The 72,089-nt window shown below is 31.9% G+C and overlaps 3 protein-coding genes, 2 long non-coding RNA genes, 1 other non-coding gene and 1 pseudogene across 12 annotated transcripts; 5 read left to right on the forward strand and 2 right to left on the reverse strand.

Annotated features, from left to right (window-relative positions):
• Positions 1-2,624: 2,624 nt before the first annotated feature.
• LOC115718178 (uncharacterized protein At4g22758) lies at positions 2,625-4,754 on the reverse strand. The gene is made up of 3 exons (XM_030647139.2): positions 4,176-4,754; positions 3,273-3,486; positions 2,625-3,126 (listed from the first exon to the last, which is right to left on the reverse strand). Exons 1-3 carry the CDS (start codon positions 4,512-4,514, stop codon positions 2,888-2,890), a joined length of 792 nt encoding a protein of 263 aa, XP_030502999.2. The 5' UTR covers positions 4,515-4,754; the 3' UTR covers positions 2,625-2,887.
• A 4,452-nt stretch (positions 4,755-9,206) lies between these two features.
• LOC115713686 (uncharacterized) lies at positions 9,207-12,887 on the reverse strand (annotated as a pseudogene).
• LOC133037975 (uncharacterized) lies at positions 9,942-11,021 on the forward strand. Its single transcript, XR_009687938.1, has 2 exons — positions 9,942-10,543; positions 10,599-11,021. It is a non-coding gene; the product is annotated as an uncharacterized LOC133037975 (long non-coding RNA).
• Positions 12,888-19,806: 6,919 nt separating the features above from the next.
• Positions 19,807-20,040, forward strand: LOC133037668 (uncharacterized). The gene is made up of 2 exons (XR_009687722.1): positions 19,807-19,869; positions 19,948-20,040. It is a non-coding gene; the product is annotated as an uncharacterized LOC133037668 (long non-coding RNA).
• Positions 20,041-28,149: 8,109 nt separating this feature from the next.
• On the forward strand, positions 28,150-28,744 carry LOC115717796 (uncharacterized). Its single transcript, XM_061116587.1, has 2 exons — positions 28,150-28,374; positions 28,634-28,744. Exons 1-2 carry the CDS (start codon positions 28,150-28,152, stop codon positions 28,742-28,744), a joined length of 336 nt encoding a protein of 111 aa, XP_060972570.1.
• A 12,455-nt stretch (positions 28,745-41,199) lies between these two features.
• On the forward strand, positions 41,200-41,306 carry LOC133038600 (small nucleolar RNA R71). Its single transcript, XR_009688098.1, has one exon. It is a non-coding gene; the product is annotated as a small nucleolar RNA R71 (small nucleolar RNA).
• A 14,556-nt stretch (positions 41,307-55,862) lies between these two features.
• Positions 55,863-57,942, forward strand: LOC115724748 (uncharacterized). Of its 7 annotated transcripts, none has more exons than XR_009687939.1 (5): positions 55,863-56,337; positions 56,639-56,752; positions 56,883-56,919; positions 57,086-57,163; positions 57,276-57,942. XR_009687939.1 is itself a non-coding variant. In XM_061115832.1 (5 exons), exons 1-5 carry the CDS (start codon positions 56,279-56,281, stop codon positions 57,351-57,353), a joined length of 327 nt encoding a protein of 108 aa, XP_060971815.1. In that variant the 5' UTR covers positions 55,863-56,278; the 3' UTR covers positions 57,354-57,942. The 7 variants fall into 7 exon arrangements, 2 of the variants coding, with proteins under 2 accessions (XP_060971815.1, XP_060971816.1); XM_061115832.1 differs by having other exon boundaries at positions 55,863-56,350; positions 56,691-56,752; XM_061115833.1 differs by having other exon boundaries at positions 55,863-56,350; positions 56,691-56,752; positions 57,439-57,942.
• Positions 57,943-72,089: the final 14,147 nt, after the last annotated feature.

Here is a 72,089-nt window from a genome sequence, read left to right on the forward strand (position 1 = left end):
TGATAACCACCCTCTTCGGATCCTCACCTCTTTTTAGTCACTGAAAAAGAAAATTGAATACGATTAAAAGTCTAGGAACTTCCTTCCATAACCCGCTCTACATCAATCTCATAAAAAAATTGAAAGAGATAACGACTTGTCTCAAGTTCCTTGACATAGACCCCCTTGCCTGGTTGCCAAAGAGACGCCATCACATATCTCATAACCTCAAAATCAATGGCTCTTGCAGTAAGAAAACGACCCACAATGCATAAATGATCATTATGCACCTGATCATCTGGAACAATAAGATCAACACCCAAATCCCTATTGTCCTTCCCTTCAATGGTAATGTCCGCATAACGATCTTCCACCTCCTAAACTAAAGAACTACTCAAAGTCATAGAGACAACGCTGAAACAAGATTAACTCAGAAGAAGACAAAACACAAGCGACAAAACAATAGAGACTTTCTCACCATGTCAAAAGAGAAGACATGTGTCCTTATAACTCTTATAATTGATTAGTAACTTTTTAAAATTATTATTAAAATAAAATAAGTGGGGACCAATATTTAATTGGACTAACAACTATATAAAGATCAAATAAAATAATAAAATAAAAATAGATTATTTTTCATTAGTTCATTCTTTGTCAAAACCGAACATTGCTTACAGTAATAATGTCTTTTGAAGCAAAGCTAAAGACAAATTACTTAAAAACTGCTCAAACATAAGCCACAAATTAGTGCCCTTTCCGATTATTTTTATTATAAATTTTAAAAATAAAATAAAGGAAAAAGTATGGGCCCTTTTCTATTGCTGTCCATTAACCATCCATATCAATTTTTTAATAAATAAACAAAGCTAAGGTCAGTGTCACTGGTTACATATACTACTATTATTTACTTTGTTCTATATGAATGAACTATATTTATTTCATTTTTACATGGCACTAGTTTAGGAGTCATAACACCAAAAATATGGCTCTTGGTCAAAACACGAAAAAATATGACCTTAACCATGATATAACATAAAAAGCTAAAATAAATAGGATATGTAAATACGAATAGATTAAAACAAAACGATGATATTTTAAGACATCCTATATTCTAATAGTAATAATAATAATAATAAAATTTATCAAATATATATCTATTCTATATGTATAACATAAAATGTAGCTATATAACATAATTTTTGATTTATGAAAAATTATTGTTTTTTTTAAAAAAATAAAAAAAAATAACAAATTATTAGATGTTAAACCTAAATATAATTAATCCATTAAAGTGTTGCAATTAATAATAAATTTGTTCTTTATTTTTTTTTTATTAAAAATTATTTTCAAATTTTGATATTTAATTAGAATTAGTTAAATTTTAAATATTATTTGAAATTAAATTTGTATGTTTTGATAGTTTAACCAGATGAGCATTTTTATTAATTTCGAAGATAAATTTAGACGAATAATAATTTTTTTAATTACTATTACAAAGTATAATACTAATTTTTGTTTTTATTTAAATCCCTATTATGCTTTCAAATTTCAATGATTATCACTACATTGAATATTATTAATTTTAAAATTATGATATTAAAAAAAACTAAAAATTAAAATAAAATTAACATACGTGACTTGACACAAAATATCTATCTAGTAAACTAAAATATAACAAAACTCAAATATAATCCAAATAATCAAATACTATAATTTTATAATTAAAATTATTAAAAATGTAAAATAATACTTTATATTAATTTATTTTAACATTGTGAGTTAAAAAATTTAGTAGTTTTTTTTTTAGTAAATATTCCAATTCTAATAATTATAATTTATATTGCCAAATTTATACTTCCCTTTTAACCAAAAAAACAAAAAAATTACAATTAAGAAAACAAGTTGATATTTAATAAAAAAAAAAGGAGCAATATGAGTAAAGTACGGTACAACATGTAAATATTAGTTCTACAAGTCGTGTTAAAACTATTCTAAAATTATGTTTGGTAAGAAGGATGAAGAGTAGGATGAATGGAGAGTTTAAAAAATATGAGAAGTAAGAGGAAGAAGAAGATAATTATTCTCCTTCCTATTATTTGATATTAGGGGTAAAGTTAAAAAGATAAAAGTAAAATAAATGTTAGAAATTACTATTATTTTAATAGAATTATACATTATATTTTTTAAAAGGGTGGAAAATACATTTTATATAATATTTCTTATCTTTTCATAGTTCTACATCTAACCCATTTAACCCAAAGAATATCATGCTTTTCTATCAAAGACCAAAGAATTTTTCCATTTTGGGCCTTCTTAAAAACCAATACCACCATAAGACTTAGGTAAATAAACATTTTCACATGAAGCAATTTGAATTTCGCAACGATCGATTGCCATTTTGGCTCCAAAAAAAGCTCCGACAAGGCTTTTCCACTTCCTTAATAACACTTAGCACAAAAATACTCGTCCGGAATTGGTAATTATACTATTGAAAGGCAGGGAAACAGATTTCGCCCTTAAACATGTTTTTATTATTATTATTTAGATAAAGCTACAAGTGCATATATGAGTTATGACGTTACCAAAACTTGAGAATAGTTGGATTCAAAATATCCATATAACTAAACCACCATGGAGAAAAGAAAAAAAGAAAAATTCAATTTTCCTTTCAATTTATATGGTAAATTTAAACATACATAGCAGATCATGATCATCTCCAAAGAAAGAAATGGAGAATGATAAATATAATATATAAATATATATGCACAACTTAATACTGTAGAATGAAATGTGTTCTTGTGTGACTTATAACTAACATAATAGTATAAAGAGTAACACTAAATAATATGGTGTGTTACTCTAAAAATTGCAATAAGAAGCTCAAATTTAATGGTCTGCAAGGTCCTTATTATTGAGAGCAAACCAAGATCTTCCAAAGCTTTCGAGTTCTTCTTACCATTTTTTGTACACCAATGGCAACAAAATTTGGTAGTAAGAAGACAGGAGGAGGTTGAACAACAATTCCAGAGGAAGAAGCTCTTAAAGAAGATGTTTCAGAGGTAAATGAAGCTCCATTTCTGCTGCTTCTTTTTCTAAGATAAAAGCTTCTACTACCCACATCTCCGATTGCATCTGATTTATCCAAACCTGAAATAAATTTACATACATGCCCTGTTATCATTATTCAGTACCATTTGCCCAATTCAAATCAAGTTCATAACTTATAAGAACAATAAAGAAAACTATTAAAACATTTGATTTGGTTGTGTTGTACTAGTAGTAGTAGTGTTTACTTTGAAGGCTGAAATAGGAATGGTGCAATTCAAGGGAAGATGGTGAATCCTTCTCAAGCTTAGGGGTTCGACCTTCTTCATTGTATTTCTCAACAACATTTTTAATAGTCTCTTCCACACTTGATCCTAACTTAACCATGGTCCGAACTGGTCCTGGACTCCCTTCAACTGTCACATTAAGAACAACCTTTGCATCTTTCTTGTAATCTCGCTTCTGCATTACAAAATTTTCAAATCCATTATCCTAAACTTTCCGTTTAAAACAAATAATGGGTTTACTTTACTTTACTTCAAAAATTGACACAAGTAAATGAAAGAAAAAAAAAAAAGAGTTCAATTTTTTCTTTGTTTTTATACATGTGCTCAACACCTAAGGCAATTTCAAAATTGTTACTAGATCACCTTCCATCCAATTTTCGTCCAAAAATGCATATGGCTATGTTTAATGAATAAAATACCAGAAGATTATTAAATACCATAAAAACATAATATGGGCAATGTAGAAGTAGGTGAAAATTTATATCTAGTCTAAATGGCCAACGGTACATTATTACCCAATAATCGAAGTTTAATATATTTTTTTTAATTGATGATCATGTGCACACAAAATCTATACAAAGACAAGATAAAGGGCACTAGGGTCAGATCACACTCTTGTGAAATAACATAACCTTATTGCTATAATTGAATGTCAAATTATACTAAGAAAAAACCCCTAATCATTTATATATACACATGTGACACATGGCAGCGCCTCCTTTTAACGTATGAATTTCATTGATATGATTGATTAATGTTATGATTATTTGGCTTCAACTACTAAATGATATATAATTACAAAATTACCCTATACAAAAAGTGAAACTTTTACAAAAAAAAGGAAACTTAAAAAACTTGACTAACCTCGTGATTCCCTGGGGAGGAGGAGAAACCCAAAAGCGAAGGAGAAGAAGCAAAGATCTCCGTACAAGTATAGGGTCGGAGAAGAACATGTTCCGATCCAAAAATCCTGCGACGATCGTCCTCGTTACCATCGCTGCTGTTGCTACTACTACTGCTCCCGATCCATAGAAGGGGCTCAGACGAGCAACGCTTGAGAATCTTAATAGGTTTGGAGTGCGGCTTAATCAACGATCGACGAGGCGGCGGGGTCCTCCGGGAAGGCGATGGCGACGGGTTCGGTGGTCTGCTTCTCCGGCTACCGGTGGGCTGAGCTCGACGCCGTAGACCCCTCTCTGACATGTAAATATTATGTGAATATAGAAACGGAAATATATATATATATTGATAAATTTGTGAAATGGTTTTTATTTTTTTATTCTTTTTTGAAGAGAGAAGATGACAGGAAGAGAGGTAGTTTGGTTAGTTTGCGTGCAGAGTTGGTTTGGGTTCGGCAGTTTTCGAAGTTGATTGTCTTCACTTCCATTCACTCTCCTCTCCTATTTATAATATATGTATTTTTTTTTCTATTTAAAATATAGGTGCTTGTAGACAATGCACCCTACTTAAATTAAATGTATATGGATGATGTAACTTTTAACTCTTTTGGTATATAGGAATAAAAATATTAGACCATTTTTTTTTAATAATATTGTACTTTATCATTATTTAAGAGATTTTGTAAAATTTTGATGAATTCAAAATAATTTACTAGAAGTCAATTTTCAAATCGACTATTTGACACGGGTATAAAATAAAAAGGTCACTCGTGTAATAGATTCTTTAAACCATATTTTTAACATGTTAATTTTTTAAAAAAATTTCTTAAAATTTTATAAGATATCTTCAATAACAACAACACATACACTCATAAAAAAAAAAAAAAAAAAAAAAAAATCTGACTTTTTTTAGATCTTGAAATAAATAAAAGTGTATCGATACCTCTTTCAAGAAGTGCATTGTAAAATTTTCTTAAAATATATAATCAATTTATGTGAATATATAATATGTTAGGGGTAGTTTTGTAATAATAGCTCAAAATTAAGGGGTATATTTGCATCTAGTATTAATCACTCTTATTATTTTTTTTATAAAAAAAATTATCTTATTATTTTGTATTAATTTCAATACTTATTTTAATTTTATTTTTATATATTTTTTAAAAAATCATATATAATTTTTTATTTTTTTAATAAAATTGTATAATTTCTTTGTCATTATAATTAAAATATATAATTTTGGAAAATTCTATAATGCACCTTTAAAAAGGATGTGCTAATACATCTCTATCCATTTTAGTATCCGAAATAATTTTTTAGTCAATTTTTTTCTCATGCTCATGTAAATTATAGTTATTTAAGACATTCTGCAAAATTTTAAGAAATTCAAAAAAGTTTAACACGCCGAAAATTGCATTCAAATAGTGTATTGCACGCATGACTATTTTATTTTATACGCGTGTAAAATAGACTGTTTGAACATTATTCTCTATATTGTAAATTATTCTAAATTTCTCAAAATTTTGTAGGATATCTTAAATAACTATAACGTACATGAATATAAAAAAAAAATCAAATTAAAAAATTCTCTTGGATGCTGAAACAAGTAGAAAGTGCATCAGTACATCCCTTTTTAAGAGGGTGTATTGTAGAATCACCCTATAATTTTTATAGTTTTTTTTAAGAATACGAATCAAAAGAAACAAATTAAAATAAACTAGTATAATTAATGATAGGGTGCTTCTATAATTCACCCCCTTAAAAAGGTTGTACTGATACATCCTCTACCTGTTTTGTCATACAGAAGAATTTTTCAGTCCAATTTTTTTAATATTCGTGTACGTAATTATTTAATACATCCTACCAAATTTTGAGAAATTCAGAATAATTTACAATATAGAAAGCAGTGTTCAAACAGTTTATTTCAAATGGGTATAAAATAAAATAGTCACGAGTGCAGCATAATGTTTGAACCCTGTTTTTGGCGTGTTAAATTTTTTTGAATTTCTTAATTTTTTGCGAGATGTCTTAAATAACTATAACATATATGACAATAAGAAAAAAATTATTTCGGATAACAAAATAGAGAGGGATGCATCGGTATATCTCTTTTAAGGGGGTGCATGTGTTGACCTCGCTTTTAGCCAACGACAATGAGTTAATTAATAAGCGATAAAAAGTGTCATTAAAATAAGGTAAGACCCAATAAACATTAAAGAACACAAGCTTTTAAAGAGGTTCTGCCCCTTTAGTTTGGTAATAGCCTACTCCCCTTGAATTATATTAACTCGAGAGCAAAGAATACATTGTTTCCTCTCTTGAAGCTCTCACAATGAAATCTCTGAGTATTTTCTCTTAGATCTCTCTGAAGTAATTCTTTCGACCCCTTTTACAGTGAGGATGGATCACTATTTATAGGGCTAAATACAGGAAGGAAGGTTTCTCTTTTGCTTACAATATCTATAATTGGTAAGAATACACATTACATATTTAGAATACATAAATTGAGGGATTAGGACAGTTTGCCATATCCCTTTTATACGATCCCTGAATTGTAGGAATTTATTTTATGCTTCACGATGTAAGTCTTGAAACTGCTAAGTCTTGATGCATTGCTTGAATCGTCTACCCTTGCCCTGCTCGGTCGGGCAGACTCTATCCGTGCAGATGTATACTGAGCTTTGCTCGGAATATCTCCTCAACAGATGTAGGAAATAGGATCCATGTGTCACCAGTATATGTTGCCACATCATAGTGCAAAAAATGGGATAACATTTGCCCCCCAAGTCTGCACGAGACTTCCAAAGTTGCGCATAGACTTCACTCATCTTAACTTTGTATCTGAACGGGTGGCACGTGTTCGATGTGCCTGTTGGTGATCAAATGTGATTCTGATATAGAGTCCCTTCATTTTTCGACTAATTAATGTTCTAATTAAATCGTACCTCGAGACACACTACTTATTTGCATGCTTTTGACGGTTACTCTTCTCCAGGTACTTGATTGCTTTTGATTTCCCAATATTTACTTTTAGGAGGAAATCGAGGCGTTTGAAATTCAAAATGATTACACATTTTCACTAATCTGCTTATAAATAGGGAAAAAAGTCATATTAAACCATTTTTAGCATTTTTCTTGTTTAGTGAGTTTAGAGCAAATTCACATTTCTCTCTCGATTTCTTTGTGGAATTAATAGAAAGAGCCGATCAGTGTCATCCGAGCAACCTCAAAGCTTCAAACAGTGATTAAGTTTCGGATCTTTTCCTCCTTTAATGCTTGTATCTTTAATTTTCTGGGCTTCCATTGTAGAAAATTCAATAGTCTTGACTTGTTTTAGGAAAATTGTAGAGAATCTAGGTTTAGAACTCTGAAACTTCGACTGTAGTAGGTCATATAACTTGATTGTTATGGCATTCTGAATTTAACTTCACAATATTTGGTTCTCACTTTGCCCATTGGGGGTTTAGTGAAAATTAACCCTTAATTCAAGGTTTTGAAATTCGGGGTTATGAACCTAAACCACACGAAATTTTCATCTTTTTAATCTTTTGATTAGACCTGCTCGGTATATTTTGCTTATTTTTGTTCGATATCCCGGTCAAATACTCTTCTTGTGTCTTAAGTTTTATAGATGAACACTGGTGAGTTTTGGGGAGGAGAACACCATATCGACCAGGATCTTCTCCAACTTTTGTATGAGGATCAATCTCATATTTATGCTAGTACATCCTCCTTGAGTGACGGACTTTCCAATTCGAGTTTTGAGAGACGGGAAGTGAGCAGTGAGGGTGGACCTACTCCGGAACCCGAAGTGCAACACCATTTTTATTCCGAGCAAATCGCAGGCGAAGGTTACGAGCGTTTCATTTAGGAACTTAAGAAGGGGTGGAGATGTTATCTTCTGTCCAACTTGACATACATTGTCTAGCCAAACGTAGCTGATACCATTCCTGTGGGTCGTCCAAGCCCTGGTGCCTTTGGCATTCCCATTGCTACTCTTGCTGTGACCGTTGCACGGCATACTCACCAACCACCATCCAGGGGTAGGATGATGGCCCGCACGAAATAAACTATGCAGAAAATTGTTGTAGCTGATCCTCACATGGCCTGGCATGCAACAATCATCAGGCAACTAATCCAAGGGAAGGATATTATGCCTGGTCGGGTGCTCACACCAAGCAAGGTGCGATGTTGCCTCTACATCCGTACTTCAAGAAGATTGCGAACTATTACCACCTCTGCCCGACTCAGTTCACACCCAAGGGCATCAAATACTTATCCGCCATGTTCATCCTCTACGCAACTCAAGGATGGGGTGAGCCGTCTCCACACGATACCAACTAAATCTTTGATTTGAAGTCGACCCCCAAGCAGAGCAGGTCGGGGTACTTATACTTCTCCTAGCTGGACGATAAGTGACTTAAGGAAACCGTAGACCCTGCGGTCAGCAAAATAGGGCATTTTGTGGACGAGTATTATTTCGTGACGGGCATGGAGACCGTCCACACTTGGTTCCAACAGATCTCCTCATACTGCCACCCTCCTTTCATGCTGAAACTTGGGGAGAGGGCACAAAAAATTCTCCAACTGCTGGAAGATGCTCGAAATATCACTTTGTTGACGACTGAGGCCAACTTTGTGAAGTACAAGCTCTATCCGGAGGATTTTGTGCCAAAGCCCGTGAAGGAGAAGAAGATGAAGTCCAAACCGAGCTGAGCTAAGGATGTCGAGCAGGAGAAAGAGCTCATTCAACTGAAGCGTGAGGCCCAATGGAGGCTTAAAGTGGCGTACCCGCAGGGCCGTCTCAAATATTTTAGAGGCCTGTTCTAATTTTAAAAAATAGGCCCTTCACCAAAAAATAATATAAATTGTAAATAATATTTAAGTATTATCATATTACGAAAGTATATTTTACATAATTAAGCACCCAAAAACTCAAACAATTTTATTAAAATTGGTATTAATTCCAATACAACTTCAAACCAATATCAACATTCTATTTAAAAAGGGCCATCCTTCGAACGCTTTTTGAAGCAAATTCATCAACCAACTCTTCATATTTTATCATCTCCAAAACCTCATTTTCAATCGCTATCGATGCTAATCCATTAAGCCTTTCTTGTAACATGGTAGACCGCAAGTAGGACTTCAATAACTTTAACTTTGAAAAACTCATTTCTGCAGAAGCAACTGTCACAAGAATAGTCAACAAAATTCTATATGCAATAATTGTATTAGGAAAACAATCTACGCCTTTCAAAAACTTTAATATATCGATAACTCTCATTTTCTCTCTAGGTAAGATTTGCCTTAATAGCTTCAACTCCACACATAATTCATTCCCATCAATATCAGATTGTTCATTATGTTTCAATGCGTTTTCAAAATGACAACAACAAGACTTCAAATTTGCATTGTCTAACGATTGTAACCTGTCAGAAGTAAACAAGAAACCAAAAATATTTTCATATTCTTGATATTGTTCAAATCTCTTAGTAAGAGAAGCAATGGCTTGATCAACAAGGTAAAGAAAATAATTAATTCTAACAGATTCCTCTCCAGATAACTCAACAGATGGGGTATTCAAATTTTCATCAAATTGTCTTTTTCTTCGAATTGTGCGCCTTTGAGGAAATACTGGATCGATATTCATTTCAATAGCAATTTCCTTAGCATTATCTAAGGCGTTATAAAAACCTGTTTCTCTGTATCCTACTAAAAAAGAAAGAGTAATTTGCGGCGTAAATACCTAAGTTTAACTCCCAGTTGCAGATAAATACCTAACTTATTTTTTTGGCGGTAAAAATACCTTCTGTCAATATTTTGTTGCAAATGGAGTACCTCACGTTAAATTCTCTGTTAAATGACAACTAGACACACACATGACATTATTTAATTGGTCCAAGTCATTTATTTTTAATTTATTATATAAAAATTCATTCAAAAATTATAAAATCATTTAAATTAAAAAAAATTATTTAAAATTCATTTAAAATATATAAAAATTAAATTAATATAAAAAAAAAATCAGAGAAATTGTTCATAAACAAATTGCAACATCATCTTCCCCAACTTTCAAACTATCCATATAGACACAAACTCAAATCTCTCCCCGTTTATCCTCCTACTATTCTAAAAGTAATTAAATAATCAAATAACATAAAAAACAAATCAAAAGCTCCTCTGGCGAGATCTAATAGATTGGTGGTCGGGAACGAAGACCTCCCATGGTGGTGAGCCATCGACGTCGACAGAGCTACTTGTAGGAGGAGAAGTTGCATCATGCCGTCGCCATGGTGTTTGGTTCATTGCTAGTCGAAATCTGCCATTAACGTCGACAAAGGAGACTGGACATAGAAGCTGAGAAAGAAAGAGAAAAGCTATTGAGAGTGTGAGATGGGGTTTTGGGTTTCAGGATCTCTGAAAGACGACGGTAGTCGCTCCGAGGGTTATCTGAAGGCAAGGACGCTCTCTTCGGTTTGGATCGAGTGGGTTATTTGGGCAAATAAGTAATAAATTTCTCAGATCTGAGTGAGTCTTTTTCTACTTTGAATAAAAAGTTTAGGGATTATTTTAGATGTGTTTGATGGGTTTGTGAAGAGCATGATTCCTTAAAAATGTCTGTAATTTTTCTTATTCATGAATCAGATTTCTTTATTCTTTTTTATTTGCTAAGATGATGAATGAGACGATCAGATTGAGAAGACAGAGGTGGTGTTGTGTTTTTTTTTTTTTTTTGTTAATGCTTTTGTGAAGAATTAATTGTAATATTAAAGAGAGATTTTTGCAATAATTAGTTAGATTTAGATTGTTTTTCTAAGTTATTTTTTTTAAAATATATATATAATTAATTTTTCCATTTTTTTTAAATAATTTTTTTAAAGAGCAATTAAATAATGCCACGTGTGTGTCCAGTTGTCATTTAACAGAGAATTTAACGTGAGGTACCTCATTTGCAACAAAATATTGACAGAAGGTATTTTTACCGCCAAAAAAATAAGTTAGGTATTTATCTGCAACTGAGAGTTAAACTTAGGTATTTATGCCGCAAATTACTCAAAAAGAAATTAACTCCTTTATTTTGTCCATAGCAATATCAATAAGCATATCCTTTGATTGTAAAAGCTTACTAACCAAATTAATTGCAGATAAGATTTCAAACCAAATAATAATTGCTATTAAAAACTCAAAATCACCAAGTTCATTTATTGCTAAGGATTTTGCTTCACTTTTTATTTTAGAATCAAGTTCATCCTTTTCCGACACTTCAAGTAAAGCTTCTCTAAAATCTGACATTTGAGATCTTATAGTTTTAACACTTTCTACACGACTCTCCCAACGAGTGGATGACAATGATTTCGGAGTCAATCCTTTCACATTATCTTTCAAAATTTGCCATCTCTTAGTAGAATTGGCGAAAAATTGTATAAATGCGTTGAGTAACTCCAAAAAAATCTCTAGCTTCACTACAGATTCAGCCATGTCACACAAAATCACATTAAGGCTATGACAACCACAAGGAGTATAAAAGGCTCTTGGATTTATGTCTAAAAATTTCTTTTGTACACCTTGATGTTTTCCTTTTATATTTGACCCATTATCATAACCTTGCCCTCGTACATCAAATATGTCAAGACCAAGTTTTTCAGCTCATTTTGTAGAACATCAAAAAGTCCTTGACCAGTTGTATTATTCACATTTAAAAATCCTAAAAAAGATTCTTCAATGCTAACAGAATATGGAGAAACATCCACATATCTCAATATCAAGGACATTTGCTCTTGATGGCTAACATCAGGAGTACAATCAAGTATCACAGAAAAATATTTTGCTTGTTTAACTTTCTTAATGATTTCAGTTTTAATTGCAGAAGCAAGCAAAAGTATTAACTCATTTTGGATATTATGTCCAAGATAATGAATGTGAATATCATTTGTAATGCGTTTAACATGTTCTTGGATAACAGGACCAAATTCTGCAACATTTCAATTAAGCCAAGAAAATTGTCATTACTATTTTCATATAATTTCTCATTAGATCCACGAAAGGCCAAATTATGTTTAGCAAGAAATTTAACTATTAAAATAATTCTTTGTAAAACTTTTTTTCAGTGATCTTTTTCTTTTTCAATTAGTCTTTGAGTCGATTTATCAATGGTTTGATTCTTTTGGAGTCTTAGACGCAATTCGTACCAAGTTGTCATATTTTTAACATGTTCCATGCTTATCTCATGCTCTCTAAGTCTTTCACCAATATGCACCTAGTCACTAAAGCCTTCATTTATTAATTGTCCTCTAGCAATCCCTGTTTTAAAAACTTTGCAACAAAAATAAAATACTCTATCTAACTCTTTTGAATAAACAAGCCAATCTCTATCACACTTCTCTCCATTTGATAAAACTCTAGTATACAAATTAGCAGTGAATCGCCTAGAAAATTTACCTTTAGGACCAGCCATAATAGAACAATCTCTTTTTGGACCCTTCATCACTAATAAATCAATCATTTTTGAATAAACAGCATCCCAATTTCTTGGATCAAATATATCAAGTAAATTTTTAAATGAGTTTGTTTGCTCTGCATTGTCATTATTATTATCCTCTAAAATTTTATTTTTGAGTGAATTATTCAAATGATCATCATCACAATTTTCAGAATCAAAATTTTGATTTTCCATATTATCATTTTCAATAGTCACATCACTTTTATTTTCCACTATATTATTTTCAATAGGCATGTCACCTCTATTTTTCACATCATCATTTTCACTATGATTTTCAATAATAGGCAACATATTTTTAGAAATTTCAATATCAACAACATTATGATTATAATTTTCAAAAGAAACTTGTGGTTCTTTTATAATAAATTTATCAAGAGCTCCTCTTTGAGATTGAGTTAACTCCTCAATTTTTTTCTTTTTCTTACGCTTTTCATACCCAGACTCATATTTTTTAATTTTAGGAGACATAGTAAAAAAAACAATAACAACAACTAATATAATATTTCAAAGAACAATCTAGATAATAATAATTATTAATTTGGAAGTTCAAAAAGGGACGAAAAAACCTGATATTCGCTGGTAATTTCGTCTTCAAAGTTTAAAACTTCAAATTGAGAAAATTCACAGTCACCAATTGCCCAATGCTCATTTAAAATTAATTTTTTGATTTATGCAATGGTATTTATTACAATAAGTAAATGTACTAATAAACAGTAATTAACTATATAACAATTAATAATTAATCTCAATTAATTACAAAGATATAATTGATTGACAGTATTAAACAAGGGTGAATTTATAACATATACATATTACATTTTTTGTTTCCATTAGTTTCAGTATTAATTATATAAATAGATATATTTAGTTTTTTTTAAGAAATAAAAGATAAAAAAAATAAAGAAGAAGAAACTAGCTACCTACTACTACTAACTACACTGTCAATTATAAAAATTAAGATATGAATATATATGATTGATGGTGGCTAGTAGTCTAGTAGATCAAATATAACAAAAATACAAATATGAAATTAAAAATAATAAACAATATAGATACATGAACAAAGAGTAAATATCAAATACATACCTTTCATTAACTGTTGATAAATTTCTCTCCGAAAATTCCAATAAATTGTATTATTCTCCAAGTCTTTTATTTTTTTATAAGGAAAAAAAAAAAGAAAACTAAAAATATAGATGATAGCAAAATATATCTGATGTCTTTCCTCTCAATTTTAATAAACAATTTTTATTTTTGATGTTGATTAAAAACTTAAAATTGAATAAATATATATATATAAATATATTTTAATCATGTAGGTGAATATAAAAGGTTTTTTTTAAAAAAGAATTAAATGGTATTAATAAATTTAGTACCGTTAGTTTTTTAAGAATTAGGAAATTTAATTGACCAGGATAAGTTTGTTTATAAACAAAAATATATATATATTTGAAAATATTCAAAAAAAAAAATTAAAAAAAAAAAAAACTTTTTTTTTTATTGGAAATAGGTGCTGACCGAAGTCAGTTAAAAAAAAACCAAAAAATATTGGCCTTAAAACTAATATACGTTTTTTTTTTCGGAAGAGTCTTGCTGACCGAAATCAGCTTAAAAAAAAAAAAAAAAAAAAAAAAAGAGAGAGAGAGAGAGAGAGAGAGAGAGAGAGAGAGAGATTAGAGAAAATTGGGTCCTTTGTTGTGTGGGTCCTATGCAATAGATCTGGTTGCACACCTAAAGGGCCGGGCTTGCATACCCGTGTATAAGATACATGAGTCCATGGTAGGAGGCCCAATGGAGGCTTAAAGTGGGGGGTTACAGTACCAATATTTAATTATTTAACTAACTAATTAATAATTGGTAATTGTAAAATATTGAATTTTAAAAACTAATGTTAAATTCATCTGTTTCGGGTCTTGTATAAAAGTTAGGGAGCCATTGTAGTGGGTACAATATAGGGAAATTTACATGATATACTAACTTTGGCTATTTTTTTACAAAAATACTGTCAGGCGGTATTTTTTACTTTTTTACTGTATTTTTTTTATAAGTTTCATACTGCAGTATACTGTGTTAAGTTTTCACTGGTGTTCTACTAGTGTTTTACTGGTGTTCTACTGTTGTTTTGAGTTGTCCTGCTTTGTGTTTTACTAGTGTTTTATAAAAATACAGTTTTTTTTGAAAATATTTCCGTGTGACAGTATTTTTGTAAAAGTTAACTCAAATTCCAGTATTTTTGTAAGTTTCCCTACAATATATCTATACTAGCAATCTCATATGTGAAGGCCCAGCTACATAAGTTTAAATTAATTATAATTAGACTTAATTACACTAGTTTGCATCTAATAAAATTCATTTAACAACAAGATTAATTCTTAAATAATTTATTACATTTGTTGGCATGGTATTTTAGAATTGACGAATAATTTTATTAAGTTAAGAATACTAATTTTTGTAATTAATCTCAGATAAACTAGGTTAGCAATTATTCAAATATTTATTTTAATAGAAAATTGTTCACTTATTATCAAAATTAATTTTTGTAATTAACTTTAGAAAATAATATAGTTAATATTTTATGAAAAATTATATTTAAGTAGAAAATTAATTTTAATTAATTTGGGATCTATTTAAATTAATAATTTTTATAGGAAATTTATTTTATCTTGAAAATTTATACTTAAGTAGAACATTAATTTTTGTAATTTATTTTGAACTAAATAAGTTATTAATTTTCATAAATTATTTATAAAATTAATATTTGGGATATAAAATTATTTTTGTATTAATTTTTAGTACCTAAATTAGTACTTTTATTAGATAAGTAAAACAAATTATTAAAATAAATGAATAAAATACTATCTTTCAAAATAATGAACTCATTTTTAAAGGATATCTGATCTCTACTACTAATTTCATAAGGCTGATATTCTAATTGCCCCTCGAGATGTGCTGACTTTGTACCCAGATTTACCAGAATAACTTTAACACTATAGATTTAATTCTAGTAGATTCACTCACAAGAAAACTGCTAGAACTAGATTTATATATATCGAAACAGTGGTTGAAGTTCATAAAAATAAGAAAAATTATTTTTCAATTATTTTTTATCGAATAATAGGTTCCCATGTTCATTAGAAGAGTTGGCTACTTAGGTGATATCTTTGACTTAACCCTATCAGGTTACAGTACATCATTTAATTGAAAATTTTGGAAATTTTGAAATGTGCATAATTTTAGTATTTTTTTCCATGTCTTCTATATTTTTTTTTTATATGTTTACGAATTTCTTAAGTATTTGAATAAATTTATTTTGAACTAAGCGTTAATTTATTGTCTTGATAATATAATTATAGAAATGAAAAAACTTGATCCTATCCTCTTTAGGTTTTACGAAATTGGTAAAGAAATGTCATCAAGACAGAAAGTTCATGAACATCTACTTATGATACTACTCTAGTTTCTTACAGCAAAGCAATTGTACTAGGACTACTATTCCTAAAATTTGTCTATTTATCCCACAATTGGCCTTTTCATCACCTTATAGTTTGAATCAAATTTCATTCACGAAATTCAGATCTATAGAAACTATAAATAAAAGTAGATGAAAAAGTTATCCCATCTTCTAAGAAAATGAATAGAGCCCAAATGGTCTTATTTTGTGTAGTAATGATGAAAACCCTCAATTTTCAAACAATGCTCCTGAATGGATTGAATTAGTGGCTATCTTAGCTAATGTCATAAAATCGATATAATGAGATATAAGAAGGCAAACCTAAAGGAAAAGATGATATAATACCAATTTGTGAGATGTTTGTTTTAATCTATAAGTAGACACTTTAAGCTTGCATATGTTCACCACTTATTAGAGGAAAATCTTTATGGCAGTCTGTATACCTTCTCCTCTAGTTCACTGTTTGGAATTGATTAATGAATTAAAACAAGCAACAAATGCCAAGGTCTATAATAGAATCTTTTATAAAAACAAGTGAGAATGTAAAATCTCATTTATTACTGATTCTTATTTCAAAATGAACTTCTTAGCAATGAATATTCTTTTATATCTTTATGTTTCTCAATGTTGCCTAATGAATATTATTGGTGAAAAAATTTATGCTTAATTAATGTTTTTGTAAAAAACGACGTGTTGTTTTTCAAAAATGACGTGTCGTTTGAAAGGCTTTTATTGCAGTTGTCGTTGTTAAAACGACATGTCGTTTTTCGTCTTGAGAGCAGCCTTCAGAGATAAAAACGACGTGTCGTTTTTCCCCTAGTGGAAAAACGACGTGTCAGTTTTCCCCTAGTGGAAAAACGACGTGTCGGTTTGCATGCATTTTCAGCCACTGCAAAAGAAACCGATTGATGTGGGTAATCGGGCTTCCTCGCTCTCTCAACTCTCTTTAGATGGAATTTGCTGAATAATCAGAATGAGTGAGGAGCTTGGAGACCGAGACCCTATATTTATAGGTGAGATACTCCATCAGTATCTGCGCCACATTAATTGTCAAATTATTTTGACAATTAATTCAGGAAATCAAATCAGGTAATGAATATAGAAATCTGACCATACATAGAATATTACATAATTGATTCTGTCCAGATTCAATGAATATAAGATATTCATTTATCAGAAAATCAATTATTTATTTATTTCCTTAAATAGAAATATATTTCCTTTAATATAAAAATATTCTTATATGTTAATATGCATAAGTGGTGGTCCAAGCTAGAAGCACAGGTCATCTAAAATATGGATTTAAAATTTTAGCTATGGACAAAAGTGTTTTATGATATTCTAAATTTTAGTAGAAGCCTAATTTCAGTTTCCAGTTTACATTAAGAACACTAAAATAAGAATTTCATAAGTCATAAAGTATATATTCAATAGATCTAAACTATATACGTGTTGTATGTATAGAAATGAGTTATGTATTCTGAGAACACGTAAACACTCATCCTTAACAAAGAAATCTTTGAAGTGATTAGACGTAGAAATCATCACTACTACAATATGGGCCTTTAGCTTCCTTTTTTTGTTAACCCATTTTATAAAAAAGGAAGCTAAAGGATGTAAAAACACCCACCTGATTCGAAATTGACATTTAGAGGCAGTTTTTTTAGTAAAAACCGTAGGTATATATATTAATAAACCCTATTCCTTCGGTTAAAAATTGGGAAATTTTGAGAGTTTTGGAGAAACACTATGTCGTCGGTTCCTAGCAAAGAACCGACGGCATAGGTGCACACTTTATTGACACGTGTGCACCTATGCCGTCGGTTCTTTGCTAGGAACCGACGGCATAGGGTCTCCCTAAATAACCTTATGCATCATTTTCTTCTTCTCCACTTCTTCTCCAGCATACCAGCCACTCTATAGCAGAGAGAAACCCACGAAAACCCTCGCCAACCACCTCTAAAAACCCCCATATCTCTCTCATTTATTCACCATTTCACCCCATTTTTGTCTTAAAATTTTCTATTTTCAATATCTAATCCCATACACTAAAAAAGTTTTGTTTTTTCACCCATTTACACTGTACCCGAACCTATTTTAAAAAAAGGTGGTGGTTTAACTCCGACCACCGATTTTAGCGGAGAAATCGTTTAATCTCAACGTTCATTAAGGTATAAATATGATTTCTATTCATTTTATTAATGTACATTGGTATTATTTCGTTTTTGTGAATTTTTTTTAGGATTTTTTCATTTTATTAATATTATATTGTGTGTGCGGGTGGCCGAATTTTTGGTCGTAATTTGTCAACGGATTGCGTTTATAAGGTAAATATTTATTTACTTGATATATAATATATACGTATATATTTTGTATTTTATTATTGAATATGTATTTATATATATGTTGTGTGTATATATATATTGTGTATATACTATTTGTGTATTTTGTGTATTTGTATTGTATATATATTTGTTGTGAATGAGAATGAGAGGTAGTAGGAATTTAATTAGTTTAGAGTTAAAGTTTTTAAAATAATGGTAGTGTGATATATAATTGATTATATATGTATATGTTATTTTTAAAAAAATTAACTATGGAAATTAGCAACTAGTAACTTGCTACTTTGTTTAATAACTAGTAAGTAATTTAATAATTAAAATTTTAATTTGGTTGTATATTGCATTATGTTATAGGTTGTGTGCTAATATTTAAGAGTCGACATATTCGGTGTTGATCGGATTTGCAATAGGTATATCCATCTGCTAACCTTTTATTATTATAATTAATTATCAATGCATGTTTAGTTGAGTTTGAATATCTTAAATATTCATCCGTAGTGAAGTAGGTTCTGCGAATACATGTACTGCGGTCGGATAGGTGGATAAATTTTGTATTGTTTATGTTAGTTTTTTTGTTCTGTATTGTTATATTTGTTTTGTTTGTTACTTTAGGCACTTTTAAAAATTTTGGGAACGTCCAATTACAGCCGTTATGCTGCCAAATTTCGGTAGAATTTGGATCAAATTTCGGTAGAATTTAGTGTTAGTAGCATGATTATCAATGTCAAAGTTCATATTTGAAAGGTTCTCAAATTTTGTTTGTTAATGGTTTAGATATGGCCAACTCGGGTTCAGGATCTGATTCAGACCTAGAGGCAGAGTGTCCAACAGTAATACCTACAAGAGGGCCTACTCAAATGAATGAAATATCCAAGCTAATGGATCAAGGCAAAAGAGTGGCCCTCGAGGTTAATGACAAAGGACAATACTGCGGGAAAATCTATGCTAAGCTCGTATCCACTCTAGGAGTCAGATGCCGGCAGACGATAGGGTTGCCCTATAAAAACTGGAAAGAAGTCAACCCGACTCTGAAAAATAAAGTTTGGAAAGACATACAAGTAAGTTGTTATTTGTTAGAATTTTGATTTGTTTTTCTATTAATTCAAATGTTCACTCTAACCATGTTTGTTTAACTTCAAACTAGACATGGTTCATTGTGCCGGACTCCTTCAAACATGATTGTCTCATCCTAGCTGGGAAGTTAATAAAAGACTATAAGAATAGGATGACAAAAGACATCATAATGCCCGCTTTGCAAGAGAAGAATCTGGGACGACTAACACAAATCCCTTAAAAGCACCCCGAGATCGACGCTGCTGATTGGTGCACTTTTGTTGAAAGTCGACTAACTCCTGAATTTCAGGTACGCTAATTATATTAACACTAAGATAAACTCTTAAATACAAGTACATGTATCTAATGTATTTTTTTGGTATTGTAGGAATTGAGTAAGGTGCAACGTGAACGTTCCTCGAAAATCCAATCCAGACATCGAAGTGGTCAGAGTGGAATGGTGAACGTACGGGAAGCTGTGGTAAGTAATGCTTAAAATTTAATGAGCTATAATGTGCTATAAAATTTAATTGGTACTCATTTAATTATTATAACGTGATGTAGAAAAAGGATCTCGAAGTTGCAGATCCCCCCGCCACCGTGTTTAGATTAAATCTCGCACCAAGAGTCGAAAACTTGTCACTCATTACGACAAGGAAATTGCAGAGAAGATAGTAAGTATATATTAATCCTTAATTGAGTTCAACTCATGAGTTAGTGTGTATAATTCACATACTAATTGCTTGAATATATGCGTGCATTAGGCTCAATTAGAGGAGAAGCTTAGTCAGGGACAAATTCAGGTCCAGGGCCAAAACAATATCCTAACGCAGGCGCTCAGGACACCAGAGCATCCTGGACGTGTCAGGGCTGCTGGGTATGCTATTACTTGAAATGTTATTTATTTAGTTACACAAATAAAATCGTAGTTAATTTGTATTTTATGATTTGCAGGTTCCTGACCAAGGCATCTAAACTGTTCGGCAGGAAGAAAAGGGAAGTGTCTGATGTTCTGGCTCGGCAAGCGAAGGAGATTGAAAAATTAAAAGCCGAAGTCCAATCCCTTAAGCAGAAGAGAAACGCTGCCGAACAAGAGGAAGAAGGAGAGGTGGCTGGTGAGGCGTATGTTCAACAACCATACGCTCCTGAGGATGAGGGACAACCACAAACTTATGCTGAGGAGTTTATTTCCCTCAACGACCAAGGTCTCCTGTACAATTTCGATGACCATGCGGCCCTTAATCAGCAAGTACATCTCTGCTCTGACAACATCGACAATATTGTGGCCCAAGGGTATTTGTACGTGTTGGGTTTTATGCCCTAAATAAAACTCATTTCAATATAATCGGATTTACTTATTAATATAGATCAGAAATAACATTTAATGTTGCATGGTTCACATGATTTATTTCATGATTATATATACATAATGTATGAATTCATCTGAAACCCTTTTCACATACTTGATCCTGTTTATTGTGCCGTCAACACATTGGAAAGTAAACATGACTATGTGAATAAAGTTTCCTATATTTATCAGACATAGGGTTTTACTGATATGATAATCTACAACAAGAGTTTACTTGCATTTGGAGAAATGCTATGTTCTTTCCAGAGCATTGGTTAAAGTAAAGCTCAGGTTGGATGCATGGAGTATGCATCGGAAGGGACAGATATTGAACTTTGACTTAGAATTATTAAACTTACCGTAATATCTATTCAAGTCAATATCGCCTAGTTGATCCTAGATCAAATGATCTTAATCCTGATATGATTAGGCTCAATCTCGAGAGGCTATTCGTGTTCTTTGATTTGTTAGTTAAGCCTACTTTTACGTCAGGGTGATACGTACATTTTAGGAACACGATAGTGCAATTGAGTGGGAGCGCTATCATAAACATGGAATCTATAGCTTCTATCTGGCGAATAGTAAGTAAAGGATGATCTCCTTCGAACTTGACCAAACGAAAATAAATGGTGGAGATCTCATTTCACATAAGCTGAAATATCATTTATACGGGGTCAAGTGTTTTAAGGAATAAATACATTGTAGGGTGTAACGGTAATTTAATCCCTTTACAGTGTAGATCATTCATATAGAGGATCAGTGATCACATTAGGATTATAACAATGGATAACTGATGATGCGTCTATATGGTGGAACATATAGAGCATTCTATTATACTGAGAGTGCAATTCTAAGTTCTATGCGTGGATTCAACGAAGAATTAATAAGTTAGTGAATTTTAGTAATAAATTCTTGATCTACTTATTGGAAGCTCAATTATATAGACCCATGATCCCCGCACTAGTTGAGATAATATTGCTTGTAAGACTCATATAATTGGTTTTGATTAATCAATTATAATTCTCAAATTAGACTATGTCTATTTGTGAATTTTCACTAAGTAAGGTCGAAATTGTAAAGAAAGAGTTTGAAGGGGCATATTTGTTAATTATGATACTTTGTATGGTTCAATTAATAAATATGATAAATGACAATATTATTTAATAATTATAGTTATCAAATAGTTAGAATTAGCATTTAAATGGTTGAATTTGAAAATTGGCGTTTTTGAGAAAATCAGATGCAGAATTGAGAAAACTGCAAAATCCAAGTAAGGCCCATTACTGTACATGGCCGGCCACTTGGTTTAAATTTTTAAACTGATATTTTCATTATTTTAATGCCAAATAATTCAAACCTAACCCTAGTGCAATGCTATAAATAGATAGTGAAGGCTTCAGAAAAATTACACTTAAATTTTCTACTTGTTCATTCAGAAAAAAAAAAAACTGAGTCTTCTCTCTCCCTATCTTTGGCCGAGCCCACTCTCTCTCTCTTCCTCATTGAGATTTCGAAATTCTTAGTGTATGAGTAGTGCCCACACACATCAAGTGATGCCTCAATCATAGTGAGGAAGATTGTGAAGAAAGACTTTCAGCAAGAAGGAGGTTTCAACATCAAAGATTCAGAGAAAGAGATCCAGGTTCAGATATTGATAATGCTCTGCTACAGAAAGGAATCAAGGGCTAGATATCTGAACGGAAGGAGTCATTATATTCCGCTGCACCCAATGTAAGGTTTCCTAAATTTTATATGTGTTTATTTCATCGTTTTAGAAAGTTCATATTTAGGGTGTTAATCAACATACTTGTGAGTAGATCTAAGATCCTGGTAAAATAATTTCCAATAGTACGAGCATGTTGGTAAAATCACTATTCACTGCACGGACTATGATGATTCACATGCCCAGATTCTGGTTTCGGAAATCCAAGAGGACGCTGAAATCCCAATCCCAATTGAAGGGCTAAGATATGTTAGGGACGTATCACAGATGTTCCTTTCTTGGCCTAAACACTTAATTCTAACAACCGAGGTAACTTCTCTTATAAATTAATTATTAATGATTAGTGGAGTTTGAATATCTTCAATATTCAACCATAGTGAAGTAGGTTCTGCGAATATATGTGTTGCGGTGGGATGGATGAACAAACTACTGTTATATATGTGTTATTTGTCGTTATACAGGCATGTTTAAAAATTTTGGGGGCATTCAATTACAACCGTTATGCTGCCAAAATTTTGGTAGAATTCGGATAAAATTTGATATATTATGTTCCGTTTTGTTTAGGGTCCACTCGCTCAACCGCCCTCAAGACGTGATGCGTCAAAGGGGAAAGCTCCGATGCTTTCTCCACAAGGCGGTGGTGCACGGGAAGATGAATTGTTCTCAGAAGAGAAGATGGCCTTGATCCCTAATTCGCTAAAATGGATGATTCGTGAATTCCTGAGCCTCAAAGATAAACGTGATATAATCACAATTGCTGTCCCCCGAGGATTCATAGCACCGCGTACCCAGATCACGTTATCTGGAGAGGATTTGTAGCAGGTTGCTACGTGTGACTTCATCGGCAACCAGGGAATGTTGTTTGGAATGATGTATACTCTTCTTTAATCTAATTAACCTTATATATCAAATTCTAGTCAAATTATTATAAGACACTAACACTTTTTTTGGCAGGCACATCTGGGAGAGCATCAACGGTATGAGAAAAATTTTCAAGTTTTACGACCCAGAGCTTCTCGTAGTGCATGGGAACTGTAACGCCCTAAATAATAAGGCATGCTACCCAATAAACTTATGAAACCCTAATACCCTAATCAAGATTACTAGTAAAATAAGCGCAGAAATTGAACTTTATTAATAAACGGAATGAAAATAACTTGTAATAATTTAAACCTTATAATTTAAAAGTTACAAAAGTTGGGATCCCAAAAGTATTTACAAAATACTATTACAAGTTCTTTTCCTTTTGCCGACCTAAGCGGCAAAATAGAGTCTCAAAATACATCATTAGTAGACCCCAACCCGCTTGGTCTAGTGTGGCCCGAACATGTACATTCCTCGTCCAGCTCCTACACTCATGGCTGATCAAACACAACTTTACCCTTTCCTGCACAGTAGAGCACCCGTGAGCCAAGCCCAGCAAGACAATATAAAACATAACAATAATATACTCAACATATAATATAAATAGTAATGCCATTTAACTCTGTCTGTGTGTCACAGACCTACATGTTGGGCTCACATGCCTGTTTATGTTTACGTGACGTAAACCTACGTGTTACTCTCACACGTCTATTTATGTCTACGTGGCATAGACCTACGTGTTGCTCTCACACGTCTAAATACAATAAGGCCTTAGAATGGTTCATCTCGGTTATGGTTACCGAGTCCAACCCGATTATGCCTTAAACGCATAACCCTTAAATCTCAATATAATTATATACTTAGCATGGCATAGTATTTACTCAACTTATATCACTAGGGTAATAACCCTAGGCTATTAACTGTTCATATTAGGGTAATAACCCTAATCCCAGTTACAATTACTCACATATATCATATTCAACATAAGCGCCACCGCGCATACTCTACGTGCAAACTACTGTCTTACCTGTTGTCCCGCAATAACAGAGATTCCAAACTCCTGGGTGCTCCTCATCAAGTGTCGGTAATCCTAGTCACACAACCCGGGATTTCACAAATAGGGTTAATCCCTAATTTAACTTTCACATAGTATAAACATGGCATTCAAAACATAGATAATCAAATAGAGCTCGGAACGAGCTTTCCAACGATATAAAGAACGTCCCAAACGGAGTCCCGAGTCAAAAGTTATGGCCAAAACAAAATTGGGAAAAACATACTTTTTCACTGCCAAACCCAGTCGCGACGGCCAAAAATCCTGTCGCGACGACTGGGTTTAGAACACCCAAAAACTCCATTTTTAAGGCCTAAACATGCCAAATTTTCCTAGATTTCGAACCCCAACCAAACAGAGGGTAAAAATGCATATTAAGGCTCAAAAATCACAACTCAAATGCATCTAAACTAAGATTCAAACAACAAACAACATAAGCTCCAAACAAGAGCAAGATTCTCCAAGAACCCAACTTCAAGAGCTTAAAAGCTTCACCAAAATTCTCAGCCCACAATAACAACAAATTCACAGCTGTAAACTCAATTAAGAAACACAATAGAACCCCTAAAATCAATTCAAAAACACCACACAAGTATCCTACAACAATTCCTAACCCAATCAAGCATAAGACATCAACACCACACCAATATCAACATACATGCATTTCCAAGAACATCACAAGCTCAAAATCATAAATTCAACTTTAATTTCAGCAACTTTAAAAAAAAAAAACAAGAATCAAAGCTATAGGAATTACCTCAACCTCCTAGCAAGGATCAAGTCTTAACTCCACAAAATCTAGCTTTACCCACATAAACTCAAGCAATTTCATAATTTGCAAAAATGAGACAAAGGAGAGAGAGAGGGGGGGGGGGTCGGTCTTGAAGTGTAAAAAACCAGAAAATGGTTTTCCATTTAATTAAAAATCATCCTTTTGTTGTAGATAAATCAAGGGTCAAAATGACCATAATGCCCCTAGAGCCATATAACACACATAAAAGCATTTAAAGGCAGTTCTGTCAATCTCATCACAAATATTCTCAAATTAATTTCAAATTAATCACATATAGATAAAATGTCAATAAATCATCCCAAAATTGTATTTCGGCCCCGAACCCAGTTCGGCCCGAAATACCCGGTTGTGACTATACCGCGCTAACCTGTCAGAACACACCTAAAAAAGACAGCACAGGCACACTATATAATAATATAGTCCCATTAAACACGTAATTAAATTAATTTCATCATTTTACCCTTCTCGGGTCATAATTACTAAAATGCCCCTGCTCACCAACGGGGTCTTAACATATAATTAACCAAATTAATTCACATATACTGAATTATATAATAATATAATTCCTCAATTATTCATAATTATCTAATTAGGGTTTTGCTAATCCATTTCTTAATTCTAGGGTATTACAGGAACACCGATGAAGAAAAGAGTCAAACTTTTGACGATGCGGCAAGACGATTGGTTGATTGGTTATCATTAATGAATAACAACCACCAAATGCTCTTTATTCCTTGGAATATCGGGTAAACTTTATTTAATTCTTTAGTGTTAATTGTTCATTTCTATATTATCACTTCAAATTATTTTTATACTATCTTACTTATATTCCAATATAATTTTTTAGTGCGCATTGGACGCTAGTGGTGGTTACGCCAAGAAAAATTATCCATTTAAACCCTGTACGTGGCCACCCAATTTCTGAAGAAATTACTCAAATGATCGGAAGATAATAATTTAATGACTTCTTATGTAACAAATTTAAATTAACTAACGAATTGAAATGCTAATATAATTTTTCAAAACAGAGCATTCATATATAGGGGACACACATGAGTATCTTGGCCTGTGGCTAGGAATTTCACAAGCAAATTGTCCAAGACAACCTAAAAGCCAAGAATGTAGTTTTTATGTTTTGAAATATATCACTGACATCGTCGCACGTGCAAACCCCAACCGTTACATACAAGATCAAAAAGTTGTAAGTTTAATTATTGATTATAGTATTTATTATAATAACAAATATATAATATGCATATATATAAACTAATATAAATTTTTAATTTTTTTAACAGTTTTGGGGTAAGAAGCAATACGATCCAAAAACTGAATTGTTACCATTACAGCGAAAGTGGATAGAACGATTGATGGCGGTGATTCACGGTGACGATTGAGGTTGAAAGGTCCAAGAATTTTTCTTCATTATGTAATTTTTATAGATTAACTTGTAGTTAGATTTATTAACTTATTAATATTTTTGACTAATTTTACATTAGTGTTTGTGTAATATTTAATTACTTTTATGAAATGAAATTATGTATTTTAGCCAATTTTAAAATTAATATAAATAATATTTAATTTACCTTTTAAAAAATAAATATGTAATTTAAATTAAATAAAATAATATATAAATTAATAAATATTTAATTAAAATAAATTATATAAAATTAAAAAACTGAAAAATGCTCGTTTTTGGCGTCGGTTCCTACGCCACTTATGGCGTCGGTTATTAGCTAGGAACCGACGCTATAGATACCCCTATGGCGTCAGTTCCTAGCTAATAACCGACGCCATAGGGGGTATAAATAGCGTTCGGTTTTTAAAAATCCTTTAGCGTCGGTAGCGAATTTTGCCAAAACCGACGCTGAAAGGACTTAAAAACTGTCTCGAAAGAGGGTTTTTATAGTAGTGCATAAATATTGAAAGATCGATAATTACAAAATATCTATGATATTTATGACTTGATCATATTGACTAACTATGATAGAATTCAAAGACTAACTAAATGTGACCTTTGGAGAAATTTACCTGGGTGAATTACATGTCTACAAATCATATCGAGAAGTTAAAAATAATCAAAAGTTCCTTCTCTCCAAAGGGAAAGAGAGCATAATAACTGCTTAAGCTAGCTATCGACGTTAGAATGTATTAGCCAGAGGTAGTTATAAGTATTCCTCTAGATATTATTTGCCTTATATTAAGAAATATAAAATATTTGAGAAGTTTCAATATATTTTTTTTTTTTTGAAAAATGATTAAATACCAATTTGATAAAAGATTAAAAATCTTATGAACCGATACGGGTGGAAAATGTGATACGGGTGGAAAATATGAATATACACTTCAAAATTCATTTAATTGAATTTGAAATTGCATACACTATACCCCAAGTAAACGTCAATATATTGCATACTTATGTAAGGTTAATAATTAAAATCAGGTCATTTCAAGATAAATACCATTAACACCTAAATAAATCCATTTTTATTGTAGCAAAATAATAATAATAATAATAATAATGAACATGCATCAACTTATCGTGAATGGAAAGTTGGGGAAATATATAAATAATTATTACAAATCCTATGTGTGTCTTATATATTGTTTTTCATGACTTGTTTATTAAATATATATCTTGTCATGAAGTAAACCATCATGATCTCTTATATAATTTTAAAGACTATATACTAGGCATAACTAATTTACAGTACTTTTCCTTTCCTATTTATAGGTGCCATTTGTTGCATGTTATAAGATAAATCAAACAAAACTATATATAACAATTATAAGTATTAATTAATTTCCAGAATGGGTATCCATAGTAGTCATAGAGTTAGAATAATAAGTGTGGTTTCATTTCTTTTATTGGGTTTGGTAATTGGTACATGCGCCTCTAGAGCATTCTTTGATAGTACTATAAGTACTAGTGGTGCAAGAAAAGATGGAAGCAGTGCTGGTGATCATGGCACACGCCAAACTGAAGTCGGTGAAGGAGGTAGTACTGGAGGACAAGCTGGTGGTGGTGGTACTGGAGTGTTGAGAATCATGGGGTTCCATCTCAAAACCAATTGGCAATGAATGGAAGCCCATGTTCTTATATATGGCTCAATACTTTCACATTTAATCCATGTGGGATCGAAAGATCACTAGGGATATAGCTCTGATACCATGTTGAGAATCATGGAGTTCCATCTCAAAACCAATTGGCAATGAGTGAAGTAGCCCATATTCTTATATATGGCTCAATACTTTCACATTTAATCCATGTGGGACAATATTCTCCAATATGGAGGACAAGCTAGCTAGTGGTGGTACTGGAGGAAGACATGGCGGTGGACGCGGCGGCAGTAGTACTGCTAAAGATGAATATCAAAGTAACTATAGAGGTGGTGGCATTCAGTAGGCATGGTCATCTATATATATGCTACCAGAAATAAAAATCATTGTGTATTTATTTGTTCGAAAAACAGCTTATTCTTACTCATTAATACTACAAAAAATAATGTATGAGTGAAAGAGCTATTACATTTATATGTATGAATGCCAACTTCATGATAACTTTGTATTTTCTCTTTCTTTTAATGTATATTAATTATGAATTCTTCTATATACATTGCAAGTCTATAAGCAAGTAATATTGAAGTGAGAGTCCTTCTATGACCTTTTATTATAACTTTTTTCTCAATTATAGTATTTTTTTTCAATGGAAAATCAATTTTATTTAACTATCGATTTCAGTTACCAAATAAAGTAACAACTCAGTTTGAACAGGTTCTGAATTGAAATGACGACTAGGATACAATATTGCAACTCGAGCCAAACTATGAGTCACCACATAAACTGGCGTTTTATGAAATAAAGTGAGACTTTTTTAAAATTGCAAGCAAACTTTTACAATCTTGGACGACTAAATCAAACAAAAAATTCATATCGATAAAGCTCCTTAATGTCTACAGCAGACCAAAGCAATCGGTCTCCACCACAACCCGCTACCAATTTTGATCTTTAATCCAGCTAAGAGCTTCCCGAACACCCATAGCCTCGGCAAGTTCAGGCTCAACCAAACTAAAAGAAAAAATAGTACATCCCTCTATAAGAAAGTCATCTGAGTCTCGAGGTACCGTAACTTTGACTCCCATCAAATAAAGTTATTACATCTATATTGACCTTAATACTATTTTCTTGTGGAGGTGTCCAATACTCTCGCTACCATCACCCGCCTGAAAATCAGGCCATGGTGAATCTATTTTAGATTTCTGAGCATTATTCCATTAATCAAAGTAACCTTTTACAAAGACAACAATTATTTATGCTCTCACTAGTTTACCATTCCATACAAATCATTTCATGCTCCCCAAATAGCCCAAGAAATGACTGGCAAAAGGTATTTTTTTTCCTTCTTTGTACGTTGAAAGGCATTAGCACACCAATCAAAGAAACTTGCAACATGCTCAACCACTATCCCTATGTCGACCTTATTCCAACATGTTTCTATTGCCTTGCAAGTTACTAGATAATGGAGAATTGTTTCATCAAACTCATTGCACAAAGGACATAAAGGACTCTACATACTTGGTATGCAGTTGTAAGTTTGTTGGAAGACACCCCGACGTTGCACGCCATAAAAAATATTTTATCCTTGGTGGAAGTCTCAAACTCCACATCTTGTCCATAAAGAATAAGCATCATTCTCAAACCAGTGACCTTGAGATTGCTAGAGTAAATTGTAGGCACTTCTTACTGAGTATATACTCGAAGTCTCCTTTAATCACACGTAATGGCCAGTTACTTGAGCAATTTGTAAGGAAAGATTAGTAATCAAAGCTTACTCACGCACCTCAAAAAAGATTAGCAATAAGATCTATATCCAAACCCAAGCCACCAATGTTCATAATGGAGTGAACCGTAGCATTAAGAAGAGCAGGGTGGTTTGAAACCAAAAAAGGATTAACCTGGTCAGGGAGCCAAGGTTCACCTAAGATAGAGATGTTACAACCATCACCAATACACCAACAAACTCCGTGCTTAACCAACTCTTGCGATCCATAATACTTCACCACATAAAACTTGGGTTGTGACCAAGTTGAGTTGAAACAAAATTAACATTCAGAAAATATCTCAATTCAAAGATTCAAGAAGCCAAAGAGAGAGGTCTAGTGAGAAGCTTCCACCCCTACTTGCCTAAAAGGGCAAGGTTAAAATCCTCAAGCTCATGAAACCCATACCACCCCAACTTTTATGATGACATAGTCTTTCCCAAGACATCCAATGAATGTCTTTAGATGTATTTTTGGAAGATTTCCACCAAAAAAAGGCCATCATCCGCTCCATGTCACGGTTAATGTCTAAGGGCAACAAAAAGACTCCCATGGCATAAATTTCTTTTCTAGCTGTAGATAAGAGTGTTCCTTCCCAATCCTGAAGCCTTTTCTGAACCTTGTCACGTAGATAACCAAGGACAACTGTCTTGTGTCTATTCTTGGTGTTGACCTCAGATTTGGTCTATTGACAACAGAGCCTTATTTATGATCGGAATCACTACGTGTAAACAACTAAAGCAAGTAAAGAGAATAGCACAATAATATTTATAGAGGTTCAGCCTTTTTGGTTAACAGGTAATGAGCTACTCCTCTTTTTGTTATATTGATTTAAGAGATAATACCACTCAGATTACAGGCTTTTACCTTATAATTTCTAGAGTGGCTCTCTATGAATAGTACAACAGTGAGAACAATTTTAAGAAGATCTCTACTGAGTGAAATGGGAAATAAACTTAGTGTCTTATAGAGTGCATGTGGCATGTAGGAGAGAGAGAGAGAGAGAGAGAGAGAGAGAGAGAGAGAGAGAGAGAGAGAGAGAGAGAGAGAGAGAGAGAGAGATAGATAGATAGATAGATAGATAGATAGATAGATAGATAGATAGATAGATTGAGAGAGAGAGAGAGAGAGAGAGAGAGAGAGAGAGAGAGAGAGAGAGAAAATTCTCTAAGGTTTTGAGAGTTAGAACTTCAGAACTCAAGAATTAGAACTTAGCCTTTTAGTCTAGTCTAATGCTGTTGATATAGATGAGAGCTTACAAAAGATCTAATTCAAAGTAGGCTAATATCCCTCAAAATGAGGACATATTGCCTCTTTCTTACATATTAAATATACTGTTAATCACAAATTAATTGCTCCTAAAGAATAGGTAACTATTTGGAGTTGAACGGTTCTGGCATGCCCTTCTCTCAAAATAGGTATTGGGAAGTTACACAGCCTACAAAATGGCCATGCAAAAGACCAACAGTTCCCTAGTGGGAATGTGAGCAACAAAAAAGAATTTAATGATTGGCAAAAAATCCATTCTTTGTTGTGAAGTGAGTCACATGATAGCCCAAGTATTTGACCGGCCATAAACGGCCCAGTTAAGACTTCAACAATCAAAACTGAAGGTGGAAAATTCATATATGTACAAACGCCTGTACAGGGACTTTAGGGGCAAATGTTATTCAAATTTTTGTCCACATGATGTGGCATGTACACACAGGAAAAAATTGATGCCACGTGGAGTACAACCTATCAGTCAGTGAGCCACATCATCATGTATAACTTACAAATTGACGAAGGGGAAAAATGATCAAGCAGAATGACGAAATAAACTGGCCAACCAAGAGGGTCGGTCGGACCACCTGTTAGGCTATTTTTAGCCTACGTTTTGGGTCACTTTTTATAGTTGTTTTCCTTCTTTGTTATTATTTTTGGAATAGAATTATGCTTGTTTTCTTTATTTTCAGGTTTCACACTTGGAATGTATAAATTGATCAAATTTCGGAAAACAACAATCTATAGAATATAGAAAATTCTGCAAGAAAATAAAGCTAAAACTTCAAGCTTAAATTTGAATATGTTCTGGTAAGATTTTGGAAAATGTCAAAACATAAAAGTTTTAGATTTCTTTTTCTTCTTTCCAACGCATCTTGAATCCACTCATTTGGAGTTCGTATATGAAAGTTATGCATATTTTACTGAAAGATGTTGAAGCTGTCAAATTTTGCTTCTGTAGTCGTGACCACCACTTTCCATGGTCGCGACCCTTTTTTCATGGTCGCGACTAGGAGGCCAAACAGCAAGTTTTTTTTCCGTATTTTGCCTATGGTCGCGACTAGGGTTTATATGGTCGCGACCAGGGGCGAAACACGGGATTTTTGGCGAGTTTTTGACTTTTTCAGAGGTAGCAACCCTAATTTCTATTTAAGGGGCTCGTGTTTTAGAAGGAAGGGAGGCAGAAATTGGATCCAAAAGTGAAAGAAGGAGGCAGAGGAAGCAATGGTGGCGATCCAGAATGCAATCACCAACTAGTTCTTTCTTAAACTCTTGATTTCTATGTTAATTTCTGTTTTAGTTTTGATTATGGATGTTATTATGGATTTTATGAACTAAAATCCTATTTAGGGAGATGATGAAAGTTAATTGAAATTACTTTTGGTTAATGATAATTGCTATTTCTCCTTTCTTGATTGTGAATTTATCCATATTTGTGTTTAATTACATGTTTAAGATTGATCACCTTCTACATGTTCTATGATCCTAATTCAAAATCTGAAAAGTGAGAATTGGGAATGCTAAAATTGGATAAACTAGGTTTTGATGTGAAACGAAAGTATTTGCATAGCCTTTGTGACATTTAGATTGCTTAATGTTGATTATATGTTAATCTATCTCAGAGATGATTAGATAACATGTAATTTAGGACCTAAAAGATCTGAAAAGAGTTAGGTTAATTTTATAATCTTTCATTCACATAAAGAAATAGGAATAGTAATTAGCATTAACAATTGGGTAACTAAATCAACATGATTCTTTTCCCTAATTTCTCATCCTTAATTAAACACCTTTATTGCTTTCTTTAATTTTCTTATTTTTCTTTATTTCAAAATCTATCAAAATTATTTATCTACCAAATAGAATCATAAGTCTAATTTAGTGGTATTCAGTTCAATTTCATGTGGTTCGACCTCACCTGCGTGAGTTTACTACTTGATTACGTGCACTTGCGTATTGTTCATAATTTTCGTAACACCACCCCTAGTCAGCTGTTGTATACCAAAATGGTACGTTTTACATTTATCAACTCGCAAGCGCACGAATCTTTATTGTAGTATTGAGATTGTGAAGAACGAGGTCGAACCCATGGGAATTGCGTGAAAATCGAAGAAAATACTAATTTAATCTAAGCTATTACAACTCTAACCTAGTTCCAAAAATGGTGAGGGTTTTTTGTAACAAAATAAAATAAAGTGTTTAAACTATAAAAATGACAGTAAAATGACAGTAACAGATATTTTCAGTAATATTTGAGATATTATTAAGGGTTCAGAATCCACTTAAGTATATATAAAAATATTTATCTTTATATTGATTCTCATCATTTAACCAGTAATCAAACCAATTATTTTCTAATAAAAAATAGATTTTCCTTCACTTTAAAATTATAACTTCTAAGCATTAAATGTGAAACAATTTAATGTAAATACAAAAAATCAAAGAATATTATTTTTAATAAAATGTAGAACCAAGCATTAATAATTTCTAACTATCAAAAATACGTGATATTAAAGATGAAAGAAAATTATTTTAAGAAGCGAAAATCATAAGCATATATTATAATGAGAATCAAAAATAAAAATAAATACTTAATTAAATACACTAGGTTTCATCGTCCACCTTAATAATAAGGGAACTTAGAAACCCATAAGAAAATTAACTAAGAAAAGCGGTAAACTAACTGAGCGTTTTCTCTGGATTTTACATGCGAAACTACGAAAGCTATGCTTGAATTCTAAAATCCTAAACACATTTATAGAAGGGTAAAAAAGGACTAATACGCAATTAAACTTATTACAAATTGCATGCATGTGGGTAAAATTGTAAATACCAAAAGTTAATTTTCGGAGTGCCACGTGTCAAGCTCGGATTGGTGGCTTTGGTGTGCAACTTGACACGTGGCAAGAGGAGAGAAAGCCACCTTTTGGCTGAAGAGAATCGGACCAAACGAAGGCCACTCGCGCGCCTGGGAAGTGGCGCGCACGCACGGCTAAGGAGAAGCCGTGCGCGTCACGCGCGCGTGGGAGCAGAGAGAGGCAGGGTCGGGGCTCCTGTGACCTTGCGCGCGAATGGGAGACCGCCACGTGTCGTGGGCGTTGGTAGGAGAGAAGAGGGCCAAATGGGCTTTTGTCCTTTTGTGCTCTCTTTTGGGCTTCAAAAATGCCATTTTTCATTGCTTTGGATCACATTTTTACCATTTTTCTTTTTCTTTTCCTTTCTTTTCACAAATGCTATTTTCTCAATCAAACACAAACAAAATTAAATCCAAACAAAATATTTTCAACATAAAATATATCACAATAATTTTAATGAAAATATTTATTTAAAATTTAATTAATTTGTATTTCTTTAAATAAATACAATGCATTTTCTTAACTTTTTATTTTTCTTTTTCTCAATTATGCCATAAATACTATTATTATTTATAAACAAAGATAAAATTAATCTTAAATAAAATATTTTCAATATAATAATATATTGCATTAATTTCTTGAAAATATTATAAAGAATTAATTTTATTTTATATTTTTACACTATAAAATATGTAATATTTTGGCATTTAACACAACCCTTAACTAGCTTATTGCTAGTCCCTAGCAATTCAAGCGGATAACAAAATATTACCAAAATGAACAAATCAAACAAACTCTGACTAATTGAAACAAAATAAAATATTGGTGTAAACTACGAAAATACTATATATAAAAAATTACAATAGATATAATTCCGAGATTTTTTGTGTGTGTGTTTCAAATCATATTCTTTGCTTTAATCATAACACAGATAATATTGAAAAATCTTTAAAGTAAAAAGTCTCAACTCCAAATCCTCACAGGTATTGAAATATTTGAAAAGAGGAAGGGTTGTCACTCTTGGAGTTGGAAAGGTATATTAATTTACGCTCAAATGGATAAAGATTTTTAGGACGAACAATGTAAACAACTATTGACCAATAGATAGGCTAACCAAAAATATTTTAAAATTCAAATGACAAGTTACTTTCGGGATTTCATTACAATACCTAGAGCCAAAATAAAGAAATAAACAACGATTTTTTTTTTTTTTTTTTTTTTTTTGTAATTGGTGACTAAAATTTACAAAAAATAAACTATAGCAAAGTCTCTTTTGATTGATGATGATATATTATTTTTTTTTTCTTCTATATATATATTATATATGCATATATATTTTTACCGATATATATATTTTTTACTTTGCTAAATGATTAAAACTAAGATATTGCTCTTTATATGATATATATGTATTTTTTTTTAAGGGCAATATCCACAATAACTATTCTCGTAGCAAAATTTTATTTGGTATATTTTGAATTTTGACCAAGCTATTTGAAAGAGAAATGTTGCTCTTGTTTGATTTTTTTTTTTTTTTTTTTTTTTTTTTTTTTTTTTTACAAGAGGCAACATGTGATAAGAAAATATAAAGATAATAAATTTACAATTAGGCTCAATTCTAAAAAAAAATATCCCTCTAGTAATTGTCATATTTTCAAATTTCAAAAAATTTCGATTTTACCAATTCAGAAGATCAATATATGTTCAAAAAGTCGTTTTCTCAATTCTCACTTCTCACGAAAAATGAAAGCTTTTAACTTAAGATTTTTCTCAATAAAATGTGTTAAAAACAATCAAATCATATGTTTGGTTTGTGCAATTTTTACTGGAATTACTATCTAAGTAACTAAATATAGTATAAACTAGTCTAACACAATATTTATTTATTCACATAATTAGCAGCAGAATTTGACTCAAAATTTTCAAAAAGGTAAGAAATTTATCGAACTTAACGCAAGAATATACTCAGTACCCCCAACTAAAATGAGACAGTGTCCTCAATGTCTAAATATGTATATGATAAGAACATGAGATGAGAACTGAAAAACGGAGAATATGCACAGTGATAGATGTTAATTTTCTAAAAACAAATGACAGAAAATAAACTAAAATACTGAAAATAAAGAAAGCAATTAAAGATAGGACCAGTAGTGTAAGAATTCACTAACCTTGGTAAATTGGATCGTGAAGGAGTGTTTCCTCCACTTCAGGTGGTGTTAATTCTAAAAATGGTTTCAACCGTTGTCCATTGACTTTGAATATGTTACCGGTTAGAATTTTCAATTTCACGACATTTCCGTGAGGAAAAACGGTACGGAACGATGAATGGACCGGTCCATTTAGAACGTAACTTCTTAGGAAACGAGATGAAGGCGAGAGTTGTATAAAAGAACTTTCTGACCAGTGGAGAAATCTTTTCGCAAGATGTTCTTATCATGATACAACTTTGTACGTTCTTTGTAACTTTTTGCATAATCGTAAGCATCATTTCTCAGTTCTTCCAATTCATTTAATTGGAGCTTTCTTTTCTCTCCAGCTTTGTCTAGAGCAAAATTCAGTTGTTTAATTGCCCAAAAGGCTCTATGCTCTAACTCTACAGGTAAATGACGAGGCTTTTCCATACACTAGGCGGTAAGGTGACATTCCAATGGGAGTTTTGTATGCGGTACGATATGCCCATAAAGCATCGGTTAGTCTCGGGGACCAATCTTTCCTAGTTGGGTTATTGTTTTTCTAGGATGTGCTTTATTTCCTATTAGAGATTTCACCTTGACCACTAGTTTGAGGATGATATGGTGTAGTGACTTTGTGTGTAATGCCATAATTTTACATGAGATGTGCAAATGGCTTATTACAAAAATGTGTACCTCCATCTTTAATGATAGCACGTGGTGTGCCAAAACGGGAAAAAATATTTTCTTTCAAGAAACGAACCACCACTTTGTGGTCGTTTGTGTGACATGCAACGACTTCGACCCATTTTGAAACATAATCAACTCCAACAAGAATATACAAATTTCCAAACGAGTTAGGAAAAGGTCCCTATAAAATCAATACCCCGAACATCAAATACATCGATAATAAGAATAGGGTTTAAAGGCATCATGTTTCTTACAGACGAGACTTCCTAACTTTTGACAACGTTCACGGGCTCTACGGTATGCATATGTATCACGAAAAATTGTGGGCCAATAAAAACCACATTGTAAAATTTTTGCGGCAGTCTTTTTACTACGAAATGGCCTCCGAGGCATGATCATGACAAAGATATGATTTTAGTTTGATCACAATTCGGGATACATCTAAACGTACTATACGATCGGGACAATATTTAAACAAGTATGGATCATCCCGGATAAAATTTTTCACCTCGAATAAAATTTATTTTTATCTTGTTTAGACCAGGTGAGATGGTATTTCACCGGTAACAAGATAATTCACAATGTCGACATGCAGGCGGAGAAGAAACATGCATCAATTGTTCATCAGGAAAAGTTTCGGTGATAGGGGTAGGCTCTTTACTAGTTTCAATAACTAGCCTAGATAAGTGATCGGCAACAACATTTTCGAGACCCTTTTTTATCACGAATTTCTAGATCAAACTCTTGTAAAAGAAGTATCCAACGGATTAAACGTGATTTTGCATCTTTCTTTGACAAAAGATATCTTAAAGCAACATGATCGGAATAAACAATTATTTTAGATCCTAACAGATAAGACCTAAACTTTTCTAAGGCAAAGACTACGACAAGCAATTCTTTCTCGAGTTGTGGAATAATTTAATTGAGCATCATTTAGAGTTTTGCTAGAGTAGGAAATAACATGTGGTATTTTATCAATTCTTTGCCACTTTTAAGACGAAGCTCCTATAGCATAATCGGAAGCATCACACATTATTTCAAAAGGAAGGTTCCAATCGGGAGGTTGAATAATGGGGTGCGAGAATAGCATAGTTTTCAATTTCTCAAAAGCAATATGACAATCGTGATCAAAAACAAATGCATTATCTTTTCCAAGTAAATGGCACGAGGCCGTAGAAATTTTGCTAAAGTCTTTTATGAATCTCGTAGAAAGCCGGCGTGACCTAAGAATGATCTAATTTCTTTCACGAGTTTAGGTGGTGGAAGTTTTGAAATAAGATCAACTTTAGCTTTGTCAACTTATATTCCCTCAGATGAAATCACATGTCCCAAGACAATTCACGTTTTACCATAAAATGACATTTTTTCCCAATTTAGCACTAAATTCTTTTCTTTACAACGAATCGAAGACAAGAGGCAATTGGTGTAAACATTCATCGAAAGAAGATCCATAAATAGAAAAATCATCCATAAAGATTTCCAAAAAATGTTCAACCATATCGAGAAAAATTGCAATCATACACCTTTGAAACGTCGCGAGTGCATTGCATAAGCCAAAAGACATGCGTCGATAAGCAAATGTTCCATAAGGACATGTGAAGGTGGTCTTTTCTTGATCTCGGGTGCTATCGGGATTTGGTTGTATCCGAGTAACCATCGAGAAAATAGTACTCGTGACAGCTAATCTTTCAAGCATTTGATCAATGAAGGGTAATGGGAAATGGTCTTTTACGGTGAGGCTATTCGGTTTTACGTAGTCAATGCACACTCTCCATCCGAGTTTGGATTTTAGTGGGGATTAATTCATCGTTTGCATTCTTGACTACGGTAATTCCAGACTTCTTAGGAACAACATGGATCGGGTGCCCATGAACTATCGAAATTGGGTATATAATACCCACATCTAATGTTTTAAGTATTTCATCTCTCACTTTACTTCTTTCATATTTGGATTTAACCTTCTTTGACAACTCACGGGATGGCTTTGCATTTTCTTCTAAATGGATTCGATGCATGCACAGAAGGACTAATTCCTTTGATGTCGGCCATGGTCCACCCTATGGCTTCTTTGTGACTCTTAAGAACTTGTACCAATTTCTCTTCTTGTTTCTTGTCTAACGCGGATGCGATGATAACGAGGAAGGTTTCGACTCTCCTAGGAATGCATATTTTAGATCTTCGGGTAAAACCTTTAGATCTAACTTTGGTGGTTCGGGGAGTGGCTTGTGATTCTAATTGGCGAAAGGGTTCAATTGACTCAACTTTAGTGTTCCACTCTTCGTGTTTATCAATGGTGTAGACTCTAACAAAGAATTTACACTATCAAAAGAACTTTCAAAATTCATACCAAAATGACTTACACAATTTTCAAAAGAATTATCTTTGTTTAGCATGAAATCTTGTGTGACGAATCAATAAAATTTACCTCATATACATCATCGCAATCAACGGATTTATTAGCAACATTAAAAACATTCAACTCAGCAGTCATATTTCCAAATGATAATTTAAGAACACCATTACGGCAGTTGATGATTGCATTTGATGTGGCTAAAAATGAATCTACCAAAATGATCGGAATTTGAGCACTTATGTCTTCAACAAAATGAGTATCGAGAACAATGAAATCAACGGAAAATAAAATTTATCTACCTTAATCAAAACATCTTCTATGACACCTCTAGGAATTTTCACGAACGATCGACTAGCGAGTGTCATAGATGTTGGTTTCAGATTCCCACTAGACCGAGTTGCTTATAAACGAATAAGGCAATAAATTCACACTAGCTCTAAATCAAGTAAAGCTTTGTTAATCACATGATCACCAATAATACAAGGAATGGTGGGACACCCGGATCTTTGTGTTTAACAAGACTTTTATATTGAATTATGGAGTGACTTGTTCCGTTAAAAATGCCTTTTCGGAACATTTGTGTTTCTTTTTGCGGTACACAAATCTTTCAAGAATTTAGAGTAGGCGGTATTTGCTTAATGGCATCTAAGAAAGGGATATTTATACTTACTTGTTTGAATACCTCTAAGATGTCACCATCTTGACTACCTCTTTTGATCGAGCAATCTTTGTGGGAATGGAGCTTTTGGAATGAACGGTAAGGTTTGACTCGATTCTTCAACCGAGTCTTTGGAATGTGAACTTTGGTGACTCTTTTCATTTTCTTTCAATGAGTCTTTGTTTATTTCGGCATCAGTTTGAGAGTATGTAATCGAGTTTTTCAATAATTTTTCCGGACCTAAGGATAGAAATTGATTTAGCTTCTTGATAGGTCTAGATGTACTTACCTCGTATGACTCTTTGGATTTGGAATGGGTTGGTAGGGAAGTTTTCCTTTTCCCTTTCAGTGATGATGTATGACATTGTGTGTTTCAAGTTTTAACAGGGATTGAGAATTTGTGTGTAAAGCTTGTGGGGTGGTTTGCATAAACTGTTGTAGTGTATCCTCTAAAGATGGTTTTCTTTGTTGTTGAGGATATGGCATATTAGGTTGGGCTTGACTCTGATTGGGCGTGTTGTGTCTTGTGCCTTGATTCATTGGAGGCAGTTGTCTCCATGAAAAATTTGGATGATTTCTCCAATTTGGATTGTAGGATTGAGAAAATGGGCTATCGAGATGATTTCCCATAAGTTTGAAGAGCGTTTACTTCTTCAAAATGCCTCTTGGTATATAGGCAATGATGGACATGGTAAGACACTTATGACTTGTACTATAGCATAAGGAACAAATTTCATTCCTATGTATAGGAGTATTCATGGATTGACTTAATGACATAGCTTCAACTCTCCTAGTTAGATTTGCTAATGATGTTTTAATATCTACGTCATCTTTGACATCGTAAATTCCACCTCTCTTAGGTGTGTTGGAAGCTTTCGATCTAGGATCTTGGCAATTCCTTGTTGAGAATTTACGAGAAAGATTCTCAAGAGACTCCCAAGCCTCATCCCCTCTAAATTGCAAAAATTTTCCAGTGTGCATTGATTGTACCATTTGTCGGTTTGAGGGAGATAATCCATCATAAAAGTATTTTACCAATCTCCATTTTTCAAAACCATGGTGTGGACATTTTAGCAATAAATCTTTAAATCTTTCCCAACATTCATAAAATTCTTCGTGATCTTTCTGATAAAATTCGGAGATTTCTCTCCTAATATTATCAGATTTTAGACATGGGAAAAAATTTGGACAAAAATTTATTAACTAATTCATCCCAGTAGAAATGGATCGGGCTGGGAGTGAATTTAACCAGGCTTTAGACTTATCTTTTAATGAGAATAGAAAAAGTCTAAGCCTAACAGATTCGTCAAAAAAATTTTGAAATCTAAAAGTAGAGCAAATTTCTAAAAAATCTTTTACATGCATGTATGGATCCTCTTTACCTAACCCATAAAAAGATGGCAAAAGTTGAATTATGGAAGGTTTCAGCTCAAAATGTGTAGCATTTGTTTCAGGAAAAATAATGCATGATGGTGGATTAGCAGAAATTGGAGAAAAATGATCAATAAGAGTTTTTTCTTCCACATTTACTTGATTTGGTTCCATGATGTCAGAATTTTCACTTTTAATTTCAACCCACAATAATTTTCTTTTTACCAAACGATTTTTAGAATTTCGTTCCCAGCGAATCATACACTAAGTATCACAAAAATTAAAATAACATGAAAAAATTAGGAGGCGGTGCCTACCATATAATTGCGTAAATAAAGACTGAATTTAAAATATAGCGGGAAATAAATAATATGTATATTTGACAGAAATATAAATACTAATATTAATATATGTGCAGAAATAAAAATTTGAATTTAAAATATAGCGGGAAATAAATAATATAGATATATATTTGACAGAAATATAAATATTAATATTAATTATAATTTATAATATATAATTATATTAATAATATGCTTTTCTTAATAGTTAAGTAATGTATATATAATAATAATATAATATAAATTTATATATATAAAAATAATTAACAGTAAGTAACGTAAGTTACTTACTGTAAATTATAATAATAATAATAATAATAATAATAATAATAATATTAATAATAATAATAATAATATATAATTATATATATAAATCTTACTTCACTATTAAGAAACGTAATATATAATATATATAATATAATAACTAGTAGAAGAATTATACCAACCTGAATTAAAGTAGTTTTTCTTCTTGCAGTTCCCCGGCAACGGCGCCAAAAACTTGTTGTATACCAAAATGGTACGTTTTACATTTATCAACTCGCAAGCGCACGAATCTTTATTGTAGTATTGAGATTGTGAAGAACGAGGTCGAACCCATGGGAATTGCGTGAAAATCGAAGAAAATACTAATTTAATCTAAGCTATTACAACTCTAACCTAGTTCCAAAAATGGTGAGGGTTTTTTGTAACAAAATAAAATAAAGTGTTTAAACTATAAAAATGACAGTAAAATGACAGTAACAGATATTTTCAGTAATATTTGAGATATTATTAAGGGTTCAGAATCCACTTAAGTATATATAAAAATATTTATCTTTATATTGATTCTCATCATTTAACCAGTAATCAAACCAATTATTTTCTAATAAAAAATAGATTTTCCTTCACTTTAAAATTATAACTTCTAAGCATTAAATGTGAAACAATTTAATGTAAATACAAAAAATCAAAGAATATTATTTTTAATAAAATGTAGAACCAAGCATTAATAATTTCTAACTATCAAAAATACGTGATATTAAAGATGAAAGAAAATTATTTTAAGAAGCGAAAATCATAAGCATATATTATAATGAGAATCAAAAATAAAAATAAATACTTAATTAAATACACTAGGTTTCATCGTCCACCTTAATAATAAGGGAACTTAGAAACCCATAAGAAAATTAACTAAGAAAAGCGGTAAACTAGCGAGCGTTTTCCTGCGGATTTTTACGTACGAAACTAGCTATGGCGAATTCTAAAATCCTAAGCTTCTATTTATAGAAGGGTAAAAGGACTAATACGCAATTAAACTTATTACAAATTGCATGTGGGTAAAATTGTAAATACCAAAAGTTAATTTTCGGAGTGCCACGTGTCAAGCTCGGATTGGTGGCTTTGGTGTGCAACTTGACACGTGGCAAGAGGAGAGAAAGCCACCTTTTGGCTGAAGAGAATCGGACCAAACGAAGGCCACTCGCGCGCCTGGGAAGTGGCGCGCACGCACGGCAGAGCGTGCGCGTCACGCGCGCGTGGGAGCGAAGAGAGGCGGGCAGGGTCGGGCTCTGCTGGGCTTGCGCGCGAATGGGAGACCGCCACGTGTCGTGGGCTGTTGGTGGAGAGAAAGAGGGCCAAATGGGCTTTTGTCCTTTTGTGCTCTCTTTTGGGCTTCAAAAATGCCATTTTTCATTGCTTTGGATCACATTTTTACCATTTTTCTTTTTCTTTTCCTTTCTTTTCACAAATGCTATTTTCTCAATCAAACACAAACAAAATTAAATCCAAACAAAATATTTTCAACATAAAATATATCACAATAATTTTAATGAAAATATTTATTTAAAATTTAATTAATTTGTATTTCTTTAAATAAATACAATGCATTTTCTTAACTTTTTATTTTTCTTTTTCTCAATTATGCCATAAATACTATTATTATTTATAAACAAAGATAAAATTAATCTTAAATAAAATATTTTCAATATAATAATATATTGCATTAATTTCTTGAAAATATTATAAAGAATTAATTTTATTTTATATTTTTACACTATAAAATATGTAATATTTTGGCATTTAACATCAGCCAAGGAGTATCATGTGCCGACCAACCCATAACAAGGGGTAGGCCGACTAGCTTCTCTTATGAAAGCCACAATTGGTGTTTCCGTAGCTTTCACCCTGGACGGACAATGGCTCATTCTCAGTTGCAAAATCAATCCAACAGCCCACAAAAATAGACCTATATAAGGTTCACTTCGCCATGCCTCATTCCCACATTACTATTTCCTCTCTCACTCTCTTTTCAAATTCCTATTGAGAAGAAAGAAAAAAGGCTCTACATTTCCCTAAGAACCCGACGCCACCAAGTCTCCACATCACGAGATTTTTGCTCCGTTTTGATGATCCAAGCTTTCCACAGGCATCCTTAGTGGACTTCATTAGTGGGTAAGCTTTCAAATATCACTCTCTATTTGTTATCCTAAATCTACCATTGTTGTGTTAAGCCTTTTCAAGGTTTTTACAATATTGATTCTCACGTTAGATTGTAATCTTTTTTGCATTATGATCTGCATGATAGCTTTAGGATTCATAATGCATGATTTTCTGATGAAAAAGATTCAATTTTGGAGCTTTGTTTTGATTTTTGACTCTTTGAGTCACGAAGAACACATTCGAGTCTTTGAAAAATAATTTTTTTGATCCATTGCACACCTTGGCAAGCCTATAGGGCCTTATTTGAGACTTAGCCGGCACATGGTGCCATCTGGGGAAGTTGGTCGGTTCTAGGCTTAAGCTTGGAACCCTGGCCAATTCTTGCATGGGTTAAGGACCCTAGTCGACACACATTAATTCCTTGGGATCCTGGCCGACACATGGCTTTGGTCCCAAGGTGATGGCCAATTTTCTATCCTTTTTTTACTCTAGCAAGGACTTTACTACGGCCTTATAAGCTTGATCAACCCTTGTCAAATACTTGATCCCCTCGAGAACTTTGTATGGTAATTCTCAAGGCGAATCTATTGTAGTCAAGTAATCAACTTAAGACTAAATGTTCATCCAAGTTCTTGCAAATGGAATTAACTCGTACTTTACTAATTCCCAACTTTGTACAATAGAAGTGTATGGCTAGTATACCCTTAGGATTTGCTGACCTGTATTTTGTCTAAGTATTTTTACTTTATCCAATTGCTCACCTACCCTTGTCTTTTGTATGCAGATGAACCCGCGTGTGACTTTTGGGGAGGTGACAATCAGATAGATGAAGATTTGCTTAGCCTTCTCTTTAAAGACCATTGTCTAGCTAGTTCTTCAAGTAGTTACTCGAGTGATCTCGAGGTTACAAGTGCTTCTCTAGATCTTGAAGTCCAACATCACTGCTATTCAGAGCAAATAAGCAGTGAATTTTATTTGTCTAGGAGCTGACCCAAGGGTGGAGGCAATTCATCCCTAGTTCGTGGACTTACATTGTCTAAGACGGTGTGCCCGATACATTGCCCACTGGTCAGGCAACTCCATCAGTGAGAGATCGTGTAATTCATGGTAATTATGAAGTCTGTCCAATCATTACAACTAGGGGTATCCGTCAAGGAGATCTGTTTTCACCTTACCTATTTATTTTGTGTGCTGAAGGATTCTCAACTTTGCTTCGTAAATATGAACAACGAGGTTAGCTTTATGGTTGTAAAGTGGCGAATGGCGCTCCAAGAATCTCCCACATGCTCTTTGTAGACGATAGTTAGTTATATTGCAAAGCTATAGAAACTTAGGCCTTTCAGATTCAAGAAGTTCTACAAAATTTTGAAATAGATTCAGGACAAAAGGTTAATCTTTTTAAAATCTTCTATCTTTTTTAGTTCAAATACCTTAATCACTATTAAAGATAGGACTGTTTTTTTGTTGGGCATGGTTACTGCTACTGAATGTAGTGTGTACTTGGGTTGGCCTAGCTCTATGGGTCGTAATAAATTTGATGCCTTGGGTTTTCTAAAGGAAAAGGTGAGGAAAAGACTTCTTAGTTGGGGAACTAAGTTTCTATCACGGGCAGGTAAGGAGATTTTGATCAAAACTGTAGCTCAAGCGTTCCCAAGCTACGCCATGAGTGTGTTTTTGCTTTCACATGAGATTACAAGAAATATACAAAGCTTGATGTCAAAGTTTTGGTGGCAATCTTCTAATAGTTCTACTAAAGATATCCATTGGATGTCTTAGAAGTGACTATGTAAAAACACAAGTCGAAGGGTGGTATGGGCTTTCGTAATTTGAGAGATTTTAATTTAGCTCTTTTGGGCAAACAAGGTTGGCGGCTTCTCTCCAAACTTGAATCTCTAGTGTCTCGTGTTTTTAAAGACAGGTATTACCCACAAGGCTCATTTCTTACAGTTGATATTGGATCCAATCCAAGCTTGGTCTGGCGTAGTATTCGTGAAGCTCGCCAATTGGTGGCTAAAGGGGTTTGTTGGTCTGTTATGGATGGCACAGGCATCGCAGTTTTGGGTGAACCTTGGTTACTCGATCCTGTGAACCCCATGATGACTTCATTGCATCATGGTCCTAGTGGTGCAAAGGTTTGCAATTTTTTTCCATTGATGATTTAGGTTGGGATGAAGAACTTTTGGCAATTTTTTTGACCAACGTGATCGAGATTGATCCTCTAAACACTAGTTCAGTTGGAGTGTGGGCGTGACCCTCTTACATGGACAGGTGAAATTATTTGTTTATACACTATCAAAAGTGCTTACAAACCAGCACAATGTTTTCATGGTGATAATATTCATGATGAGACAGCAATTGATAGGTTTTGGAAGAATTTTTGGGGTTTAAAACTTCCACCAAAAATGAAAATTCTGTAATGGAGTGCTGGAAGAGGATGTCTCCCTACCATGGTCCAACTTCAGTCTAAACGTGTGGAGGTTACTTCTCACTGTCCAGTTTGTAACCAAGAGGGGGAATGCATACTCCATGCTCTTGTTACTTGTCCCGCTACTAAGCTCTGTTGGGACAAAGTTGGAATCAGTACAATATTGCAGTCAAATTCCTCATTTTTGGACTGGTGCGTGGAAATTTTTTGGTGCTTAATTCGGACATGAAAAAATTATTGGTAGCTCTTTGTTGGGCTATTTAAAAATCCTAGAAATGATAAGCTTTGGCAAAACAAAGTGGTAGGTGTGGAGAATATACTGTTGTCAACTAGAAGTTACCTTAGTCAATGGTTAATTACTCATAATTTAGATTTGGAATTCTTAGGCCCTGGTTTCTTACCAGGTGACGGAGCTGAGCAATGGCAGCCACCACAAAGAGATAGCATTAAGTTTAATGTTGATGTTGCTATGTTTATCGAGACTAACCAATATGGGGTACGTTATGTGGCTCGAGATGCATAAGGCATGTTGTTAGAAGGTGGTACCAAATTTTTTAATGGCTCGGCAACACCAGAATTTGTTGAAGCATTAGGGGTCAAAAAAGCACTGAGCTGGATCAAAAAGAATCGGGTGCAGCAAACAATCCTTGAAACTGACTATTTATCTATTGTACAAGCCTTACGTAGTTCAGTCGTTACGTTTACAAGTTGAGTAAAATGGTTAATGTTTGTAAAACTTTATTAAAAGAGTTAAGATATGTTTCTGTCTATTTTATAAACGATCAGCTAATAAGGTGCCTCATAACTTTATTAGAGTTTCCTTATTGTATCCGAATTGTAATTTTAGATTGGAGTATGTTCCAACTAATTTTCTACCTGATTTGGCAGCTGAGTTTGATGGTTAATAAAATTATGATATTCAAAAAAAAAAATCATTGCATGTCCAATTTATGTTATACGAAATAATAGTGGCGAAACTTTCTAATTAATTCATTTTGTAATACTTCTTATACATAAAGTATTTGTTAGAAAAATTATTTACGGTGAAAATTTTGTTGTATTTTACTAATTATTAAGTCAAGTGTTAGGTTTCATAAAAAAATAACTGATGATAGCATTATATTAGTCCAAAAAAAAATTTAATCAATAATTATTATAAGAATTAATTAAAATATATCTAAATATTAATTAAAATATCATTAAAATCTAAAATTTAAACAAAAATCACATTTATATGTATAAAAAATGTATATAATTTATCACCTTAAAATAAATAAATAAAAAATTAATGCAAATATAATTTCTAATTTTTGATATTTTTTCTTGATTTAATAATAAAATTTTGATTTTTAGCTTAGTTTAAAATTTTTTAATTATTTTATATTTTCAAAAATATTTAATTAATTTTTTAATAATTATTGAATCAAAATTATTTTTTATTAATATGATGATGCAATGTGTTATTTTTAACTCAAATTAGTTAATACTTCACTTTTTTATATGTTTTGTTGCAAAATATTGTACATAAAAAGTTAAGGGCTCTTTTCAACAATACATTAAAAGAAAAAATTCTAATCAGCTTTACGGTAATATATCTTTTAAGTTTGTTTGGTATGCCATATAAGGGTTGTATTGTCTATATTTGGATAAAGAAATATATTGTATTAATTATTACAACCAAAAAATTTAATGCAATGTAAATTGTATTATTTAATACAGAACATATGGTCTATATTAGATTGTATTATAATATTTACAAAGGATTCAGAGTCAATCCCAATCTTTGACCTGGATTCGGGACTCAAGACCCAAACCTAAACCCAAACCCAAATCAAACTCGGACCTAGACTCTGGACCCCGAACCTGGACCCTGACCCCAGACTAGCTTTCGAACCCAGACCCCAAACATGGACTCAGACCCGGACCTCATACCCAAACAGGACCGAGACTCAGACCCCGTGTTGGGATTTATGCCCTAAAAGTAAGTAATTAATGAATAATATATCATAAAATATATAAAATATAATAATAAAATAAATGAATACGTTAATTATAATTAAGATTATACGATATGAATAAAACTAGTCGGTAGTATATTAAAGTAACGAAATCTTTAATATGGAACTACTAAGTACGATTTACTATACACTAGTGTGTGTGTGTGTGTGTGTGTGTGTGTGTGTGTGTGTGTGTGTGTGTGTGTGTGTGTGTGTGTGTGTGTGTGTGTGTGTGTGTGTGTGTGTGTGTGTGTGTGTGTGTGTGTGTGTGTGTGTGTGTGTGTGTGTGTGTGTGTGTGTGTGTGTGTGTGTGTGTGTGTGTGTGTGTGTGTGTGTGTGTGTGTGATTTTGATTCAGATCACATATGTGGATAGATATGTAGTAAAGGTGTTGTGTATAATTTGATTATACATAACTGGAACGATATGTAATAACATCTTTCATTAACATCTCGTTTACCATGAAAGAGTTATTCATATCACAACAATGATCATTAGTAGATCAGTCTAAATCATGAGTATACATGAACTCTTATTTGCGTTAATTGAGTTTCTTGACTCACTCGTTAAAGTTTCTCAGAGAAGATGATTCTTACAACTTCTATTTTGGGAGCTTGATAACATGAGTGGCTGAGAACATATTATAAATAATTAGAATCTAATCTTTCCTAACGGATCGAATATTAGTTCCCGTATAGTATTAATTCTGGGAGTGCTAATAGTTGGATCCAAATCTATAATAAGTTATAAATTAACTGTTCACATTAAATTAATGGTACTTAAGGAATCAAGAGATAATTAGAATGGTAAAATAGTAATTTTGACAAACTCTAATTATGAACTAATAATAATTGGAGGGCAAACTACTTATATTGATTATATCAATGAACTACAAGTAAGAATTCTATAAATATAATTCTATATTGTCAAAGAGTGCAATTTTATATTTATAGTGAAGTAATAATGGAATTAATAAATTAGAGTATTCTATTAATGAGATCGATAATAATCAAGTGTTTATTGAAGCTTCAAAATATCAGTCCATGGTCCCTAAGTCACCTCTATACAACACTGTATAGAGAAAGGTTTTATTTGATGAGTAAATTTGAGTGAGAATCAATTTCTATGAGAAATAATTCTTAAGAGTACAATAGTAATTTATAAAAATTATTATTTTGAATAATTCTAACAATTACAAATTGTGTAATTAGATAGTATTTAACTATTTAGTTTTATTTGATAAAACTATTAACAAGTTAAATATAATAGTGTTCTTAAATAATATTAAAGAGAGAAATATATTATTTTAGTGAAAATAATATTTATAATTCTTGTGAAATAAGAGATTAACGAGAATTAATCAATTATTTGATTTGCTATAAAATTGAGAAATTAATTTTGGACCTTAAAATATAGCTCACACGTGTAGGGTGACATATAAAGACTTGTGTTAATTTTGTTTGATTATTTTATTATTAAAATAATTCAAATGAAATTAATAAATTATCTTTTAATTATTGAATTAAATATATTATTAAATAAATAATAAAATAAAAGAATTTAACTCATTTTTGTTAATCTGTTATATGATATTTATATTTAAATTTGAATCAAATTAAATAATATCTTTTATTTTAAAGGATTAAATAAAGGGTTGTTTATGACCTTCTATATACTATATCAGTATAACAAACAAGTGATATAGTGAGATAAATATACGATACTTTTCAGAGAAAAAATATGGATTAATTTTTCCCTCTCACTCTATCTCTCTCTCTCTCTCCTTCATACTCGCACGCCACACACACTACAATTTGGTGTGAGTTTTGTATTCATCCCTATCTCTTCACAGTATCTCATGAGTTGAGAATATACTATGATTTCAAAATTATACTAATCCAATAGAATCTAATTGCCTAATCTATTCCTGAGTGTTGAGGCTGGCTTGGAAGATTTTAGTGTGAACTCTTTAGCAAGTTATTGGATTGGATGTTCGATAAAAGAATAAAAAGATAGCGAGGATCCCCTAATAGCTACAAGAGGTATTGTCTCTCTTTTCATTAGTCTAGATTTAATCTGTATACATTATGTTAAGATCCTTGAGCTTATGGTTCATATTAAATTAATTTATTTTTAATCAAAACTGCTTCTACTTTTCTAACTCTAATATGGACTATAAAAACTAACACGCCGGACTTGGACCCGGACTCGAACCTGGACTTGGACCCGGACTCGGACCTAGACTTGGACCCGAACTAGGGACCTAGACCCGAGACCCAAACCCAAGATAGACTCGGACCCAAACCCTAACTCAGACCCGGGACCTGGGACACAAACTCAGACCTGGGACCTAGGACCCAGCCGAACTGGACCCTTAACCCCAAACCCTAGACCGGACCTAGACCCCAAATCTAGACCTGACTCGGACCCAAACCCGACCCGGAGTCGATGTTGGGGTCCAGTTTACTAAAAATATATTATAACTTCACACATCCTTTCAATATAAGTCAATACCAAACATAGTATTGTATTAAATAATACAGATACTAATACAATATAATCCAATACAATACAATACGATGTACCAAAAATGAGCCTTTAACGTGAAAATATATACACTAAAACTTTTAAACTAAAAATTCATTCTCTTTTACAAGTTTTTTCTTTTCCTTCTTTGATCTGATCCTCTCCAAATTTCTTAGGACCGAATTGTGAAATAATTTGACAACCTCGATTTTTTGGCAATGAAAATCCAACGACCTCCATATTTAGTGGCAATCTAAATTACAGTGAGCTCCATTTTTACCAACCATCAAAATCTGGATCACCTCCATCTTTACCAACCATGTGAGCTTCATTTGTAAAAATGACCTCCATCTTTATGGTCGATAGAGAGTTCGCGTAATGGATTAAGAGGAATGCATTTGGTGGTGGATGTGCCGAATTTGAGAGCAAAGGTGATTTTGTTTGGGTGCAAAAGATGGTTTGGTGAAGGTTTCTCTTTGTGTGGAAGAAGAAGCTAGAAAGACAGAAGGAAAAGAATAGAAAAAAGGGCTTTTTTTCAATTTTAACCAAAAAAAAAATGTAACAATACTATAAATATACTGTCAGCTGGCCAAATAAACAAATATACAGCTCAAATAAAAAAAATTACACAAATACCACTTACACACACCTTCAACCCAGGATCCTGTTGGATATTATTTTACCAGGATCTTAGATCTACTCACAAGTATGTTGATTAACACCCTAAATATGAACTTCTAAAACGATTATGAAATAAACACATATAAAGTATGAGAAACCTTACATTGGGTGCAGGGGAATAATATGTCTTCTTCCGTTCAGATCTCTAACCCTTGTATCCTTTCTGTCGCAGAGTATTATCAAGATCTGAACCTGGATCTCTTTCTCTCCTTCTTTAGTGCTGAAACTCCTTCTCTTTGAATGTCTTTCTTCACGATCTTCCTCACTATGATTGAGGTATCACTTGCTGTGTGTGGGCACTACTCTAACACTAAGTGGTTCGAAATTCAAAAGACAAGAAGAGTATAAAGTGGCGGCTAGGGTTTTAGAAAGAGAAGGCTCAGGTTTTTCTCTGAAGGAAAAGTGTGAAAGTTAAGTGTTAATTTCCTGAAGCCTTCACTATCTATTTATAGCATTCCACTAGGGTTAGGTTTGAATTATTTGGCATTAAAATAATAAAAATATCAGATGAAAAAACCTATAAAAGTGGTCGGCCTAGGCAATGTGGATTTGGGCCTCACTTTTTGCAATTTTGCAGTTTTATCATTTTTGCATCTCATTTTCTCAAAAACGCCAATTTTTTAATTCAACCATTTAAATGCCAATTCTAACTATTTAATAACTATAAATAATTATTAAATAATATTGTCATTTATCATATTTATTAATTGAACCATACAAAGTATCATAATTAACAAATATGCCCTAAAAACTCTTTCTTTACAATTTCGCCCTTACTTAGTGAAAAATTCACAAATAGACATAGTCTATTTTGAGAATTATAATTGATTAATCAAAACCAATTATATGAGTCTTACAAGCAATATTATCTCAACTAGTGGGGGGACCATGGGTCTATATAACCGAGCTTCCAATAAGCAGATCAAGAATTTATAACCTAAATTCACTGACTTATTAATTCTTCGTTGAATCCACGCATAGAACTTAGAATTGCACTCTCAATAGATAGAATGCTCTATATGTTTCACCATATAGACACATCATTAGTTATCCATTGTTATAATCCTAATTTGATCAATGATCCTCTATATGAATGATCTACACTGTAAAGGGATTAAATTACCATTACACCCTACAATGTATTTTATCCTTAAAACACTTAACCCCGTATAAATGATATTTCAGCTTATGTGAAATGAGTACTCCACCATTTATTTTCGTTTGGTCAAGCTCGAAGGAGATCATCCTTTACTTACTATTCGCCAGATAGAAGCTATAGATTCCATGTTTATGTTAGCGCTCCCACTCAATTGCACTACCGTGTTCTCAAAATGTACGTATCACCCTGACCCAAAAATAGGCTTAACTAACAAATCAAAGAACACGAATAACCTCTTGAGATTGAGCCTAATCATAACAGGATTAAGATCATTTGATCTAGGATCAACTAGGCGATATTGACTTGAATAGATATTATGGTAAGTTTAATAAATCTAAGTCAAAGTTCAATATCGGTCCCTTCCGATGCATACTCCATGCACCCAACCTGAGCTTTACTTTAACCAATGCTCTGGAAAGAACATAGCATTTCTCCAAATGCAAGTAAACTCTGTTGTAGATTATCATATCAGCAAAACCCTGTGTTCGATAAATCTAGGAAACTTTATTCACATAGTCATGTTTACTTTTCAATGTGTTGACAACACAATAAACAGGATCAAGTATGTGAAAAGGGTTTCAGATGAATTCATAAATCAAATAGACAAGCAATTGATAACATGAACCAAAACATACACAAATGAATGAAAAATACTTATGTTTCTTTATTGATGTTGAATAAAATGGATTACATTGAAATGAGTTTTATTTAGGGCATAAAACCCAACAGATCCATGTTTTCTGGGTAACTACGCGCAACCATCGCCCAACCACGCAGCAACCCAACGCAACTGAAACAAAAATTCAACCAGAAAGAGAACCACCATTAATTCTAGCAACTTCACCTGAGAAGACAACCAGAATCAATAAAAATAGGGGTTGTTTTGAATTCATAAAAAAAAAGTGTAGAAAAACTACTATGAAACTAAAATTCAACCAGAAATCCAGTTTAATTTGCATAAAACTAATGTCCTGACTTCAATTTTCAAATCATGAAAGGAAGATCTCAAAAAGTTGATCTGGAGTTCCCAAACAATCCTACTCAAGCATAATCAAAAAAAAATTACATCGATACTATAGTAAAATATTTATCCTGGTGTATTTTTGTTGTTTTCCAAATTTCTAATGGTAAATTTGTTCATATTAAATCATAAAAAGACATGTAGATACATTTACGTACGTGGAAACACTGTTTTAATTTTTAATGTTTCACAACAGTTGCATTACAGTTGCATAAATATTTTGCTAACAGTTATTTTATCTGATTGAAACCTCCGTCTGATGCAACCACCCAGCAACCACCCAGAAATTTTCGTCTGATGCAACCTTCGGCCAACTACCCTGTAACTATTATCTTATTGAAACTTTCGTCTGATGCAACTACCGCGCAACCACGCAACAATCACCATGTAACTATTGTCTTATTGTGTAAGTGATAGTGTAAGTGGTGTTTGGGTAATTAAAATCATATAAAACGTATGAATATTGTCCATACCTTATAGAGGTATTTTTGTAAATAAAGTATTAATTTATATTTTCTATATAATAATTCTTAGAAAAAATGGGTATTGGTATTTGTTTAAAAACGTAGAAATGAATATTAAAAGTTTATTAATTTATATTTAGAGTAATTTACGGTATAAATATTTAAGTTTAACTCCTGGTTGCAAATAAAGATTTAAGTTTAATTTTTAGCGACAATAATACTTAAGTTATATTTCTGGAACTCTATAGGTACCTGATTATTAAGTGTTAAGTACTAAATTGTCACGTAACAATTTTTGATTGGTCGAGGTCATAAATTTTTATTTTAAAAAAAGATAATTTAAATATCCCAATAAGAAAATAACATGTGCATAATAATTTAAAATTTAACTGTCAGGTACTTACAGAGTTCTAGAAATATAACTTAAGTATTATTACCGCCCAAAATTAAACTTAAGTATTTATTTGTAACTCAGAGTTAAACTTAAGTATTTATGCCGCAAATTACTTTTTATATTTATGTAAAATAAGTTTTATAAAAAATGAAAGTATAAAAAAAAAAAAATTAAAAAAAACGTAAAAATAGAAGAAAAAAAAGTTATAAATTTACTCTAATGCAATCTTTTCAATCCTTGATATGATATCAAGTTCACTCAGCAAAATGTTTGGAAAAGAAATTGAAATAGGTGACAAAATAAATTAGAAAAGGAATAATATGTAACATAAACTACAGCAATTACCAATTCAATTCAACTAATTGTGTAATGTTCTATCAAAAAAAAAGGTGGCAAATAATAAACTACTTGTACTTTACATTTTGAATAATATCATACTTTGTATTAAAAATAATGAATACTATAAAATGTTAAAATTCCGTTTCTTTAAGCTATGTTATTTATATATTGAATTGAATTGTGTTTAGTTATACATTTTTTTGTAAATTTTCAAATTTATACACATTATCAGAAATAAGAACTTCGTAGTAAAAATTTGATCTCTTGTTTAGACAAAATGAAAATAATAATTAAAAAAAAAAAGGGTTTTTATAAAAGTACTAGTCACAATTTACGATTTTACAACCACACGGAATTTTTAAAAAAATAATGCTTTTATAAAATAACTTAAAATAATCGTAAAACGACGAAACAGAATAATTAAAAATAACTGTAGAACAACAGTGAAAACTTAACACGGTATAAAATTTACTCAGTGTTTTTGAATAAAAAAACAGTATTTTTTAAAAAAAAATCTGCCCTAGTAAAAAAAAATGTTAAAAATTTAGGGAAATTTACACCTATTACTGTCTTTTCCCTATTTTTTTCGTTTATACTGTTACACGCTCAAGTTTACTTTTATACTATTTTTGAATTTTAATTTTTTTTGGCAGTATACTGCCTTTGGAAAGTTTAATATACCATAGTTTTTTTGTTTTGAGGCACCCAACTCATCCCATTCATTCTCACTTTGCCCACAGTTTATTGAAACCAAACCACCTACACTGTTTGTGTGAAAGTGACTAGTTCTTTATTATTTTTTTTTATTTTAATGATTTAAAAATTATTTAATAATGATTATATTATCTTTTGATTAAATGGTTGATGGGATGTGGGCTGGTGACATGTTTTTTATACTTTTTTTTTTATTTAAATAAATTTAAAAATCTCACACCACATGTCCCACTATTTATCAAACACATTTCCTTCTATAATATTTGCAGAACAAGAACAACATGAAGTACTTGTTCTTTTTAGAAGATAGGTGGACTCATCTTATGAACATGAAGATAAGGTATCATGTAATAGTAATTGCTCATCTTTTGTTCTTCTTCTTCTTCTTCATGGGTCTCTTTCTTTTTCTTTTTTTTTTCAAAATCCATGCACTTATCATCTTTTTTCTCACTATCTTCCTCCTTAAGTTCTCTTACTCTCTCCATTAACATATAAATTTTTTATTTTATTTCTTGTTCAGTTCTTCTTCTTCATCTTCTTCTCATTTTTTTAGTTTTTCTAATTTTTAATCACACTTTTGGGGGAAAATAAAAGAGTGGTTTTTTTATTTTGATTTTCTAGATCTGTTCTTGCAAATATAGGTTATAGTAATTCAAAGAACACTAAATCAAAAAATACCCTCAATCTGTGTTGGAGAACTCCGACTCCGATTTTGAGTTTGAGCCAAAGTTCCAAAGTCTCCCAAATCTGATAAGGTTTTTTTCTATTGATCTTGTATTGTTTTAAGAGTTTTTTCAAGTTGATTATATTTCCTATTTTTTTTTCTTGCATGTTTTTTTTTTTTTTGTTAGTCTTATTTTATAGTTTTCTGTTTGTTGCAAACAGCCGAAAGAAAGTTCAAAAGTCTCCCAAATCTGATAAGGTTTTTTTCTATTGATCTTGTGTTGTTTTAAGAGTTTTTTCAAGTTGATTATATTTCCTATTTTTTTTTCTTGCATGTTTTTTTTTTGTTAGTCTTATTTTATAGTTTTCTATTTGTTTGACTCTGTGTCTTGTTGTTTTTTTGGTTTTATTTTGTTAACTCTTAGGGAAAGAGAAAATACCAAGTGAAGATTGTTCAATCAACTGATCTGTTCGAAGACATAATTAGGAAAAGGGTTGTCGAGGTGTGTAATTTCATTATTTTAGTTTTAATGTTTTTTTATGCTTGTTTTTTATGTTCTTTATTATTTTTTTTTTTGTGTTGTTTTAGTAGTGTTTTCTTATGTTTTTTTATAGGATGGGAATCCAAGTACACCCGATCGAAATACTACCATTCCAAAGTTTTTTTATGCTTATTTTTTTTATATTCTGTAGTTTTTTTGTGTTGTTTTAGTAGTGTTTTCTTATGTTTTTTTTTTATAGGATTGTTGTTGATTTAGTAATTTTTTCTCTTTGCCAGATTTTATGATTTTTTCTTGGTGTTTCTATGATTCTGGTGTTGATTTGTCCGTCCCCAACCACGAAGGAGGTGCCGTTTGTGCTTTATTACTGTTAACAGTATAAAAGTAAATATTTTAGGTCTGGACAGTATGAAAGAAAAAAAAAAAAGAGGCTTGGACAGTAGAAAAGAAATTATTGCCGTGTGGCAGTATTATTGTAAAACTTGGGGAAAAAATAGTATTTTTGTAAGTTTCCCAAAATTTAGGTATGTGGTGTAAGAACCCAAACAAAATTCGTGGTATACTGAACAAACCTAATCCAATCCATCACCTTGTGTGCAATCCGGCCCGAAAAACAACGCAGTTGTTAGTAGAGAGTGGAAACTAAAGCTGGCCTGGGCTAATTTTAAATGTCTTAATTTCACAAATACCATTTAATCACATCATCTTCTTCTTTATCATTTATTTTCTTCTAAATTAAATACTAGTACAAATCAATGAGTGAACATTAAAAAAGTAACAGCAGAGGTTATTAATATATATCTCAGATATTGTTTGTAAAATCTTGGCTCTGCAATTAATTGTGACAACATTTCGAAAAAAAAAATGACATGTTCAAGAATTTATCAAATTCTTCTTTCAAAATTTTTATTTTGGAACAGTTGTGGTGGTTAAGAATGCCATAGACTAGAGTACCAAAGAATTAGCAAATGTACACATTAATATATATATATATATAAATATATAATATAGCTTTTTACTATATGTTACCTAACAAATTAAATGGTATGTGGGCAAATTGCAATAACCTTTATATGGATCTATAAACAAACATGATAATTATGAAGATGATGTGTGATTGTGAATGAAACAAATAAACACAAAGTGAAGACAAACACAAATCATTATTTGAATCTTAACGGATAAAACTTGAAATTATTACACAAAAGAAATATTATGTCATTAAATCTTTGGTGTAATTAATTAATTAATTACTAAAATTAAATAATTTATATATAAAGCTCCTTTTGAGGAAGCATGAAGCTTAACAGTAAAACATAAAGGTAATGAGTGGTAGTGATGCATTAATTTTGAGAGACCCCTCCTCATCGCATGCTTATAAGTTGGCTCACAATAGTACTACATGCATTCCCATATTCATATCTAATAATAAGAGAGAGAGAGAGAGAGAGAGAGAGAGAGAGAGAGAGAGAGAGAGAGAGACTCTTGTTCAAAACTCAATTTCATGGCATGCCACGCCACACTATAAAATAGTGACATGTCAAAATAGTGAGAGTGAGAGCAAGAAATCATTATTCCAACTTATCATTTATAGATTTCATTTTTATGTATAAATATATAGGTATGGGTCCAAATTTGTATATTGCGGATAAATTTCATTTAGCTTGTTCGATTTGTGATTAGTTTGATAAGTACATAATTCATAAGTTTAGTGGAAAGTCCTGTCTGCATTATTTGAAAAGTTTTTATAATTTGGTGTGAAAATAAGTTTTAAATTTGAATCCTTTTTTTTTTTTTGTTTAAATAAGTGTACAATTAACTATATTAAATTTTGCCTTGCAGCAAGTGCTACAAGCAGTTCCTACCACTGTGATGGACGAAAGGAACCACTCTCTGCTACAGCCGTTTACTGTCAAAGAAGTGTCAGATGCTCTACGCTCAATGAGCACCGATACAAGCTCAAATAATGATGGAATGTCTGCAATATTTTATCAACATTACTGGGATCATATTAGAACAGATGTTACTTCAGTGGTCCTTGGAGTGTTGAATGAAGGTCATGACATGATTAGATTGAACAAATCAATTATTACTCTAATCCCTAAAATTAAGAAGCCAAAAGCAATGGGGGATTATAGACCAATCAGCCTTTGCAATGTGATTTACAGGCTGATATCAAAAGTGATTGTACTACGGTTTAAAGACGTTCTACTATTGGTGATATCTGAAACCCAAAGTGCTTTTCTTCCGAACCGCCTTATCACTGACAATATTCTCGTGGCTTTTGAACTTGTTCATCATCTCAAACACAAGACGCAAGGAAGCAAGGGTTACTCGGCACTCAAACTTGACATGAGCAAAGCATTTGATAGAGTTGAATGGGATTACCTATCTGCAGTGATGATAAAGATGGGGTTTGCTCCACAATGGACCTCTCTCATTATGCGGTGTCTCTCGTCCAATAGTTTCTCTTTTCATCTGAATGGAGAGATTTTTGGTAATGTTTGGCCAACTAGAGGTCTTCGGCAAGGCGACCCCTTGTCGCCATATCTCTTCTTAATTTGTTCGGAAGGACTTTCAAGGCTTCTACACCATGAAGAGCAATTGGGTAATTTGCTGGATCTAAAACTCACTAGGCGTGCCCCGTCGATATCTCATCTATTATTCGTTGATGATAGCCTCTTATTTTGTCAAGCGAATAATAGCTCTGCCTTGGCCATCAAAGAGTCCTCGCGGTCTACCATCAAGCATCAGGACAGTTCCTCAATACTCAAAAATCCATCATGTCTTTCTCTCCGAATACTTCAAGTGATGCAAAGAACTTCTTCAATCAAACTTTGGGGATGCCAATATGTGAATGCCATGAAACATATATGGGTCTCCCTACCTATTCTAGTCATAACAAGAAGGAGTTATTCAGCAATGTAAAGGAAAAAATTTGGAAGCTCCTACATGCTTGGAATGAAATATTATTTTCCATTGGAGGTAAAGAAGTGCTTTTGAAAACGGTGGTCCAATCTATTCCTACATATGATATGAGTTGCTTTCATTTGCCAATGGATTTCTATAATCAAATTGAATCTATGATGGTAAATTTTTGGTGGGGTACAAACAAATACGGGTCCAAGATTCATTGGAAAAGATAGAAATGCTATGTAAATCAAAGTTTGAAGAGGGTATGAGCTTTCGTTCTTTTGTTGATTTCAATCAAGCTATGTTTGCAAAACAAGGCTGGAGGTTGTTTGAGAATTCGAACTCACTGTTAACAAGACTTCTGAAGCATAGATATTTCCCAAGAAACTCTTTTTTGGAAGCTCACCTTGGACACTCCCCTTCATTAACATGGCAGGGAATACATTAGGGAAGGGAACTACTTCTTAAGGGACATAGATATAAGATTGGTAATGGGTTTCAAGTTAGAAGTGGGTTGGATCCTTGGATTCCAGGACATGACGAATTCAAGCCAATATGCTATACTGGTGATCCATCAACACCTGTATCCTCTTACATACTTGACACTATGGAATGGAATATGGCTTCTCTTCAAGAAGACTTTGCACAACTTGACATTGATCGAATTATTACCATTCCCTTAAGCTTCTACCAATCGCGGGATCAGCTTATTTGGCACCATAACACAACTGGGGTTTACTCTGTTAAAACAGGTTTTCACCTTGCAAACTCAATCATTGAGAAAGATCAAGAATCCTCTTCGGAAGATTACAAGAGCTGGTGGAAATTCTTTTGGGCATTGCAGTTACCACCAAAAGTTAAAAATTTTGCTTGGAAAGTCATTCAGCATGCCCTTCCGGTTGCCTGTGCACTGCATAGGAGGAAAGTCATAGATTCGACCTTATGTTCAAGGTGTAAAAATGCTTGGGAGTCAATTGGACATGCCTTGTTTACGAGCAAGCATGCCAAGGCTGTTTGGAAAAACACTAATTCCACAATTGATTTCCACCAAGCTCATGGTATGTTAAACGGGGATTATCTAATTCACTTGGCAACAACAATGGATAAAGCTGATTTTGAACTATATTGCAAACTACCAAAGTGCAAAACAATCTTGCTACAATAAATTGCAGCAGCAGCCTACTTCACAGCAAGCAGGTTCAACTAATTGTAATATTGGGATAACACATCACCAGATTCATTTGCAGCAGCCAGGAGATGGCCAAGATCATTTTGCACATCCCCAGTACTTGAGACATGAACAAGGACCAACACAAAATCATGGCCAGGGTTACTTTCAGCATGTTGTTTCATCACAGCAATGCAATTCTCGACAGGAAGCAGGCCAACAACCGCAACCAACATTTTTTGTGATGCATCAGCAAGGCCATTCGACACCAGATATCACTTTCAATAGAAGCAGACCTATTGATTGAATTGTTTGGAAAACACCAGAGGTAAATAGGCAAATGTTGATGCAGCTGCTAATTTCAAGGATAAAATTTTAGGAATTGGAACTGTCGTGCGCAATCACAAAGGAGAAGTAATTGTTGCGTTTTCAAGACTAGTCCAAGGATGCTTCAGAAGTGATGAAATAGAAGCGAAGGCGCTTTTCCACAGTTTAAACTGGGTTGCTCAGCACCAACTATTAATCGTAATTGTGGAAACAGATGCCTTAAGAGTATCCTCTGTTTGAACACTTTTCATAGGGACTTATCTTGTTTTGATGATCTAATTGACGATGTACGTTGTCTTTTATCCTCTTTTCTTGGAGTTACTGTTATTCATGCTCGTAGGCAAGCTAATAAAACTGCTCATGGCTTGGCAAAGTACGCTCTAGAGTTGGATGAAGATGTTTCTTGGATAGGAGAAATTTCTTATCTTATTTTCTCTATTATTGTAAATGACTGTTAATTTATAATAATATAGAAAATTTTCAAAAAAAAAAAAGAAAACTATTTTAAATTTTATTTTCAAAATTATAAATTATTCATATATTCTTAAAAATAAGTAATTTCTATTATCACTATAATATATAAAAATAAAATATAATTTCAGAATTAATTGCCGAAAATAAAATGATGCCAAATCTTCTAAAAGCTCACTGATTATATATATATATATTGATATATGTATATGTACATAATGTTATTAGTTCAAAAGAGCGAGTGACAAACATCTATATCTGTTGTGGACATTGTCTCACATAGAATAAATGGTAGAGAATTGAGCCATTTATAAGAACATGGGCTACTCCACTCATTGCCAATTGGTTTTGAGATGGAACCCCATGATTCTCAACATGGTATCAAGAGCCATATCCCTTGCGGGCAAGTGATCATATCCGATCCGCACCTATACAGATAGTGACCATATAAGAACATGGGCTACTCCACTCATTGTCAATTGATTTTGAGATGGAACCCCATGATTCTCAACAATATCACCTCAAAGTTTATATATAGCTCATTTGCATGATTACATTTTGATACGTATCCCTTTCACTTTCAACTTTTATTTATTTATTTATTGCTGTAAAATCCTATAATTATTTTACCTCTTTTTACGAAAAAAAAAATGAATTAAATAGTCTTTGCATATACCAAGAAGTTTTCACCTTTTTTTCTTAAGTTATATTAACATAACCTATATATGTTGTTTTTAGTCAAAAGATTCTTTTCAAGTTTTGCTATATTAAATGTGTTTTTTTGTCATGATCAAGACCCAATTAGGATCCAAGAGAGTTCATCAATTGCAAGCATGTGTATAATAATGGAAATGAATAATATTACGTAATTAAAACTTACAAGGGATTGTATAAAATATTATGATCCATTATATTTGTAACATTATGGCACCTAAAGTTATCATGAGAGTCATTGTCCAATATAGTGTATTCATAATATTATATATAAAAGGACACATAAATATGTACATATATATAATAATCCTATAGAAAAGGATTAAGAGGAAAACAACATTTATATAATTTAGATTGGATGATATCATAATTAAATAATTAAGTATTGGATTAGTATATTGATCATATTTAGTAGTTTAAAGAAAACTTAAATAAACTTATTGAATTGAGTATTTTGTTAATATAACATCATAAAAGGACAAATATATATAATTATAATCATATATATAAAGGAGAGTGACAAAGGTTGGTGGTAGAATTATTTAATTAAACCATGCTTCTTGTTCTATCTTCTTCTTTATTAATTATATGAATCATTCAATAGCACTATTCTATAGCAGTTTTTTTATTTATGATATGCAGAGAAGAAATGATGATTGATATTAATTGGAGACAAAAGAGAAAGTTCAGTTACAGTGCAATTATTTTACTTCGGATAAAATTTCCTTATTATAATCACTTTTCCTTGACCAGCCGTCTTTTCTTTTTCTTTTTCAAATTTTTTAGGAAAAAAAAAAACACATCTTCTTCTTTTTTTTCCTACCAACTTCTTTTCGGCTGAAATTAACAGCAAAAAATAAATCTTCTTTCGGCTGAAATTGGTTAAATTTCACTCATATATGTAGTAAAGATACCTAAATATTAAATTATTAATTTTTTATATTTTTTTTCTTGATTTTTTTTAAGAGAATTATCTTATGTACTGTTTTTTTGATTTGTTTTTTAAATTTACGGTTTGAGTTTTTAAAGTGGTTTATCCAGTAGTTTTTATATGGGTTGCTACACGATTTTTTATTGCGATTTAAGTTGCAACGCTAAAAATTTTCATGTAAAATTCTGTAAAAATGTAAAAAAAAAATATTATTTTAAAGTGTAAATATAAAAAATCTCCTTTTCTTTTTAATATGTATACATACTGTTGTAGTGTCTATGTATTATACATGTTCTTCTGGATAAGAATCACAATGAATGGAAAAATTAATTGCTACACAATTTTAATTTTTTTTTTCTTAAGAAAAACATTTAAGTTAAAAGAATGTATCATTCAAGAGTATATATATAGGGAATTCACTAGAAATATATAATAATGATGGATTCAACTAGTAGATAGATAATAATAATGAGAAATGTGTTACTATTTTGAAGTTTTTTTTTTAATTGATTGTGAGCAGGATTCAAAGTCCCTGGATTCATGATTTTGTGTTTCACAGAATGATCATTGTTATGATTATTATCATTAGCATATGGTCAAAGTGCTGACGTATAAAGTTAAATTTGGGAAATGTCTTTACTTATAATCATTAGTCAGTCCCAATAAAATAGTTAAAAAAAAAGTGCTTGGCTATATGAGTCATATTCACACTGTCATTTCATTCATTCAAGTCACCAAGTATAGAATTAGATGAAAGTAATAATCCAATATTAACTAAAATTGACCAAAAACTAAAATTGACCAATAATAAAGGGGTCATATTCATATAGGCTATGTTTAGTAGCTAGCTATAGCTTTAAATATATAAATTGACTATTATAGATGACATTGAGTAACAGAATAACAAATTGATTTCCAACAGCACCTTTTTCTTTTGATTATGTCATCTTTTGTATCCCTACAAGGTCATTTTGTGGCATAACTCTTTATTAGACCATCTCTAGCGGATGGGTTTAAATTGTGTTACAATTAGCTAAAAAAAATATGTGAATGTTTTATTTATTTATTTATTATTATTTTTTTTTTTGAAAAAAACTTGAAGCTTTAATAGAATACTAGTTTTGGGACGTGCGTTGCACGTATAATAAATATAGTTAAAGATTGTCTGTAATTTTATTTAAAAAAAATATAAAAAAAATTATATGTTATTATTATAAAGATAAATTATTTAAAAAAATATATATTATCATAAAGTTAGTTGAAAGTATAATTATCGATATAAATAATTTGTATCATAAATATGTTTAATAATAAAATTCTTAAATAGTTATTACAATCATTATTGATGATATTTTATGTTAAATATATATGGAACATATAATTCTAATACAATATGTATTAAAAGACATTGAAATAAAATAAAAAAAATACATATAATTAGAAAATGGCACAATAATAAAGAATTTTAATAAAATAATACATTTAATTTGTTCAAAAAATTAAAAAAATAATACATTTGATACTAAACTTTAAAATAAAATTAAAAATTACACATACATAAAAAATTAATATAATAATAAAAAGTTCTTTCACTTAAAATTAAATATGGTAGAATACAAAGTTTTTCTAAATAAAAAAATATAACATAAAATATTTACTAAATAGCAACCATTAAAAGGGCTTACCATCATTACCATTATATGTATGATCCTATTCAAAAAAATTTTATATTATAAAGAAATTTTAAAGTATCAATTAATTTAAAATATATTAATATTGTTTTAATAAATATTATATTAAATTCACATAAGCATATATTAATGTATAGCAAATATATTAGATTTAAAAAACATAATTAATAAAGATAAATTAAAATTACATATTGAGCTAATATATATAATTGTATTAGTTATTTGAAGTTTATTACTATAATTTAAAATAATTATTAAATTAAAGGTACATGAAATATAAACAATAATAAATAGTATGATATATTATGAAAGAAAGCTATAAATATTAATTAAAGATATGTATTTTTTTCATAATAAAATATGCAGATCTATGCTAATATATATTGTAATTATTTATAATTCACTTTGTTCTTGGAAATAAAATAATGTTATTAAAAAAAATCACTTATGGTCTCTAATTATTAAATTACCATATACATTTTTTTTAAAAAAAAAAATACATTTTTACATTTAAAGATTGGTTTTTTTTTTTTTTCTTCATTTTTATAGTTTTTTATAGAAACAACATGAAAACAACAAGAAAACTACATAAAAGCAACATCAAAATAACATCAAAACAACAACAAAAAATAACATACGGATAACAAAAAATTAACAACAAATTAACAAGAGTACAACATAAAAAGACTATATTTTCTGTAAATAAAATCAAAAAATCATAAAAATATTAAAATATTAAAATTCCATGAAACCGTATTTTTGTAATTTTTTTGTTGTTTTTGTGTATTTGTGAAATAATCCCACAAAAATTTGATTAGGTAGAGCTAATAATGGGTTCACTTAGGCAACACTAAAAATTGTTCCTATTGTCGATGCTCTTATTTCTAAAAAATCTGTGACTAAAGTTATTAGTCACATAAATCATAATTTATTAATAATATATTGTGAGTAAAATTAAATTAATAATAATTTGTATTAAATATTATTTTTTAGTAACAAGTAATTTTGTTTGGACTATTAGTGAAAATATCACTAAAAATAGTATTTTTGGTATTCATACAAATATTATCATTATTTTTTTGTAATTATTTATAAATTTATTTTGCTATTTAGAGTAAGATTATTTTTATTTAAAGAAATTTATTATGGTTTTTTATTATTAAATTGCAAAATACATTTAAAAAGAAAGCTAATATGCATTTCTTCAACAATGTAGATTTATAATTAAGTTAAAAGAAAAAAAAAAAAAAAGGTGATAAAATGTGGAATGGATGGGGTATATAAGTGTGGAAAGTGTGGCAGTAAATTTTGTATTGTTGAATAATTTTATTAATATATATGTGTGCATGGAAGAAACCAATTGTTTTGGTTGACCATTTTATGAATAGTAGTAATTATTGGCTCTTTTAATATATGTAAGAAAAGAAAAAGTACAAGTATGAAGCTCACAAGTTTTACAAGAAAGCTCACTATCTAATCCTAGACTTAAATTGGCTAATTTGTAAGCAATTATATTACAATTTCAACCCACATACTTTATTCAAAGTCCAAGACTGAAAGATAATGAGTTTTTAATATAGAGAAGTAAATTGTCAAGTGTGTTAGCATTCCAATTACAAAACTTAAGTTTATCCACTACATTTTTATAATCGGTCATAATAGTAGCAACAAACAACCTAATTAATTAAGACTGCTACACATCAAGAAGAACGGCCTTCGCTTCAGCAATAGCAGGAGAAACATTGCCAACAATTGGCTTAATAATTTCTACAAGATGGTTTGATTCATTATAAACCACAATCCCCGGGTTATGCTTTTTCCTTGTACTGTCCAATGTCGCATCTGTATAAATCCGAAAACAACCACTCAAGCACGACATCAAAACATGAGATCTAGGATCTATTTACCAAAATGTTATTGGATAAACCATTCTGCTGAGCATCCAAGTATTTGAGCAAAAAACTGTTGCACCAAGCAAAAATCTCACGAGGAGGAATAAACAGACGGTTATAAAAGACATTATTGCTCTACTTCCATAAAGTCCAAAGAAAACATAAAAATATATCAATAGAAGAGTTATCAAAAGCATTAATTATGTTCTGTATGTAATGTATAATATCAAAGTGCTTATTATAGTGTGAAAGCTAGTAAAATTTGATGTCTTCTAAGCTTTCTTGACTCTAAAGTAATCTAGTAAAACATGTGTTACCGTTTCTGATTGAAGTTTGCATAAATGACACAAAGGGGAGCAAATGATATGCCCCTGAGAAAGCAACGCAGCCACAAGAATAACATTAGAGACAACCCTCTAGATAAAGTGTTTAACTTTAGGAGGAATCTTAGAATTCCATATCTTAGTCCAAGAAGATTTTAAGGTTCGAAAGGATGAAGAAGGGAGGTCACGTCCTGAGAGAGCAAGGTGATAGGCTAATTTAACACTAAACAAACCAGAGTTCTCCTTTGCTCAAATTTGATCATCCTTACCCCTTACCCCTGATATTGGAACATCCAAAATTTCTCTAATAATACAGTCATCAAAATGATCTCTAAGCCTATTTAAACTCCATGAGCCTGATTCATCAATGAAATATGAAAGCTTATCAGAGGGAGGTTGAGGATCCTGAGTAAAACATTTAAATTTAGCAATTGGGATTCAATGCTCCTCTAATGTTCTTATGTTCTCTCCATCACCAACTTTCCAAATCATACCAGAAGCTAACAGATCCCTTCCTCAAAGTAAACTTCTCTAAGAATACGAGGGATTATTACCAGGCTTAGCCTCCAGAATAGAGGTATTAGGAAAATAACGGTCTTTGAGAGTAAGACTAAGTAGCAAATTGGGATGATTGAGGATTCTCTAAGCCAGCTTAGCTAGTATAGCTCGGTTAAAATAGGTAAGAGATCTAAAGCCTAAACCTCCTACAAACTTATATTAACAGATAGTCCTCTAGCTCTTCCAATGAATCTTTTTAGAATCACCCGAAGTTACCCCACCAAAATCTAGCCATCGCAACCTCAATCTCCTTACAAAGCTTAACTGGCAATTTAAAATAAGCCATGGCATAAGCTGGGATGGCTTGCACCACAGCCTTAAGGAGAATTTCCTTTCCAGCTCTAGAGAAACACTTGGAATGCGAAGAATGAAGGACATAGGAAACTCTATCCTTTAGAAAAGTGAAGGAGTGATGTTTTGAACGCGACAGACATTGGGGAAGCCCTAAATATTTAATAATAAAAGGCATGTCTTCCAAGTTGAAAGTGGTAAAGAAAAATTTTGAATACCTTAAGGGACATTAGGGAAGAACATGATAGAGGATTAAACAAAATTTATAACTTGACCTGAAGTTTTAAAGTAGATGGAAAAAACATCACTAAGAGCAACACAAGAGTGTCTATCCACAGTGCAGAAGATAAGGTTGTCATCTGCAAAAAAGTAAATGAGTTAATGAAGGAGCACTCCTCGAGATAAAGATGCTCTTCAGAAGATTACTATCTTGCTTAGCTCTAAGTAGAGATGATAACCCCTTAACACAAATGATAAAAAGATAAGGGGACAAAGGATCTCCTTGTCTAAGACCCTTAGTCGGTTTTATAGATCCTCTAACAACCCCAATAATCAGAAAAGAGATATTAGTGGTAGAGATACATTTTATATTAAGAGAGAAAATGAAGAGGAAAATTGAAATGAAACATGACATTTTCTAGGAAATGTCACTCAACCCTATCAAAAGCTTTGACCATATCCAACTTGAGGGCAGCCCAACCTAACTTTCCTTGTTTCCTAGAATTAATAGCATGTACAACCTCTTGAGCAAGAAGAATAATGTCAAAAATGACTCTACCCAAAAAAAAAAGCACTTTGGGAAGGTGAAATAATTCTATCGAAAACTATCTTTAAACGACAAGCTAGCACTTTGGAAATAACCTTATACGGTGTAGTACATAAACTAGTAGGTCTAAAGTCTAGAGCAGAGTGAGCATGTTACTTCTTAGGAATAAGGATAATAAGAGTGGAATTAATAGAAGAGACGTCAGTACCATTATTAAGGTAATCTAGGCCTGCATCAATAAGTTTCAAACCTAGGGTTGGCCAATTTTTTGATAGAAATAAGCGTTAAGACCATTAAGACCCGCAACTTTATCACCAAACAACTGAAAGAGAGCCCTCCTGACCTCATCAGCACTAAAAGGCTGCCCTAACACATCAGAATCATGATCATCAAGGGGAGGTCCTAGATTTTCTAAGATTTGAGCAGTGGACTCAGCATCACAGCCTTCAGACTGAAAAAGACTGGAAAAGTACGAAGAGATAACACCACAAATACTCTCAAAATCATTAATAATGCTACCATTCTCGTCTTTAAGAAATTTGATGGTATTTACCTTTTTTCTATGAGAAGCAAAACGATGAAAGAATTTGGTATTTTTGTCACCAGCATTCAGCCAGGTCACCCTAGACCATTGGCGCAATACACCTCCTCTTTATACAAAAAAGTATTCATATGAGATTGGAGATTCTAAATTTGGCTAATGGTATTACTGTCCAAAGGACAAAAACTTTGGAGCTCAGCTATAGCCTTATTAAGAGCATTGATCCTAGTTTTGAAGAGATTGTTTATCGAAGCATTCCAAGTTTTAATAGAGAAAATACAAGAAAACTGCTTATTCAAAAAATTTGAAAAAGCCCATTTATTAGTATTATTGAGATTATAGCTTAACAGAAAGATAAAAGTCAGAATTCTCAAGCCAAATATTTTCAAATTGAAATCTTTTACTAACAAAATTTGGGCAAGCATTATTATCTAAGTTAAGCAGCACCTTCAAGGCTCGATGATCTGAGCCATGAAAGAGTAGTTGATAAAGAATAGCACTAGGGAACATAACACACCAAGTATTTAAACTAACAGCCCAGTCTAGACGATCATATGTAGAACTATGCTTCCAAGTGAATTTATTACCAATATAAGGAAAAGGAAAAAGGCTAAACTTATCCAAGAAATAAGCAAAAGACTTCATATCGGTATTAGAGTAAAAATGATTGCTAGACTTATCACTATGAAAAAGATAACTATTAAAATCACCCATTATAAACCAAGGAAGATTAGGGGCATATTAAAATTCTTTATGAAGAAGATTCCAAGTGAGATGCTTTTGATTATGCACAGGAGATCCATAAAAACTAGTAAAATGAAACAAATATCATTAAAGTTTATATTACAATCTATATGATTATAGGAGAAATTTAAAATATGAACATAAACATAAGACTTTCACAAAAGCATAAGTCCCCCCAAAAAAAAAAATGCTTCTTGTGGACTTCAAATCCAAAATCAAAACCTAAAGAAGTCTTAACTCTATCCACTTCATGGGAAGGCAACTTTGTATCCATCAAAAAAAGAACTAAAGGTTGATGCTCCTTAACCAACAGGGAGAGTCTTCTGAATGAATGGGTACTCCCAAGACCCCGTGCATTCCAGCTGATGAGGCTCATTTTTCTAGGCAGGTGTGCCCAACATCACCCGCCTGTTCCAATGAAAAAGAAAAAGAAAAGGAAACACCATCCATGTCCCCAGCACGGGCTCGTTTAAGCATGGACCGGAGGGAACCACCAACTATAATCTGGTGAGAGTAAAAAGAAGCACATTTCACACTAGAGGTAGAGGCAAAACCTTGCCTCGTACAGAAAGGTCAAGTTGACCAACAGGATTGTCACTAGAAGGATGAGCAATTGTATTAGCCCATGGAAAAGCCTCCTCTCTAGTAGTTGGAGGAGTGTCAGTAGAGGATTGGGTATTCAACAGGCCCTCTAAACTGTCTAAACTAGGCTGATTCACAACCAGAACAGAACCTATGGTATAAGAGATATAAGTGGAAGAGTTCAGGGTAGAAGCAAAGCTAACGTTACTACCATATGGGTTCAAAGCTGAAAGATTGGGATTAATGGGTGGAAGAATCATGACATCTAGAGAGGGCTGGAATGGAATAAGCTGAGGAGCATTAGGCACACTAGTATTGAGAAATGAGGGAAAGTTGATAATTTGGTTGGTAAGCAATGTGGAAGATGGATTAGAGGTACTAAAATTAGCACCTGCAACAGCTAAAGAAGGGAGATCGGGATACTGAAAGGGCATGGGTTTATCAGTGACTTTTTCTTTTCCTCGAAGGACAATGGTAAAAGGACAAGGAAGAAGAGTTGGAGTTTCATCACACTTTTGCAGATAAGCATGACAGTATTTCCTAGTGTGATCAAGTTATTAGAATATTTCTAATTAAGGAAATAAAATAATATTATTGATTCTGATAAATGAATATTTTATATTCATTGAATATGGACAGAATCAATTACGTAATATTCTATATATGGTCAGATTTCTATATTCATTACCTGATTTGATTTCCTGAATTAATTGTCAAAATATTCTGACAATTAATGTGGCACAGATACTGATGGAGTATCTCACCTATAAATATAGGGTCTCGGTCCCCGAGCTCCTCACTCATTCTGTTCATAACAGCAAATTCTATCTAAAGAGAGTTGAGAGAGCGAGGAAGCCCGATTACCCATGGTAGTCAATTTCCTTTGCAGATCAAAGCTTATGTGGGTTTGAAGCTCAAGAATCAATGGCTGGAGGTATTTCGATCCTTATTCTTAGTGTATATATGTTTGATTTAATTCCGCATTTTATATATACACATACATATATTTCAGTTTAT

The sequence above is a fragment of the Cannabis sativa genome, chromosome 5, assembly GCF_029168945.1.
Source record: "Cannabis sativa cultivar Pink pepper isolate KNU-18-1 chromosome 5, ASM2916894v1, whole genome shotgun sequence".
Lineage (NCBI taxonomy): Eukaryota > Viridiplantae > Streptophyta > Magnoliopsida > Rosales > Cannabaceae > Cannabis > Cannabis sativa.

Coding starts and splice junctions, on each gene's coding strand:
- LOC115718178 (XM_030647139.2), bottom strand. CDS start 4,514: ATGTCAGAGAGGGGTCTACGGCGTCGAGCTCAGCCCACCGGTAGCCGG. Junction 3,487..4,175: donor CCTCCCCAGGGAATCACGAG/GTTAGTCAAGTT, acceptor TTTGTAATGCAG/AAGCGAGATTACAAGAAAGA. Junction 3,127..3,272: donor TTCCTATTTCAGCCTTCAAA/GTAAACACTACT, acceptor AATTTATTTCAG/GTTTGGATAAATCAGATGCA.
- LOC115717796 (XM_061116587.1), top strand. CDS start 28,150: ATGGGTATCCATAGTAGTCATAGAGTTAGAATAATAAGTGTGGTTTCA. Junction 28,375..28,633: donor CTGGTGGTGGTGGTACTGGA/GTGTTGAGAATC, acceptor TCCAATATGGAG/GACAAGCTAGCTAGTGGTGG.
- LOC115724748 (XM_061115832.1), top strand. CDS start 56,279: ATGAAGTACTTGTTCTTTTTAGAAGATAGGTGGACTCATCTTATGAAC. Junction 56,753..56,882: donor AGTCTCCCAAATCTGATAAG/GTTTTTTTCTAT, acceptor TGTTGCAAACAG/CCGAAAGAAAGTTCAAAAGT. Junction 57,164..57,275: donor TTAGGAAAAGGGTTGTCGAG/GTGTGTAATTTC, acceptor GTTTTTTTATAG/GATGGGAATCCAAGTACACC.